Here is a 65,213-nt window from a genome sequence, read left to right as displayed (position 1 = left end):
TTGGTTTTCCTTCAAAAGCTTGATTATTGAACATAGGGGAGAGGTTGGAGCGCAATCCAATTGTAACCATACGAGAGATTTTCATTATTTCTCAACCCTAGATTCTAGTATGAGTAATTTCCTCTTTGATTGAATTTTCTACTATTTACATATTAGACTTGCTCATTCTCCATCTCAATTTCCTGGTGTGATGTAAAAGCCATAGCCAAATATGCTTTCTATTAAATTTCTATGCATTCAATATAGCTAGTTGGCTGGTAAGCGATGACATTTGAACTGTAATATTATCCACCACATTAAGACCAACAACCCTTTTCAAACTTCAACGTTCACCTGGTCATTGATAACTTTTGCTGACTATTTCATCCAGTAAGAAATAAGCATCATCTATGTAGTAATAGAAATCAAGGTTCCATATGAAGCAGCATCAACTTTCGTCCACGTTTGACCATTCAACCCGTTGTAAAATATCTCCGCTCCCGTTTGGTCCCCATTAATATACATTTCATTTTTCTCTCTCCTATTTTCAATAATACAATCTTCCAAATAATATTACACGTAAATCGAAAAAAATTCTTCATTTTCAACTACTCATTTTTCAAAAAAATACTATTCCACCCATTTTCATTACCACAAAATGGAGGCCAAACGAGGGCTAAGATTCCTTTAGCATTCATATCGATTTTGGATTAGTTGGGCTTTTTACAAACCTAATAACAACCCTAATGCTATGGTGCAGAGCCGCATTGGAAACCAGGTTGCGCCTGGGCATTAGAAGTGTGGCGCCTAGGGCAAATCTCTATCTCTTTTTTCGGCTGCTTTTATGCTGAGGCTAGGCACTACAAATATGGCTCCTGGGTGCCATAGATCTGTAATTTTTCTATTGGCTGGCCATACTGAAGATGCCTAGGTGACAGTGAGGTAGTACCTATTTACTTCATTTTCATGCTTATCTAGCCTATTTCTTTGCCTATTTTCGAGTCTTCTTGAGACTCAATTCATGTCATAATCACCCTTTGATTGCTTCAACTCCAAAACTCACTTTTTGTCACCACATACTTAACCTATAACACAACACAAAAACACACATCAAAACATTCTAAAACTATTAAAGATAAACAAAACATCAAGTTTAAATGGTATTAGAAACATGATTGAAACACACTAATCTTTTCAATTCAACTCCAATCACCTTTACTAATAAGCAATGTTACTCTCGCAATTCTTTTGTCTAAAAAGAATACATATCGAACAAAATTCCACTCTATCGAATCAATGTAAGATAGAAATAAGAAAACTAGTATATATACTAGCTGAGATTGTTTGAATGACATTTCTGCAAGTCACTTCATGAAAAAGAAAGCCATAGAAACAAGGTCTTTTTTCTTTCACCCGTATGTAGCTTCTCTTGGTACATTTTCACCGGTACATTTTGTTGATTTGCTATGCATTTCCCAAGCCAGTAACAACCCAAAAAATTGGTTGAAGAATGAAAGGCCTCTGTATCATCCTTCATCACGGATTGGTATGTCATGTCATGTTTTCTATGAATTCCTCTAGTCACTTCATTCTTAGCCATCTTAAATGTGTTTTGTAGGCTATTTCTATATACTTATTTCATTTTAGTAGCCTATTGGGGATCGAACCTTTAAAATCCTAAAACATATACCCTATTCTCCTCACATTTATTTGATCATCAAGGCCAGATGTGTAATGTATCAGCTATTGTAAATGAAAAGTTCAAGATTGACTTGGCACCGTACGAGAAGCAAGGACAAATATACCTGAGTATCTATTTGTTTCTCTCATATTATCTTAATTTTGCAACTGTCGTGGCTATTCTCACTCATGGTGGCATGTCTAATGGAAAGTAAGTCATCATCCCATAGGTACAGTGTTTAAATCAATAGAGAACATTTTCTTCTATGCCAAAAGCAAGAGAAACCCCATCCCTCTCTTTCCTTTTTCGCCCACATGTCGTAACAGAACACATGGCGACGTAAAAAAGGGGGATCCTATCAACTTGTTTCAACCTTGGATAATAAGCTCACGTGCTTGTTTAAAATTTTGAATCCGTTATTATATGTTTGCTCTCGTTTTTGTTGTTTTTTATGTTGAAATGGTATTTCTTTGTGTATCTCATGGGAGGATTTAAAAAACCTCGTGAATTGACTTGGTTACAGGTGTGGTTCTGTGGGCTCAGCAACCATTTGGTGTCCCCCTTTAATCTAACATATCTAACCAGTGATATTTCTGATTGATTTATCCCATTTTGGGGGTGAACCAAAGAGGTTCATTAACTCATCCATGACCAGGATGAAGCTTGAGTGAAACTAAGTGGAGGTCCGAACCGACTGATATTGGAGAATCAGCAGATGAGTTTTGGTTGAAAATAATTCTCGATGTGAAAACACAGAACCAAGGGCTGATCTTTAAATAGGAAAAGAGCCATCTATTCCTAATCTCCAATGGAGAAAAAAAAAAAAGGATCAATCCATTTATAATCCTCCACTAGTTCGATTAATGGATTGCCCGATTGGTTACCATATTTCGTATTCAATGGTTTTAATAAACTCCCTACAGTAGTTCGTCTTGGACCAGATCTAGAACAGTTCTCAACATCTCTTTCTTCCTCACTTTCCACCTTCCATTTTTGAGGTTTCTTTCTGTTTCTTAGTAAGAATGGGTGATGGTATTCTGCTTAAATTGTAGACACAAGAAATAACAGAATACTAAATATCCGAGCCGTGGATGAATATTTACTCTTTTAATCTCTATTTCATTTGTAGGGCTTGTTCATGACTTCTCCCAATAGATAAATTAATCTCCGGTTCATTTTACCATTTTGACTAGTTCATACTGAATGGCAGGATGGAGTGAAGGAACATTGCCTCGCTAAATCCCCTTTAGGGGTAGAAGTAATTATTTCTTATAAAGTACCCATTTTAGCACTCAGGGTAGGTTGATAACTGACAACGGAAGGCATTATACCCACTAAGGCCGATGCTTTGGATCCTTCTCGGATGACCAATTCATTGGGCCTTACGATACAATCAAACAGAAAGCCCTAAGGGTGCTATATTCTAGGAACCCAAACTATGAGGGGATTTCACTAAGTCGATTCTTAGGAAATGTTGGATCGAACCATTTGTCCTTATTTCAACAAAGGAAGCATGAATCCACTGATTCTGCTGCTTCTATTATGGCTGCTGGATTGGGCTTATTCGAAGAAGGCCTTGATTTTTGGAAGATCTATCTCGTGTCTGGTACTGCATGGTTCCACACTGTAAGAACTCTGAATCATTCTCTTGAAGCTCATCATTAATGGACTCCTGACGTATATGGAGTGTGGTTCATTCAAGAAATTCCTAGCTCTCTACCTATCTAAAGTTGTAAGCTGGCCTCTATGGTAGAATTAGTCAGGGAAGGAAAAAATAGAAGTTACTAACTTGAAATCCAATTCTAAAAGATCAAAATCAATAAAGTAATAATAAATCAAAGCCATAGTAAATAATAAGTAAGACAACGGATTTCTAAATAGAAAATAAGAGCTTTGGTTTAGCAAAAGAGAAATTTTGCAGGTACCAACCTTCGTTCGTGTGCCATACTCATGGCTCATTCACTGAGGAGTTCTCGGCTCACTCTTTGAGCTGGTTCGAATTACGGCTCCTGCTATGCTTTTGTGCCGAATGTCTTTGATGCCGAATAAATGACAAACATTACTGTAATTAGAATTTTCATGACCCCTCCAACTATGAACTTTGGTTTCGGCCTATTGGTATAGGGATAAGGAAAAGAAAAATTTTGCAAGCACTAACCTTCATTCATGCACCATACTCATGGCTCACTCACTAAGGAGTTCTTGGCTCACTTTTTGAGCTGGTTCGAATTACAACTCATCCTATACTTTTGTGCCGAATGTCTTTGATGTCGAATAAATGATCGACATGAATATAATTAGAATTTTCACGACCCCTTTGGCTATGAATGTTTTTAACTTTTCTATTTGTATTTTCTTTTGCTGAAGAAGTTTTGATAGCTATGGATCACAAAAAAATCTAAAATCATAACAGAAAAATGCATTGTGGAAAAATCGATGGTTTCTTTTTTAGTTCCGAAAATGAAACTAAAATTCAGATAGAAAGATGAAAAGAATGTAAATAGTCTTTCTTCTCTCCCTTCCACTTTTCCCATGCAATTTGCAATACTTGAACTGTCAATTCTTTTTTCTTTTTCTTTTCTTTCTTTCTTTTTTTTTGTGTCTTTTCTTTCCCTTTACGAATGAAAGTGGAGGAATGTTTGATTGTTCAAATTAACGAGAATAGATGGCTCCAACGTTCATCAAGTTTTTCTACGGATATTTTTTATTGTCGTTGTTAGGATATGAGCATTAATCTAGGGTTCTGTTATTGGTGTTAGGAGACATATTCCTAGCCTAGTTTCCTGGGGTATGCCCCTGTGATATTTACTTTATTTTTACACTGTGAATATAATACACTTACCTTATCCAAAAAAAATGTCAGGAACGACGAATTTCTTTATGATAAATAGATCCATTTTGCAAGTTCCTTATCTTTATTGTTGCTAAGGACAATCATAGCCATCTTTTCTTGTAGCGCAATATCCTATGGAGAAGCTCACTAGGTATGTACGCTTCTCTAGGTACTAACAACCGATCAAGGCTGTTTGAAGTTCTTATTCTATTAGCTATTTTTAGTTCCATATTAAGATTATGATAACCTCCTCCTACTGAAGGGATCTTGAGAGGAGCAAAGGCTTCCTACGTCTCTGATTCACCTCCGGTATACTTCATGGGACTTCCTTTTTTTTTTCTCTCTCTACATATAAAAGTTGACTAATTTGGCTAATATTGAACTTGGTAAAATGAAATGGTTGAAAACGGGATTCATTAACTCTTTATTTAGTATGAATTGGTGAAATGATAGAATCCATAAAAATTATCCAATAGGCTGCCCCTTACTCCATTCCTTAGGAATGGTGGGGCAGGTTTCTTGGCTCACTCTTTTTCCTGGTTTGCCCATGTTTGGTTTAGATAAAATACAAATTAATAGAATGAGTTATTGAAAAGTCTTGGGTCCCACAAAATATGTTGTTAAAATTAACTGTTGACTTCTAACTTAGATTTAGTCTTTTAGCTGAACTATTCATCCAATAAATTTGGGAAATTTATGAGAAATTTCAAGCTTCATACAACGAAAAGTCAGATATCCACATAAGACTTGTGAAGATGTACAAAGATATTCCCAATTGGTGGTTTCATGTGATTTTTCGGTTGTCATTAGATCTATATCTTGTGCTTTGTATTCATAAAAGATCAACTTCGATTGCAATGGTTGGGACTCCTCTTATTAGACTCATTCGCTTTGATCTTTATACTCCCAATAAGCATAATAAAAGCCCTAGCATATCAGGAAATATATTAGTTTTGAACTTCTAAGAAATATTTCTGCTTGATAATCTAATTCTTATTGCATGCTAGATGCCAAGACTAAATATGATTTGGGATTGCAGTTGGGAATTTACTTAATCATGCTCGGCGGAAAATAAAATAATTTCAAATCCCAACAAGGATCTACTTTTTATTCAGATAGAAACTGTAATAGGAATTATACCTTTGTTGAACCCTGTGAATGCTTTTGCTTATCTCGGACACTAACAATCATGATCTGTAATCCACAGCTGTCCGATCGTCCACCCTCCAATGGAAGGATACACAGGGAACAAAATTGAGAAAATTATGATCTGTTTTCTTATTTTAGCAAGAATATAATTATGTTGTGTTGTGATTTCACAAACCCTAACAATCTATTAATACAATTCTAAGTGGAGTTGGCTCATCTCTTAAACTTAATCCGATCCAATATTTAATTAATCTAATTTAATAAATTTGGTCCTTGAATTAGTTAATCTAATTAATTAATTCAGGCTTATTAATGAGCAACCCAACTAATTAATTGTCCAATACTTGGCAATTAATTAATTAGTAAATCTCATTCTTCTAGTTCCCCTTTTGTATGTGACCAATTAAGTTCTCGATCATAATTCCTGACAATGTAAATTATTATTTTTATTAGAATCAAAATCAATAAATTAAAATACCACTTTTTAATTTTATCACCAATCCACATCCGTCATCCCAGATTGACATCTACCAATGTATTAGGGCAATACATGTTATTGAAAATGTCACATGGTATGACAAAACTAATCTGTCCGTTTACCATGAAATCATAATCCGTTCATCGATAAGATCCAATCAATTACAAGATATAGAAGAGTGTCAATCTCGATTATCGATCATATTTTTTATCCCATAGGTAAGTGAATATAAGTTGAAAACCTTTTTTATCGACTTATGAGCACACATTAGCCAAGGATTTCATTGTTGACTTAATTGAATGAAATCATAATCTCTTACCATCTTAGTAATCGTGAATCCTTCTAGGAGTTCAAATGGTCCTACTTAATTTACACTGAGTCGGAGTGTCCTCGGAGTCTCTATTTCTTACCGAGAGTTTCTTCCTCAGTAGATGTGGGATTAGACTCCAGTTCATCTAATTGGTCAACAATATCTGTGGATTCATGAACTTCTTCAAGTTCTAATTTGCTCCCACTATCCTTTCCTAGAATGAACTCATTCTTTATGAATATGACATGTCTTGAGACGAACACGTTCTTTTTAATGGGATTATAGAATTGATATCCAATTATCTCTTTTGGATATACCACAAATATGTATTTATCGGACTTAGCCTCTAGTTTATCCGATTCATTGTGCTTCACATAAATGTCACGGCCTCAAACTTTAATATGAGATAAGTTTGGCCTTTTACCATTCATTACATAATTCGTATAGAGTTTTGTCAACCAATTTAGATGAGACACGATTTAGTGTATAGCATGCAACAACCCCAAAACGATTTTGGGGAGGTTACATAGCTCATCATGGATTGGACCATATCTAATAGTGTACGATTCCTTTGTTTTGATACACAATGATGTTGCAGCATATGTGGCGGAGTCTACTGCAAGAGAATTCTATTCTCTTTTAGATAATCTAAAAGTTCTCCTTTTACATATTCTTCACCTTGATCGAATCTTAGTGCAGGAGTACTTTTACCTATTTGTTTCTCTACTTTTGGCTTGAATTCCTTGAACTTTTCAAGTGAAGTATACATAACTTTATCTAGAATGGTTATCAATAAATGTAAAGAAAAGATACCACCTCTAGAGGTGATTGACATGGGGACATACGTCAATATATATTAGGCCAAATAATTATGCAGCTCTTTGTCCTTTTCCAGGAAAAGGAAATTTAGCCATCATGCCTAACAGGCATGATTGGTATTTGTCAAATGATTCAAAATCAATTGACCCCAAATATCCAAATCTATCTAATTTGCAAATGTGTTTCTCATTTATATAACCTAGTCTGCAATGCCAAAGAAAGTATTATTTATGTTAGCATTTTCATGCTTTTATTTTCTATGCTCATAATAGATGACTCAGTATCACAAATGCAAATGTCATTTTGTAATACACTACAACCATAAAAGATCTCATCTCAATAAAAGGAACAACGATTTTCCTTAACATTAATTGAAAAACCACTCATGTCCCAACATGAAATAGATATAATGTTTTTGGCAATGGCAGGAACAGAATAAGAATTCTCTTATTCTACTACTAAGCTCGAAGTTCATGGTATGAAGTATATTCTTACAGCTAATACAACAACTCTTGCTCCATTCTCCACGCGTAGACCAAGTTCTCTTTTTTGCAATGGTCTACTTTTCTTTAGTCCCTATATATTTATACAAATATGAGATCCACATCCAGTATCTAATACTCAAGAAGCTAAATGAAGTAGACATATTACCAATATACTTGAACTGGAAGCTTTAGAAGACTTCTTTTCCTCCAAACTGGTGAAGTAAGCCTTACAATTCCTCTTCCAATGACCTTTCATTCCACAATTATAGCACAGGCCATCAGACTGGGTATTGTCCTCGTTTGCTTTGACTATGTCATTAATGCTCTTAGCCTTCTTGGATATTTTCTTAAAACTTACTTTAGTCTTCCTCTTAGTGTCTTTGGAGGAATGAATGGCTAAGACATGCCCACTCTAGCTTTGGCATTGGGTTCAACAGTTTTAAGCATGTTCAACAACTCAGGGAGTGTTATTCATGTTGAAATTCAGTGTGCAGTGATAATGCAATGTGAGTCTCATTATTATTTATGGTGGTGATGGTGGCGATAGCGTCACGCTGCCATTCACGTTGTGCAAGCATCATGCTATTGCAGCAATGGTTCCAAGTGACGCTGTGAGACCCACTGCTAGATCTGGGAAAATGTGGCTTCAATGGTAATTTTGGAGTTTTACTATAGAGTCATGGTAGTTTATGGTGACTGATGGTTTTTTTATGATTTTTGCAGAGGTTTGGGTGGTTCATGCAGCAGGGATGAAGTGTTATTGGTGATAGCCGATCAATGATTTGGTTCTGCAGACAATCGTCTATGAACGAAACAAGCAGCAATGATGGTGTGTCACTAGTGTATTGTGTTGTGCACGCGAAGTGGTTTTTGTTGGTGGTGACTAGTGGGAGTGGTTGTTTTGTTGTTGAAAATGGTAGTTGCTGACGGTGGTGTTGGTGGTGGAGTAGTACGGTAGTGTTCATGGTCGTTGTCGTGGTTGTGGTCATGGTGAAGGAGTGGTTATGGTGGTGTCCGTGGGGCTGGTGGCAGAGTGTTTTTGGTTGTGCCCATGATAGTGGTGGTGATGCAATTGGTTGTGTGGTAGTGGTGGTAGAGCAGGACAACTCATGATGGGATGAAAAGTATTTGTGACCAATTATTTGGATGAATATGACCACTATATAATATGTAACCTAGAAATGCGAAATTGAAATTAAATTTATAATCATGACTTACAATTTGTTAAATTGTGACTAATTAATTAGATGATTTGTGATCGAAAAATAACTTGTACCACTTAAATTGATATTTTGTTATCAGGAAATAAATTATGACTTATAAAATTTGTAATTTATAACCGAGAAACATTATACATGACCTATTAATTTGATCATTTGTGACCTATAAAATATTTGATTTTTGAGCTACGAAATTTTTTTATTTGTCATTGAGAAATAATGACTTTTTAATTTAATAATTTTTGACCGAGAAATAAGTTGTGACCTATAAGTTTGTAACAGTGACTATAAATTGTATAATTTTGCATTAATATATTTAATTAATAGAATATTTTAAATTATTTATTTAATTAATAAAATTTAATTACAACCTGATTTTTGAACATTTAAAACTAGTTTCTTGAAAATGATAATGTATATAGTAGCCACTTTATTTATGTATCTCTAGCGATTATATGTTATAAATAGCCCATAATAATATAATTATTTGTTTTAGCCCACAAAAAAAATAATAATAAGAAGCCCATGTTTCTAACAATCTCCCACTTGGACTACACATGTTTTCCAAAAATAATTATATTACCTAACCTTGAGTGTTCACTGAAAAGCAATCATCCTTGAATCATCTCCTTATTAACATCCTGGTCCATTTTCATATATTAGTATTGGATCACAGCAGCCTTCATTATACTTGTTTCATAATTAGACCCATCAATGGTGACCCATACCAATAAATCGATGACATAAATCAAGTATGGATGTGCAGCAAGGAAATTATATACAATGTGATTTTAAACATGTCTATTTCCAGCTAATCATAGCTTATTGTTCAATAAGATCAACTTAGGCTTTCTATTCTAAATGTTAAACCACAAATAGAAAGAAAACACTCAAGAGTTACAAACAAACCATCTTCTTTATTCTACAGAAATTAAACATAAACACGTGTCTAAACAAAAAGAACATCCAAAACACAAACTCTCACTAAATCAGCACATCATCAAATAACATAGCTCCCATATGAGTCATGTTCTCATGAAACACCTTAGATGGTATACTCTTGTTGAGCAGATCTACAATCATAGAGATTCTTCTTATATGTTCTATTAAAACTTGACAATTTGAACTCTTTCTTTAACAACAAGAAACTTGATGTTTGTGTGCTGACATGAAGAAATTTTGTTGTTGTTGGAATATTACTCAATTGATTTATTGTCACAATATTTCTTTAGCAATCTTTCAATATCATCCATAACCGCAATCCAATAATAGTTTGGTAGCCATATTCCATGGTTGGATATCTCATGACATGCTATGAACTGAGCTACCATTGTTGAAGGTCCTATGAGTGTAGACTTAACATTCCTCCAAGAAATATTGCCTTTGGCCAGCATATAAATATAGCTTAATGTGGATCTCTTACTATCTTGGCATCCAGTAAAATCAAAATCAGAATTTTCAATGATCTCTAATCGATCTGATTTTCGATAAGTGAAGATGTAATCTTTTGTTATCTTTAAATATTCATAACTCGTTTGGCTACTTTCCATTGATCCATTCACTGTTACTTAAATATTTAACCAACATTCCAATTGTGAACGCTAAATTCAAACCCGCACATATTTGTATGCACATAAGACTTCCTATAGTCTACGCATAAGGAATCTTTTGCATTTCTTTCATTTCAATCTCAGTTTTAAGGGCACTAACTGAAATTAAATTTTTCTCTTTTAGAGATGGGAGTATCTCCTAGATGAAAATCCTTCATGCTGAATCTAGAGAGAACTTTTTAGATATAACACTTTTGTGACAACCCAATGAGTCCTCGAGAGCAATCTCAATGTATCTGTATTTCTAATACAAAGTAGGCGTCCCTAACAAGCCTATGTCGCTACTTGTAATTAGTATGTCATCGACATATAACACTAGGAAGATAAATTTACTCCAACTGAACTTATAGTACATACAATCATCCATTGCATTTACCTCAAAACCATACAAGATATAACTTGATGAAATTTGTAATACCATTGATGGAAAGCTTGTTGAAACCATAGGTAGATTTATTTAGCTCCCGTTTGGCCCCCCATTTTGTAGAAACGAAAATGGGTGGAGTAGTATTTTTTTTTTTTTAAAAATGAATGGTTAAAAAAGAAGGAATTTTTTTCAATTTATGTGTAATATTATTTTATAGAAGATTGTGTGGTTGAAAATAGGAGAAAGTAAAATGAAATGTAATGGAATGAAAATTAATTGAGGCCAAACGAGGGCTTAATTTGCAGATTATTTTCTTTGGATCACCTGACACAAAGTTTTTTAATTACTCCATACATATCGTTTCGTTAATGTATCTGTTGAGAAATGCTGTCTTTAAATTTATCTGATGTAACTCCAAATCAAAACGAGTCTTATATCTCTCAATATTAACTGTTGAATCCTTCTTGATTTAGATTATCCATTTGCCACCAAGTGTTTTCACACCTTCAGGAATTTTAACAAGATCCCATGAAACATTAGCTTTCATGGATTTCATTTCATCATTCATGGAATCAATCCACTTTTGAGAATTTAAACTTTGTTTGACTTGAAGAAAGTTAATTGGATCATCTTCCATAGCTCCTTTATCAAATTCATGTTCTTAGAGAAAGACAANTAAACTTTGTTTGACTTGAAGAAAGTTAATTGGATCATCTTCCATAGCTCCTTTATCAAATTCATGTTCTTAGAGAAAGACAATATAATAATTTGGAATCACTTTTCATTTGTCTATCGGATCTCCTTAATTACACCTCCTCTTGATGTTGTTGAGTTTTCTACCCAAGAGAAACTTTTTCACTTTGGATGGAGAGCTCTGGAATATTGTCGTGATAACCCTAATTTGTATCTTGAACAATGTCAAGAATTTGTGCTTGATCATTGTCAATAGCAACATATGGAAGAGTAACTTCAAAGACAATATACTCATAACCTTATCTCTTCTCCCAAAACTCAACATTTTCAAGAAATCTCGCATTTCTCATCTCAAAAAATATCCTTGTAAATGGTCAGCTGATTAATACACTGGCGCTTCTTGGAGCAATAGCTGCCATGCCTCCGGCTTCAACCTTGAACTTCTTATCGAGACAATATTCAATTTCTTTGTATTTCGATAAAGGAAAACATTGTGGTAGAGATACAATTAGATTCTATCAGCGGCATTGTATTCTAGATTGATTATAAGTGTATTTTAGATACTTATTTGGACCATTAAATGTGATTAGTTGTAATTAAATTTGATGAATTATGATTTAATTAGATATTAATTGTGTTTGTTTTAGGAGACCTAAGGGATTTTTTTCAAACAAATTTTTGGCTCCATTGTCCGAAAAATGTATTTAATTTGAGTTATTAGTTTATCAAGATTTGGATTTTATGTTTGTTTTGTTTTAGGCTATTAATTACACATCTAACCTCTCTCTTTTTTATTTTTGGCAATCTATACAAGATTCAGAAAAAATCGACCTCCTACAATTGGATTCCAAAATCGAAAGAACCTTCAGACAACATAAAAGAACAAAGAGAAGCAAGAGAAATGGTAGAAAATCAAAATCAAGTTCAATTACCCCCAAATCCACCAAGGAAAGCTCTTACGAATTATTTAAATCCCATACATGTTCATGTGCAATCGGCCATTGTTAGTCCATGTTTTGGGTAGGCCAACTTCCATATTCGACGAGATATCATCAACTTGTTTCAAAATCATCAAGACATCAGGTTCTCTGGAAAACCAACTGAAAACCCTCATGAATTTACTCAAGCCCTCTAGATGCTTTGCAAAGTGATCAGTCACGAAGACATGTCAGTTGACGCTTTTCAACTATCTATTCCCTCATACTTTAAAGGAAGGCGCATAAGAATGGCTAATCTCATTACACCATTGGAGCATTGTTTTATGGAATGACGTGGTGTAGAAATTCACATTGAAATTCTTCCCACATTCTCAAGTCCATCCAAGTAGAAATGAAGCTCATACATTCACGCAAAAGGACTTCAAGAGCTATTTAGAAGCATGGGAAAGATTCAAAGAAAACATCCCAATCTAGACATTCCTAAAAAAGCATATCTTCTATGCAAGCATGCATCCTAATTACCGTAACATAATTGATGTTTCAGCAGAAAGACAATTGCGAATTTTCCCTTAGACAACTTAGATTTATTTTTGAGAAAATAGCAGAAAATCAAACTATATGATTGAAACATGGAATTGCCAAGGAAAAAGGCGGGTATTCACAACATGGATACAGTTACATCATTGGCAGCCCAAATAGGAGTACTAATAAGGAAATTGGACAACCTCACGTAAAATGTGAGCACGATTTACCAACTAGCACCAGTCTGCGTATTAGACTGCAAGTTGTCGATTAGCATCCAGGCATGCATATTAGACTTAAGAAGACAGTTGCACACAGAACTCATAGAGTTAGCAAATAATTCTTACTCGGACACTTGTAATGCAGGTTGGAGCAAGCATCCTAACTTCTCATAAACTAATAATTAGTGTTAATGATATAAGATTATGGGGCAACCCACCAAGATTTCAATCATCGTTAGAAGAATTAGTGGCTTAATTCATTACCAAAAGTGAGACTCATTTTGGCTATTCTTCAAATCAGCTTGTGCAATTAAAATTTGAAACTCAGGTAGGATAAATAGTAGCTGCATAAGCTAACAGAACACAAGATACTCTGCCAAGCGATACAGAGAAGAACCCACGAGAACAAGTATTAGCAATTGAAGCTATGAATTATGTGATTATAGAGACACCATCAATAAAGCCTGCTACCCCTATTCGAACTTATGTAGAACTTGTTCCATTCCCTCAAAGGCTATGAAACTCACAAGAAGAAGAAGGAAGCAATCTTTGGGCAGGATAGCAATTAAAATCTTGTAATCTAGATATTCAAATTTGAATTAAAGAACAACTGCCAGTACAATTGATGCAAAGCCAAAACACTCTTTTCAATACACCATGAGTAGCCAAAACATCAAAATCAAGTTAATGATGATAAACAAGACCTTATTGAGATGCAACTCAATTTTCTTCCCTTTTATTTATATTGCTTTTAGAATATAGGATTAGTAATTTTTATTTCTTTTATTAGTAGAGGGTATCTTCATCCCATATATTTCTTTTATGATGTATTAGAGCTCATTCTAAATTGTTCCATGTTATGATTTTATTTATTTTGAAGAAATATGACACCTAAACACATTGAACAAGAGAAAATACATAGCAAATGATCCAACACCTTCATTCCTATCCATCCACCACTTTCAAATTAATACAAGGGAGTAGTTAGTTCTCTCATTTGCCCTTAATTTTTATATACTGCTTGCCATATTTTTAGAGATTGGGGGCAATGTACTTTATAAGTTTGGAGGTGGGAAATTATCGAGTTTTTATCTATTTTCACTGTTTTTATGCTTGTCCACATGAAAAGATAAATAGTTTTATTATTGTTTTTATGTGCTGATGTGGGTTAAGATAAATTTGCCTGCAATGATACATATATTTGGAACCATGTGTTACTATAAATTGTGAAAAAATTACATGTTAGGTTGATTTATGCTTATTCATGTAAAACTTGGCATTGTTTGTGCACAAGATTTTTGATTTGCATCATGAAGAATTAATTTGATTCAAAGTTTAAATACGTTGAAAATAGTGGATCTTAGGGGTTAAATCCAAATAAACACTAAATCATTAAACCAATTTTAAGATAGTTTGGGGATGATTGAGTTGTTGTAGGGAAACAAAAATAAATGTGGATTTCATGTGTGTTAAATTTTGTATGAAGTGTCTAAGGACAATAAGATGTAAATTATGTGAAAATCTTAAGTTAAAGATCAATATTTGAGAATGAGTGTTTAATAAGGGCATTGTACTAATCATTGCATAAAAAATAATAAAAATAATAAAAAAGGAAGAAACTATCTCATTGTGAAATGTCTCTTTGTAATTTTTATGAGTCGAGTGATTAAACCTAGAAGGATATTTAAAACCTGGTGTCCTCTAGTAATTTGACTTGGAGTTATCGGCCAAATTGCTCGCTATAGAGACATTAAAAAGCTTAATATAAGCCACAAACACACGTTTTAGAGCTTTGACCTTTGATAAGAGTTTATTGTCCCAGTTGATTTTTGAAGGTTAAAGCAGTCGAAAATAAGGAGAATTCTAATTTTTTTGATATGTTGAGCTACAATTAAGATCTAGCCAAATTAGAGAGTGGGGGAGTATATAAATCAACCTTAGATTACACATTCAAAAAAGAATTAAAAAGGATTAGTATATAAATCAACTTTATTAATTTATGATTTATGATGTCTTGCATGAATTTCACACTCATGTCGATTTTGCATTGGATAAATATAAATTAATTTTAGTAATATGATTTTGAAGTACTTTGGTCTTATTACATAAATTCTAATTGTGAAACCTAAGGCAGATTATCTAATCATGTTTATTTTAAAATTTTATTTAAGTCAAAGTCTATTTTATTTGAGGACGATTGTTCAAGTTTGGGGATATTTCGTAAATGTATTTTATACAGTTATTTGGGCCGCTAAATATGATTAATTATAATTAATTATAATGACTTATGACTTAGTTAGATATTAATTTTGTTTGTTAAGTAAAATTCAAGAAAATTTGGATGAAATGCAAGGAAACGCAATACGAGTGCAAACCAAAGAAATCCAAAATTCAAAGACCAATGTACACAACATCCAATAGTGGATTTGAATCATAAAAATATTATTTGTTAACAATCTCGTGTGCTTACTAAATTTTCCCGAATAATTGGCATTCATGGGAGTGGTTTTGTACGAATAGAGCCCGTAAGCATATCTTTGTTGGGTGTAGACGAAGAACATTGTGCTTTAGCTACATGTCCCATCGGATGGTAGCCTATTGCACTATCCATTTTATTCTTACCCTATCCATATCACTTTAAGGATTCTAAGTATTGTATTTTGTCGACTTTCCATCCAATCTGGACATTTTCTTGGTTTATGTAGGTTCAGGACAGTTTAAAGATCAAAAAATATTCGAGGCAAAAATCAACTATAAAACGTAGATCCGAACATGAACAGTAAATAACACAAGATTTTTCAACCGAAGCCCCAAGGTTCAGCAATCAATAAGATCGCCTAGTCCCCATTGAGGATCCATAAGGATTTAAGCTCGAATCCACTAAATCACCGGCCAAAAACATCAATTTCGAGTTACAAAACGAACACATAGTTCACCTACTCAAACAACCAACGACCAGCCACTTCTGAATAAGAAGAACTCACACAAGAGTTCATAGAAATACACTTTCTCTCAACCAACTAAACGATCTCATAGGTCAAAGAGAAAACCCAAAAATTACAGAGAGAAAAATCGAGAAGAAGCTGCTCGAAAAATGGCCAAGTCTAAACCGTAGACTTTTGAGCTCCTTTTAAATGAAAGAAGCCGATTCATTTGATCCAACGGCCTTCAACATGCCACACGTCTTGATCCGGCTGAAGTTGTTAAAACAAAACAGAAACGCTTTTTTATTTAGCCATTCCAAATTCTTCTACTTGTTGGACTATCAACCCAGGTCAGATGGATTGGGCAAACTTTAGATATATATATATATTGCTGTCTTTTGTGCCTGCTCTTTTGTGGATTCAAAACTCAAACACCTTATTTCATTTGCTCTTATTACCTGTAGAAATAGAAGAAATCAGTCTTCTTCAAATTAATTAATCTTAAAGAATCAACAAACTTACTAATAGAGATTACCTTAGTTCCGACATCTGCTGGATTTACCTTAGTAGGTATTTTGATCAATCTAATATCACCCTTATCAATGATGTCTCTAATAAAATGGAATTTTACATCTATATACTTGGATCTATCATGTAAAATAGGATTTTTACGTAGAAAAATAGCACTTTGGTTACAGCTCCACCTAATTTTCTATAAGTCCTAATTCACTAAGTAAACCCTTCAACCATAAACCCTCCTTAACTGTTTCAGTTGCAGCAATGTATTCAGTTTCAATTGAAGACAATGCAACCAATTTTTGAAACTGAAATTTCCAACTAATGCATGTATCATTTATAACATAAAAATATGCAGTTGTAGACTTCTTATTGTCCGGATTACTAGCAAAATCTGAATCTACATAACCTTTAAGTCTAAATCCATTTTTATTTGTTTTGAACATTAAACCTAAGTCACTGGTTCCTTTCAAGTATTTAATTAGATTTTTCATGCATTGTCAATGTATTTCACCTGGGTTACTCATAAATCTGCTTAAAACACTCACATCATAAGCAATATCAAGCCTAGAGCAAACCATAACATATATAACAGATCCAACAGCATTAGAATATGGAACATTCATCATTCTTTTATGTTCCTCTTCAGTTTAGGCGATTGATCAACATATAATTTCATTCCAGCAGATAAAGGCAAACTAGCAGCTTAGATTCATGAAGAGAAAACCTTTTTAAAACCTTATCAACATAAGATTTTTGTGTTAGAAACAACTTTCCATTTATTCTATCTCTTTTTCTTTCTAGCTAGTCCTAAATCTTTCATTTCAAATTCAGATTTCAGATGTTCTTTAATTGAGTTAAGTGCAACAAAATTATGACCAGCAAGAAGTATATCATCAACATACAAAAGCAGATAAAGAAAATCAGATTCACCTTCTTTCTTATAATAGAAACAGGAATCATATTCAGATTTCTTGAAGTTCAAACCTTGTATAAAAGAGTCAAATCTTTTATATCACTGCCTAGGGGCCTGTTTTAGGCTATTAAAGGATTTCTTTAAGAGACACACTAAGTTTCCCTTTCCTACCATTTCAAACCCTCTTGGTTGAGTCATATATATGGTTTCATCTAAAGAACCATACAAGAAGGCAGTTTTCACATCGAGTTGTTCTAATTCCAAGTCAAATTGTGTCACTATAGCAAGTAGGACTCTAATGGATGTATATTTAACAACTAGTGAAAATATTTTGTTGCAATCTATCCCTTCCCTTTGGTTAAAGCCTTTAGCTACAAGTCTTGCATTAAACCTTTTATCAATAGCTTTAGTCTCACCCTCTTTAATTTTATAAACCCATTTACAATCAAACAATTTAAAATCTTTGGGTTTTTCAACTAAAGTCCAGGTCTCATTTTTAAAGAGTCAGTTCATTTCATCTTCCATCGCAACAATCCACTTGGGGGATTCTTTGGAAGAAATAGAGGCAGGTTCTATGTCAAGCAGATCAGATCAATCTGATCAGATGCAAAATCAGCATACTGATACCTGAAAGGAGGTCTTATTTGCCTCCTATCTCTGTCTCTAGCAAGCTAGTAGCCCTGCAGGTCATGTGCAGGCTCCTGATGTTGTTCATCTTCCAATATTTCAACATCAGAGACATTTTGTGGTTCTACCTGATGTAGCTCTACCTCAAACTGAGCCTGGTCATCAGTATTTTGGCTATCAAAATTAATTTCTGTGATACTAAAGTCATCTTTTCCTAGCTTTTCACCAGATTTGTCACTAAGACAAGGAAAATCATCTTTATTAAAGATAACAGATCTGCTTATTATCACCTTATAACCTCTCACATCTCTTAACCACAGTCTATAGCCTTTAACACCTTCTCAATATCCTAAGAACACACCCTTCAATGATCTAGGGTCCAATTTTGACTCAGTATGATGTGCATAAGTTGCACATCCAAAGGTTCTTAGGTAAGAATAATCTGGCATTGAACTAGACCAGATTTGTTTGGGAATTCTGTTATTTAGAGAGCTGGAAGGACATCTATTGATAAGATAACAGGCTGTTTTTACAGCCTTGCCCCAGAAGATTTTTGGAAGGCCAGAACTGATTAACATACATCTGGTCCTTTCAGAAATTGTTCTACTTAACCTCTCGGCAACCCCATTTTGTTGTGGGATATAGCTCACAGTTTTATGTCTCATTATCCCTTGTTTACTGCAATATTGATCAAATTCGGTATTGCAAAATTCAAGCCCATTGTCAGTTCTTAAAATTGTTATCTTCTTACCAGTCTGATTTTCAATTAGTAAATTCCATTCTTTGAAAATTGCAAAGGTATCAGATTTAGATCTTAGTAAGAAAATCCATGTTTTTCTTGAATAGTCATCAGTTGTAAAAAGATAATATCTGTAACCAGATACAGTAGGAATAGGTGCAGATCCCCATAAATCGGAATGTTATTCAAGGACATCTTGGAATTTTTGCAGCCCTGCCTTAAAAGGCGGTCTAACTTGTTTTCCCATGATACAGTGTTCACAAAAAGTCAATTTTTGAACATTATCCTTCCCAAATGCCCCTTGATATGATAGTGTTTTTAAACCTTTTTCACTTAAGTGGGCAAGTCTTTTATGCCACAATTCTGATTTATCAGGATGTGTGACAAAATTCACAGAATTTTTAGGTGAAATTATTTCAGCACCTATTACATAAATTTCATTAAACTTAGGTAAACCGACGATAAGTTCTTGATTTCTTGTTATATTTGTAAAGCCATTTTTAATACCTATTTGGTAATTTTCACCATCAAGAACTCCTAGGGATATGAGATTTCTTCTGAGTGCTGGTACATATCTTGTATGTTTTAACATGTGATCGCCATTATTAAATTTCAACAGCACAATTCCAATTCCCTTCACTTGGCATGACTCATCATTCCCAAGTTTTACAAATCTTCCATCCAAACTATAAAAGTCTGAAATGCAGCCTATATTGGGTGTCATATGAAAAGAACAACCTGAATCCATTACCTAGTCCTAATCAGTATTTTCAGATAGAGATACATAGGCAACTCCAATATTTGCTACTGCTTCTTTATAATTAGCAGCAACTGCTAAAGAAGCAAGTGTTAGACCCATTCTTTTGGTCATTTGCCTTTTTAAAATAATCTTTAATAAAGTGACCTTGTTTCCACAGTAAAAACATTTTTTGTTACTGCTGCTGTTTGCTTTTCCTTTAATTGGTTTCTTACATTTTCCTTTGGTGTTATTCCATTGTCTTTTGTTAAAATTTTTATTCTTGTTAAAATTGGAATAACTGAAGTTACTAACTCCTTTCATATGTGGTTTTTGATTTGATGACACACCCTCAACATGAAACACTTCTTTGTGTTCAGATTTTAATTCAAGTTCTTTATTCAAAAAAGAACTGTGAATTATTTCAACAGTGAGATCACTCCTACCATACTCTAGAGCATTTTTTATGTCTTTTTATTTATCTCCTAGAGCATTAAGTAGGCCAACTACCTTCTATTCATCAGAAATTTCTCATCACAGTTTGCTAAGTCTTGTGTGATCCTATTAAATCTATCCATATTATTTCTCGTGTCAAGATTAGGATCAAACTTAAAACTAAAGAACTGTCTCCAAAGAAAACATTTATTTGGAACAGTCTTAGTGAGGTAGTGCTTCTCTAAGGTAGTCTACAATTCGTTTTAGTTTCTCCTACTTTCCTAATCACAGTATCAGATAAGTGTAGAAACAAAGTGCTCCAGGCCAGTTCATCTTGTTCAATTTTCCTAGCTTCAGATAAGGTTTCTGACCAAGATTCATCAATAGTCTTAGCACATTTTAATTGTAACATGAGTGCTTTTATTTTCTAACGCCAGAGACTAAAGTCTCATTTGCCATCCCAAATTTGGACATCTACCTTAGAGTTCATGGTGTGCAGCAGTGTGAAATTATTTACAAGTATGATAAAATTGATATATCACAGTAGTTATTCAGTCAACAGTATGTCACAAAGATCACTGTCTTATTATTCCAATTTCAAATTATGTATAGATAGTGCTTTGGTGTAATGTGTACAGGAGTATATCAACCAAATTAGACACATTCAATGCAGATCCTTAAGCATGCAATAGAATTTAATCACATAACTTACACACAGTAAGCTATCAAAAACTGTAAATACAATGTATGTACCTTTGAAGCAATTATTCTTGGGCAATTCAACACCTGAGAAGATCAATTTGAGTATTAGTACAAATCACACAGAATGTACAAAAATTTATCAATGGAAATATGATTTTGGTTTGTTTCAGTATCCACACACAGTGGAAGAGTTTCAAAATCAGTTTTTAGAAAAATGCAGGTTTCTCAAACCGAAGCCCTAATCCCCAAAGTTTCTGGGATTCTCTTAGGGAACCCTAGACATAGGTAGAATTAGAGGAGGTTCAATGAGCCCTTAAGTTTGAAACACGTTTTGTTACCAAGAATGATCTCACAAGAATTGCAGATACCAAAGATACTCAAAACTATCTGATTCTTTTACAAGAACATTGTTACCTGACTACTACAGGTACCACAACACACAAACAAAAAATGTCAACGCTGCAATAATCAAAAGATATTCAAAGGCTTCCGTTTATTTTGTAAAAAATCGTCACCAACAGAACAAGAGTTCACAAAATATAAAAACTGTTTATTTTTATTTTTTTTTTTAAATGACACCCACACACTGCAGGGTGCAAGAAGTTCACCAAAGGATTTCTGTCAAGTTTTAGAACCAGCAACAACATGAATTAAAAGACCTCCAAAAAAGGTAACCAAGAAACTTCGGTTTCTTTCAAAAAGTTCGACACCAACAACTTTCTGCCAAAATTTTAAAACAGCAACAATCGATTTCTTTTCAAGAAAATTTAACACTAAACACGTGAAGATGAAGAAGCACACTAACAGTGCCAAGAAAGCTTCAGTTGTATGTGAAATTTTTTTTTTTTTTCAAAAAGGAATGTTAGCAGATCGTAGAGATCTGCTGTTTCTCTTTCCGGCCGATGACACGACTTTCAGATCCGTAACTAAGGAGACTGAAAAACACTATTTCCAAGCTCTGATACCACTGTAAGTTCTGGACAGTTTAAAGACCGAAAAATATTCGAGGCAAAAATCAAGTATAAAACGTAAATTTGAACATGAACAGTAAAGAACACAAGATTTTTCAGCTGAAGCCCCGAGGTTCAACAATTCATAAGATCGCCAAGTCCCCATTGAGCATCCATAAGGATTTAAGCTCGAATCCACTAAATCACCAACCAAAAACAGCAACTTTGAGTTACAAAACGAACACACAGTTCACCTACTCAAACACCCAACGACCAGCCACTTCTCAACAAGAAGAACTCACACAAGAGTTCATACAAATACACTTTCTCTCAACCAACTAAACGATCTCACAGATCAAAGAGAAAATCCAAAAATTACAGAGAGAAAAATCGAGAAGCTGCTGTTCGAAAAATGACCAAGTCTAAACCCTAGACTTTTGAGCTCCTTCTAAATGAAAGAAGCCGATTCATTTGATCCAACAGCCTTCAACATGCCACGCGTCTTGATCTGGCTGAAGTTGTTAAAACAAAACAGAAATGCATTTTTATTTAGCCATTCCAGATTCTTCTACTTGTTGGACTATTAACCCGTGTCAAATGGATTGTGTGTGTATAAATACACACACACACACACACACACATATATATATATGGGCTGGACTTCTACAGAGACAGCAATCCAATCTTACAATTTAATTCAACTCCAGTCCACAAAAATTACAAGCATTCACATTACACGTAATTCATCGTTTGCTAAATTTTCTCCAATCGAGAAAGATGACCCTTTTTTTTTTTTTTGTGGTGGCAAAGTCCAACACCTAAAAATTGATTACACGAATTTCAGTCAAAATTCCACGATAACACCACACTATCCATTAATGCCAAGTTTAGTGACCCAGTAGTTAAGTTGATCTAAAACGCATTCTGAACCAGTGGAGCCATATGAAGTGAACTTTTTTACTGAATTTTCGACTCCAAGAAACTCGTAGACATCCTCATCAAACACTGGGCTTATACTTCTCAGCTTATCAAGACTCAGTTCCTGAAGTTGGCAGTTATTGGAAACACACATGGCAACGGACCTGCCAACTATATCATGAGAAGTTCTGAATGCCATTCCCTGCACTCAATACATCATTTTGTCATTAGCATTTAACTTCAAAAAAAGGACTCAAACGACCAATAATTTCAATCTATAGTGGGGCCAAACTACAGTGGAAAACATCGTTTGTATTTTTAAAAAGGAAAAACAAACAAGGAATCAAGGAACATAGTATACCTTCTTGACAAGGTAGTCAGCAAGCGTTGTGGCATCAAGATGACCAGCAGGTAGAGCACTCTTTATTCTTTCCCAATTAAAAGTGATGTTCTTTGCAAATTCTGCTGACACTTCAAGCATTCCTAATATTGTCTTAACGCTGTCAAATACAGGCTCCTTGTCTTCCTGTTTAAGGAGGAAAGTTCAAGCTTTTTGATTAAATAGAGGATCATTAAGTCTACTAGGAACAAATTTAAATGGCAATGGGTGTAATCGCTTACCTGTAAATCTCGGTTGTACGCCTGAGGAAGTCCCTTGCATAATACCAGAAGTGAAACCAAGTCTCCAACAACTCTGGCAGACTTCCCTCGAACAAGTTCCACTGGGTCTGGGTTCTTCTTCTGTGGCATTATACTGCTTCCAGTTGAAACAGAGTCACTAGGTGTGAGAAACCCAAATTCTTCTGAAGCCCACAATACCCATTCTTCACCAAGCCGAGAGAGATGGATTGCTGTGATGGAATTTGCAGAAAGTAACTCCAAAACAAAATCTCGATCTGAAACTGCATCAATGCTATTCCGCATATAATGGTGTCACAAATAATTTGAGGAAGCCAAATGTTCAATACGAAACAGAAAACATAAATAATGAAATTCAAATAAGACCCCTCCATCCTAAACTGCATCAATGATATTTCAAATACTGATCTAACCAATTATGTGATAGAGCCATGTACTCATTGTGGACAAGAAATAAACATGGAAAATGATGCAATACAAAATAACATGGACCATAAGTGCCAGTACTCTTGAATCTTGATAAGCTAGTGCAATATAAAAGAAATTTGCAAACACTAAACAAATTGTGAAATTCTCAGACATTCACTAATTCTGAAATTCAACTCATATTTACGTGGGCTAATGGAACTAGTAACAGAGAATATAGGAACATGCAAATCAAAATTCTTAGTCTCCTATGTCATGTTATACTTTCATGTAGGGATATCAACTATCCAAGTCGGTTCGCGAGCCGAAATTCGAGGCTCGGGCTCAGCTCACGTAAAATGGTGCGAGCTATTTTCTAGGCTCGGCCAAAAAATCTAGGCTCAACCCGAGCTTTCGGGCATGCTCTTTTTTATTTTTTTATTTTTTAAATAACTGATGTTTTCTACATTTTTTAAGGCAGCACTCGGCTGCCTTAAAAGATAGCATTTTACTGCCTAAAAAGGGCAACATGCTACATTTTAAAAGGCAACGTGTTGTTGCCTTTAAATTCATTTTTTTCCTTTTTTTTTTAAAAGGCCCGTGAGCCCGAGCCGGAGAGCCAGAAGGGCTAGCTCGGGCTTGGGCCAACATCAAAATGGAACTCGGCTTGAGCCTCAACTCGGGATTTTTTCGGGCCAAGCCATAGACGGCCCAAACCAACGAGTTAAATTGACATCCCTACTTTCATATGATAGAATAAATTAACCAAAATTAGTCTTAAGGTCCTGAAGTGATGGGTGGATAATTACAATCATTTAACCGATCCCAATTAGCAGAAATGTAAACCTTGTCAGTGGAATATATTTAATAGGTTACCATTAATAAGTATTATAATTGATAATTACCATAATTAATTGTGATTTTGGTACTATCTAATGAAAGAATTTCTTACATTGAAAGGTGTCGAGTCTTATTGAGTATCATTGAATATATTTGACACGGTATCAGAACTAGAGCCAGTTCCTTAGATTTTCTCTCGTTATCTTGGTTGGACTTTCTCACAAGCTCCTCTTGTCCAGTCTATTATTCTGATAATTCTCCCTCTAATTGTCTCTATCTCTGCACTATTTGGGCAAATAAGTATTGGTTTGTCTGTTACCTTCTTGATGGACAAAATTAGGTCTCGAATAAATCTAGAGGGGTATAGTTAATTCCTACAACAATAATTTTCTTGGACGATTCAGCAACGGCAACACATTCAAAAAAAAATCGCGCTAAACCACGTTAACACCATCATTAGAGTTGGAAGGATGGCCACGTAGGAATATTAATGTCTTCTTCCTCAAGAACCTAAGCAAAAGCCTGAGCTTCCAACTTGTTTGGTACTATTTCAAAAGCTATAAGATCAAGACCAGAGTCCGCAAAAGCCTTAACCCTTCTTCAATGAAAGTCTTTAAGAAACTTTATCTCCACAGCATCTCCACAGCAACCACTGTATTTAGAAACATCAGCTAGATAAGCCCTGTAACTCCCCACGGATGCCGAAACCATGATGGACCTATGCTTGAGAATTCTACTGTCACCAGTATGGTCAGATTAATATATCTACACCAGCTTCAAGATAATCAAGATGTATGGTATGGATGAGACAAGGATAAGTGAATAGGCATTTGGCACTCCATAGAAGGTCGTTGAGGTCATGACATGGTGTTCCAACTCCGTCACAAGGCCACCGTCAATGCATAGAACTCCGAAGCATAAAAGGCCTTCACAGAAGATTTTTGGGGATTTGATTTTCTCAATAAAAGGGGTTGGAAAGGGGGAGAGAGGGCCTTAAAGGAAGAGGAAACAGAAGAGCTAGGGTTTGGCGTAGAGAGAGAAAAGGAGGAGGAATTAAATCTGAGAGAAGAAGAGATACATGAATGTACCATTGTGCTCTGAGCTGAGCAAGGGCTTATCCAATTGACAGTAGCAAGTGTGAGAGTAGGTTGGGAAAAATGGACTAGGAAAGATGAAAAATAGGCAAGTGTGGGTTTGGATTATTGGGATACTATAGGCTTGGCCTTTAGTATTCAGCTGGTGTATTAAATGAGCTGTTATGGAGTGGATTGGTTATTTTGGGTTAATAGGCTGTTTTCCGTGGAATGTGGGCTGAATGCTATGCTTTGGGTGATAGGTTATATCTGTTAGGCTACTATATTTAAAATTTTAGGAGATTTTTGAGTTTTTGTTGTAGATTGTTCAGTGGGATTTCTTCCCACTACAGCATCTTGGCTAGATACATTGTTGAATTTTTGGCACGTGCATTGGCTGTTGGAGCTTTTGTTAGAACATAAATTATGTGTACGATTCAGTTCTCCCAACTAATAGAACTCACTGTGTGTGATCGGTACACTTCGTGAATTTTTTTTTGGAAATTTATTTTAGGAAGTGAGCTATCTGGAGTGGCTTTGAAGTGTTCTTGGAGTGGTTCTTGGCTGTTTTCTGTACTATTTGTTCTTAGGTCTCTCGCTGTCACTATTTTTCGTAGATAGTTGCTATGATTTGGATCTCTTCTTCGTGGGTACAAGCAATGTCACCAATGCTAGTTAATGAAGCATAAATTTGAGGAGGATGTCAATGGAATATAAGGAAAGAAAAATTAAAGGAAAGCTACCTCATTTAATAGGCTACCATTAATAAATATTATAATTGACAGTTACCATATTTAGTTGTGATTTTGGTTCTACATGATGGGAGAACCTATCACACTGAGAGGTATCAAGTCTTACTGAGTATCATTAAGTATATTTGACAATCCTTGCCCTCACTTCAAAACTTTCTTCACTAATACTTCTCTCCCACCACCAGATAAGATAAAATTGTCAGTCGCAATCAACAATCAATATCCAGATGTAAGTTAAAAATCTAATTTTCATTTTCACAATTTCGCTTTAACAGCATTTCATTTAAAAGAAAGAATTGAAGTCAATAATTACCATACTCGGCACTTGAAATCTATTATGTCCATGAGATGACATTACAAACATGTTGAAGAAGTTCCATTATCATTGGCAATTCACTGTACTTATGTTTGGTGCAAGAATCCAATGCTCTGTTCTCGAAAACAAGCATTTATTGACATAAACAACTGATCTAAATAATTGGCCAATAGGTCATAAAAAGAACTCCTAACAATGTTATTATCACCAATAATATGAGAAAGCCAAATTGATGCAGCACCAACGGGACAGTTAATTGCAAAATTAGAATAGATCTATGGGGAGGGGAAATTAGAGAGAAAAAGGGAAGGGGATTCAACAGAAGGGATGAAAGAAACAGGAAGAGAGAAAAACGCCATAAGCCACCAAATAATATTCATTCATCATCAACTAAAAATTATAATGTAAAATAGGTTTAAATAGTTAAACAACCCTAACGAGCTTGGGCCCGAGCCCATACAAGTCCAAATCTTAAATAATAGTCCAAAAGATAAATAAAACTTAAATAAAATAAGTCACGTCCGATGTCCTTATCAACTCTACCGGGGTGGGAGAAAAACTCGACCCTGTCGACTGGATATATCACTCTAGGCTGTCATCAATCTCCCAACCATAAGCTAAGTGGTTGGGCAAGTTTCTTCCGACGTCTGTAAAAATGTGTCAATGGAGGTCTGAACCTAGTGTCCTCACCAACCCCTATTGAGTGAACGGGAGGCGATTTAGGCCAAGGAAAATCCTGCTAACTTCGATAAAACTCCAATAAATCTGGATTCAATTGTTGTAGTGTCTCTCTGGAGATCCATATACAATCAGAATTTGGTCAACCAACCCAACGAACGAGGAAGCGCTGAACCTCTCCATCATTAGTAAACACAGTTTCTTTATCTAGAATGGCATCAATTTTATCTGTGTGCTGTGAGAGGTGGTAGTGGGTTCGAAGTGGCCAAATACTCGGGATCAAGGTCCACAAAATGAGGTAACAAAGGGTCATCTGAGGGAATGAAATAACCTTTATAAGCTACTAGGTCCTCAATATTGAAAGTAGAATGGTAACCAAGATGTGGTGGGATATCAACAACATAGGCATTTGGACCAATTTGCTTTAAAATTTTAAAAGGAGCAGCACTACGAGCTTGCAATTTGGAGGCAGGTCCATGTAGACGCCGCTCTGGCCTAATGCGGACCATAACGTAATCCCCAACGTGAAACTCAATATGTCGTTTATGCAAATCGGCTTGAAGTTTATATTGTGCATTACTAGCTTCAAATTGTTTATTGATCTCAATATGCAAATCACGAAGATGTTGTGCAAATGCGTCGGCTAACACTAACACTCTAGCCTGTGGGGACATAGGGATGAGATCTAACGGTTTTCTAGGTTTGTACCCATGAACGGCTTCAAATGGACTCATACCTAATGAACGATTTATGGAGCTATTATACGTAATTTGAGCTACAGGAAGGATCAAATTCCAATTTCGAAGATTTTCCCGAACCAAACAACGCAATAGGTTACCAAGACTTCTATTAACTATTTCAGTTTGACCGTCAGTATGAGGGTGGTAGGCCGTGGAAAATTTCAATTTGGTACCCATCTTTTGCCACAAAGTCCTCCAAAAATGGCTAGTGAAACGAACATCCCTATCGGACACAATGGTCTTAGGAAGCCCATACAATTTAACAATCTCATTAAAGAACAACATAGCTACTTTAGACGCATCTGAGGTTTTGCTACAGGGGATAAAATGAGTCATTTTCGAAAAACGGTCGACAACCACAAAAATAGAATCATGTTTCTTTGGGGTGCGTGGAATGCCTAATACAAAATCCATACTAACGTCTTGCCAAAGACAATTGGGGATGGGAAGAGGGGTATATAGACCTGTGTTCTGCTTCTTCTGTTTACTTAATTGACAAGTGTTACAAGTACTAACAATTTTAGCCACGTCTTTCTTCGAGCTAGGCCAATAGAATTGACGTTCAACTTCTTCTATGGTCTTATCACGTCCAAAGTAACCGGCTAACCCTCCCGCGTGAATATCCCACACGATGAAATCTCGCACTGAAATTCGAAGGATGCACAATTTATTGGCTCGAAAGAGATGACCCTCCTCAAGTCGAAAGCCATCTGTGGTGTGTGTCATTGTCCCTTTTGCAAATCGAGAAAGATATCCTTAAAATCGGGACATGCCTCGTGGTCCTCCTTAATCCTTTCAAAACCGATGACCTAGACACTCCTGATCGACAAAAGGGAGACACGACGACTTAAAGCATCAGCTGCTTGGTTCTCCACGTCCTTCTTGTGTTTTAAAACAAATGAATAGGCCTGTAAATATTCAATCCAACGACCATACCTAGAGCTTAATCTTTTCTAGGAGTTGAGGTAACGAAGGGCCTCGTGGTCCGAATAAAGGACAAATTCCTAGGGTAACAAATAGTGGCGCCAATAGCGCAAAGCCTGGACCACCGCATACAGTTTCTTATCATAAGTCGAGTACCGTTGCTTGGCTTCATTTAACTTCTCGCTGAAGTAGGCAACAGGGTGACGCTCCTAACTCAAGACTCCGCTTATACCTACACCGGAGGCATCGCATTCAACTTCAAAGACTTTGAAAAAGTCGGGAAGGCGCATGACAGGAGCCTCCGTCATTCGCTTATTGACCAACTTAAAGGCTTTAGCCGCTTGTTGTGTCCAATGAAACCCCCCCTTTCTTCATGCACTCCGTAATAAAGCGACGGTAAAATATAGCGAAGCCGTGAAAGCTCCTGACGTCATGAATAGCTTTAGGCTCAGGCCAGTCAATAATCGCCTGAACCTTAGCAGGGTCAGCAGAAAGAAAATAAAAAATTTGGAATCCCTGGTGTGAACAGTACCCGTGAACAGTAACACGAATTTTTTTTTCTCAACAAGGGTAGGAACAAAATGAAAAAAAAAAAAAAAAATTGCTGCTTCTTATGCTAAACCTCTTTCAATTGTGCTGTTCCAACGAAATTTGGGAGAAAATAAGAGATTTTGGATTGTAAAAGAAAGTACCCAAGAAGAGATTTTGGATTGTAAAAGAAAATACCCAAGATTCGGCTCTAATACCAAATTCACCAACGGGACAGTTAATTGCAAAATTAGAATAGATCTATGGGGGGGGGAATTAGAGAGAAGAAGGGAAGGGGATTTAACAGAAGGGAAGAAAGAAACAGGAAGAGAGAGAGAAGAAGGGAAGGGGATTCAACAGAAGGGAAGAAAGAAACAGGAAGAGAGAGAAACGCCATAAACCACCAAATAATATTCATTCATCATCAACTAAAAATTATAATGTAAAATAGGTTTAAATAGTTAAGCAACCCTAACGAGCTTGGGTCCGAGCCCATACAAGTCCAAATCTTAAATAATAGTCCAAAAGATAAATAAAGCATAAATAAAGTTTAAAAAAAATAAGTAACGTCCGATGTCCTCATCACAAATGCTCAATTGAGAAAAGAAAGCAACAAAAATGAACCCCAAAAGAAAATATCGATATGAATACCTAACAGGCATATGATTTAAAAAGAACCTAAGACTCTCTACCCGTACAAATTCAGGCAATTTAAATCAATTATTTTGGTGTGGTGACATTATAAAAATGCAAAAGAAGCCCAAATATCGTGCTTCGAGTTTTAAACATCAAAAGCAAATTTGCTCAGCCCTTTTGACACAATCCTATGCTCCCACAAATACAAAATATCATCTGACATCTCCAGTTAAGATAATATTCACCACTAAGATATAACCAAATATATACAGTACACCTGGAGGACTCCAACCCAAAAAAAGAAATGAGACCAGCCTGGAGGGTCTTCATTCATACGGTTTCATAACGAAGCCTCTAAATGCACAAGAGCAAAGACTAATAGAGGATGGAATTTTTTCAAAGGTCAGGTTCGAAACAAGAACCTAATCTAATTTCAAAAATGATGCACAAGAACTCTCGAAGATTAACTAAACTCCAGAGTAACGGCATAAAACTAGCTAGTGCCTGACCAGAATTTTAAGCTGAGGTGTCAATCTAATGTCATTCCTAACCCTTCAGTCATTGTCATTTTTATGAACCTGATATAAATGGGCATTTTGTAGACATCTTTAAAGAATGCAAAATACGCATTATGCAGTGATTTCTATCATGCAGTAGATTTTCTCTTTCGAAGGGAAAAACTGACAAAAAATAAACCAACTAAATAGCGTAAAAATATTCAAATGGAAGCAAGAAATAAACTGTTACATGATCTTCTAAACCTGATTGCCAAAATAACTAAATTACTATCTAGTGATCATATTTTTCATAATATTACCTCCTTTTCTTGTTTGATAGTTTTCCCAAATACCTAGAAGCTACATTATTTAACCAATTCAACTTTTTATTTAAAATAGGGAATTAAAAAGTATTTTAGTGAATTTTATATTTATGAGCATGTCTGGTTAAACTTCAAAAAGTTTCAAGTATATATAATTATTGAAATAAATATTTTGTTCTTGATAAATGTTGAAAACAAGTAAATATTTCACTTAGAAGGAAGAAAAAGTAACTTCCCAACACGCTTACATAGTTTCTTAAAAGTAACTTTTACTTATTTTTAAGCTTAGCCAAACATGCTCATATAAATTATTGAATTGGGTATTAAATATAACCAAAATTAATTGAGCTGCCAAAAATATCAAGACATTCTTTGTGTATTGCAAAGAATATAAAAGAAAAATAAAAAGTAGAAGGAAAAATTTCACTTGAAGTAGTTAAAAATAAGAGCATAAAAATCACCACTACACCATCCAATTTAGAAGTAGATTCATATGAGGTTCCAAAACAAGATACTCTTTCTTGCCAAAACAATGAAACTCTTCATGATCTCTAAGGCAGCAAAGGGCAGGTAAGATATCTCACTATAAGACAGGACAAGAAAGGGATTTTTTAGTATATCTTGGGGGGATAAAAGGAAAGGACGCAAATATGTTTGGCTACAATAGCAAGAACATGATCTCTGTTTTAAGCAGCAGGTTAGTGCCAACATGACGACACATGAAATAAGCTTGTTGAAACAGAAGAAAGGACTGCTGAGAGAGTCCAAACAATAGCTAGTGTCTTGTCCTGGAGAACCAGGGGACTACAGTTTATGAGAGTTTGCATATAGTACTTCTCACAGCCAAGCAAATGGAAAGAAAGTGAAAATTTCACACAAAGAGAAGCTAAACCATATAATGAAAAATTTCACACAAAGAGAAGCTAAACCATATAATGAAAAATTTCACACAAAGAGAAGCTAAACCATATAATGAAAAATTTCACACAAAGAGAAGCTAAACCATATAATGAAAAATTTCACACAAAGAGAAGCTAAACCATATAATGAAAAATTTCACACAAAGAGAAGCTAAACCATATAATGAAAAATTTCACACAAAGAGAAGCTAAACCATATAATGAATGGTGCATCAAACAGAAAAATTTACACTAAACAATAATTCAAACTCTAAAAGTTGTATTTGTCATAGACGATTTAGAAAATACCTGTTTCTCATGGGAGCAGTGAATCCCAATGCCTCAGAAGTCATAAACCTATCAATTGGCAGACCAGTTCCAGCCAACGCACAGGCGCCCAGGGGACAGAAATTAATTCTTACCCGGCAGTCTAGCAAACGGTCAGCATCACGGTCAAGCTACAATAAAAAATTGAAATGGTGGTAAGCAGATGTAAGCTGCATGGCTGAACCTAAAATGAAAACATCTCTCACAACTGAACTTGCATAATCCTCTCAGCCCACCAAAGAATTATGAGAACAAAATATAAAGAAGTGTAAATCAAGGCAATATGGATGGAGAACAGCAAAATTTAGTGGATTAACTACGGAAGAGAATACAAGAGAACATGGAAATCCATGTGATCATTCAAACATATGCAAAGACTAGGATATTCCCTACAAAGGATACTCTTTAGTCCTCATAATAATTGTTTATCTGGCTAGACATGCTTAACATTTGTATAAGGGCAAATATAGAGCACAAAAAATTCAGCTTAAAGATTTTTTCTTTTTTCTTTTTTTGCTCATCTCATGTCAAGGATGCTATCTATATTCTAGACTTTCCATTCATTAGATCATTTCCTTCTCAAAATCTCATGCATTCGTGGTTAATAAGGATTGTTATGTTTGTGAATAATTTTAACTGAATCATTAGAAAGTATCATAAATTTAAATCTATCTCTTTTAAGTTAACTACACAAACTGGGTTCTTCTTCTGTGGCATTATACTGCTTCCAGTTGAAACAGAGTCACTAGGTGTGAGAAACCCAAATTCTTCTGAAGCCCACAATACCCATTCTTCACCAAGCCGAGAGAGATGGATTGCTGTGATGGAATTTGCAGAAAGTAACTCCAAAACAAAATCTCGATCTGAAACTGCATCAATGCTATTCCGCATATAATGGTGTCACAAATAATTTGAGGAAGCCAAATGTTCAATACGAAACAGAAAACATAAATAATGAAATTCAAATAAGACCCCTCCATCCTAAACTGCATCAATGATATTTCAAATACTGATCTAACCAATTATGTGATAGAGCCATGTACTCATTGTGGACAAGAAATAAACATGGAAAATGATGCAATACAAAATAACATGGACCATAAGTGCCAGTACTCTTGAATCTTGATAAGCTAGTGCAATATAAAAGAAATTTGCAAACACTAAACAAATTGTGAAATTCTCAGACATTCACTAATTCTGAAATTCAACTCATATTTACGTGGGCTAATGGAACTAGTAACAGAGAATATAGGAACATGCAAATCAAAATTCTTAGTCTCCTATGTCATGTTATACTTTCATGCAGGGATATCAACTATCCAAGTCGGTTCGCGAGCCGAAATTCGAGGCTCGGGCTCAGCTCACGTAAAATGGTGCGAGCTATTTTCTAGGCTCGGAGCCAAGTCGAGCTTTTGCTCGGCCAAAAAATCTAGGCTCAATCCGAGCTTTCGGGCATGCTCTTTTTTATTTTTTTATTTTTTAAATAACTGATGTTTTCTACATTTTTTAAGGCAGCACTCGGCTGCCTTAAAAGATAGCATTTTACTGCCTAAAAAAGGCAACATGCTACATTTTAAAAGGCAACGTGTTGTTGCCTTTAAATTCATTTTTTTCCTTTTTTTTTTAAAAGGCCCGTGAGCCCGAGCCAGAGAGCCAGAAGGGCTAGCTCGGGCTTGGGCCAACATCAAAATGGAACTCGGCTTGAGCCTCAACTCGGGATTTTTTCGGGCCAAGCCATAGACGGCCCGAACCAACGAGTTAAATTGACATCCCTACTTTCATATGATAGAATAAATTAACCAAAATTAGTCTTAAGGTCCTGAAGTGATGGGTGGATAATTACAATCATTTAACCGATCCCAATTAGCAGAAATGTAAACCTTGTCAGTGGAATATATTTAATAGGTTACCATTAATAAGTATTATAATTGATAATTACCATAATTAATTGTGATTTTGGTACTATCTAATGAAAGAATTTCTTACATTGAAAGGTGTCGAGTCTTATTGAGTATCATTGAATATATTTGACACGGTATCAGAACTAGAGCCAGTTCCTTAGATTTTCTCTCGTTATCTTGGTTGGACTTTCTCACAAGCTCCTCTCGTCCAGTCTATTATTCTGATAATTCTCCCTCTAATTGTCTCTATCTCTGCACTATTTGGGTAAATAAGTATTGGTTTGTCTGTTACCTTCTTGATGGACAAATTAGGTCTCGAATAAATCTAGAGGGGTATAGTTAATTCCTACAACAATAATTTTCTTGGACGATTCAGCAACGGCAACACATTCAAAAAAAAAAAATCGCGCTAAACCACGTTAACACCATCATTAGAGTTGGAAGGACGGCCACGTAGGAATATTAATGTCTTCTTCCTCAAGAACCTAAGCAAAAGCCTGAGCTTCCAACTTGTTTGGTACTATTTCAAAAGCTATAAGATCAAGACCAGAGTCCGCAAGAGCCTTAACCCTTCTTCAATGAAAGTCTTTAAGAAACTTTATCTCCACAGCATCTCCACAGCAACCACTGTATTTAGAAACATCAGCTAGATAAGCCCTGTAACTCCCCACGGATGCCGAAACCATGATGGACCTATGCTTGAGAATTCTACTGTCACCAGTATGGTCAGATTAATATATCTACACCAGCTTCAAGATAATCAAGATGTATGGTATGGATGAGACAAGGATAAGTGAATAGGCATTTGGCACTCCATAGAAGGTCGTTGAGGTCATGACATGGTGTTCCAACTCCGTCACAAGGCCACCGTCAATGCATAGAACTCCGAAGCATAAAAGGCCTTCACAGAAGATTTTTGGGGATTTGATTTTCTCAATAAAAGGGGTTGGAAAGGGGGAGAGAGGGCCTTAAAGGAAGAGGAAACAGAAGAGCTAGGGTTTGGCGTAGAGAGAGAAAAGGAGGAGGAATTAAATCTGAGAGAAGAAGAGATACATGAATGTACCATTGTGCTCTGAGCTGAGCAAGGGCTTATCCAATTGACAGTAGCAAGTGTGAGAGTAGGTTGGGAAAAATGGACTAGGAAAGATGAAAAATAGGCAAGTGTGGGTTTGGATTATTGGGATACTATAGGCTTGGCCTTTAGTATTCAGCTGGTGTATTAAATGAGCTGTTATGGAGTGGATTGGTTATTTTGGGTTAATAGGCTGTTTTCCGTGGAATGTGGGCTGAATGTTATGCTTTGGGTGATAGGTTATATCTGTTAGGCTACTATATTTAAAACTTTAGGAGATTTTTGAGTTTTTGTTGTAGATTGTTCGGTGGGATTTCTTCCCACTACAGCATCTTGGCTAGATACATTGTTGAATTTTTGGCACGTGCATTGGCTGTTGGAGCTTTTGTTAGAACATAAATTATGTGTACGATTCAGTTCTCCCAACTGATAGAACTCACTGTGTGTGATCGGTACACTTTGTGAATTTTTTTTTGGAAATTCATTTTAGGAAGTGAGCTATCTGGAGTGGCTTTGAAGTGTTCTTGGAGTGGTTCTTGGCTGTTTTCTGTACTATTTGTTCTTAGATCTCTCGCTGTCACTATTTTTCGTAGATAGTTGCCATGATTTGGATCTCTTCTTCGTGGGTACAAGCAATGTCACCAATGCTAGTTAATGAAGCATAAATTTGAGGAGGATGTCAATGGAATATAAGGAAAGAAAAATTAAAGGAAAGCTACCTCATTTAATAGGCTACCATTAATAAATATTATAATTGACAGTTACCATATTTAGTTGTGATTTTGGTTCTACATGATGGGAGAACCTATCACACTGAGAGGTATCAAGTCTTACTGAGTATCATTAAGTATATTTGACAATCCTTGCCCTCACTTCAAAACTTTCTTCACTAATACTTCTCTCCCACCACCATATAAGATAAAATTGTCTGCCGCAATCAACAATCAATATCCAGATGTAAGTTAAAAATCTAATTTTCATTTTCAAAATTTCGCTTTAACAACATTTCATTTAAAAGAAAGAATTGAAGTCAATAATTACCATACTCGGCACTTGAAATCTATTATGTCCATGAGATGACATTACAAACATGTTGAAGAAGTTCCATTATCATTGGCAATTCACTGTACTTATGTTTGGTGCAAGAATCCAATGCTCTGTTCTCGAAAACAAGCATTTATTGACATAAACAACTGATCTAAATAATTGGCCAATAGGTCATAAAAAGAACTCCTAACAATGTTATTATCACCAATAATATGAGAAAGCCAAATTGATGCAGCACCAACGGGACAGTTAATTGCAAAATTAGAATAGATCTATGGGGAGGGGAAATTAGAGAGAAAAAGGGAAGGGGATTCAACAGAAGGGATGAAAGAAACAGGAAGAGAGAAAAACGCCATAAGCCACCAAATAATATTCATTCATCATCAACTGAAAATTATAATGTAAAATAGGTTTAAATAGTTAAACAACCCTAACGAGCTTGGACCCGAGCCCATACAAGTCCAAATCTTAAATAATAGTCCAAAAGATAAATAAAGCTTAAATAAAATAAGTCACGTCCGATGTCCTTATCAACTCTCCCGGGGTGGGAGAAAAACTCGACCCTGTCGACTGGATATATCACTCTAGGCTGTCATCAATCTCCCAACCATAAGCTGAGTGGTTGGGCAAGTTTCTTCCGACGTCTGTAAAAATGTGTCAATGGAGGTCTGAACCTAGTGTCCTCACCAACCCCTATTGAGTGAACGGGAGGCGATCTAGGCCAAGGAAAATCCTGCTAACTTCGATAAAACTCCAATAAATCTGGATTCAATTGCTGTAGTGTCTCTCTGGAGATCCATGTACAATCAGAATTTGGTCAACCAACCCAACGAACGAGGAAGCGCTGAACCTCTCCATCATTAGTAAACACAGTTTCTTTATCTAGAATAGCATCAATTTTATCTGTGTACTGTGAGAGGTGGTAGTGGGTTCGAAGTGGCCAAATACTCGGGATCAAGGTCCACAAAATGAGGTAACAAAGGGTCATCTGAGGGAATGAAATAACCTTTATAAGCTACTAGGTCCTCAATATTGAAAGTAGAATGGTAACCAAGATGTGGTGGGATATCAACAACATAGGCATTTGGACCAATTTGCTTTAAAATTTTAAAAGAACCAGCACTACGAGCTTGCAATTTGGAGGCAGGTCCATGTAGACGCCGCTCTGGCCTAATGCCGACCATAACTTAATCCCCAACGTGAAACTCAATATGTCATTTATGCAAATCAGCTTGAAGTTTATATTGTGCATTACTAGCTTCAAGTTGTTTATTGATCTCAATATGCAAATCACGAAGATGTTGTGCAAATGCGTCGGCTAACACTAACACTCTAGCCTGTGGGGACATAGGGATGAGATCTAACGGTTTTCTAGGTTTGTACCCATGAACGGCTTCAAATGGACTCATACCTAATGAACGATTTATGGAGCTATTATACGCAATTTGAGCTACAGGAAGGATCAAATTCCAATTTCGAAGATTTTCCCGAACCAAACAACGCAATAGGTTACCAAGACTTCTATTAACTATTTCAGTTTGACCGTCAGTATGAGGGTGGTAAGCCGTGGAAAATTTCAATTTGGTACCCATCTTTTGCCACAAAGTTCTCCAAAAATGGCTAGTGAAACGAACATCCCTATCGGACACAATGGTCTTAGGAAGCCCATACAATTTAACAATCTCATTAAAGAACAACATAGCTACTTTAGACGCATCTGAGGTTTTGCTACAGGGGATAAAATGAGCCATTTTCGAAAAACGGTCGACAACCACAAAAATAGAATCATGTTTCTTTGGGGTGCGTGGAAGGCCTAATACAAAATCCATACTAACGTCTTGACAAAGACAATTGGGGATGGGAAGAGGGGTGTATAGACCTGTGTTCTGCTTCTTCTGTTTACTTAATTGACAAGTGTTACAAGTACTAACAATTTTAGCCACGTCTTTCTTCAAGCTAGGCCAATAGAATTGACGTTCAACTTCTTCTATGGTCTTATCACGTCCAAAGTAACCGACTAACCCTCCCGCGTGAATATCCCACACGATGAAATCTCGCACTGAAATTCGAAGGATGCACAATTTATTGGCTCGAAAGAGATGCCCTCCTCAAGTCGAAAGCCATCTGTGGTGTGTGATTGTCCCTTTTGCAAATCGAGAAAGATATCCTTAAAATCGGGACATGCCTCGTGGTCCTCCTTAATCCTTTCAAAACCGATGACCTAGACACTCATGATCGACAAAAGGGAGACACGACGACTTAAAGCATCAGCTGCTTAGTTCTCCACGCCCTTCTTGTGTTTTAAAACAAATGAATAGGCCTGTAAATATTCAATCCAACGACCATACCTAGAGCTTAATCTTTTCTAGGAGTTGAGGTAACGGAGGGCCTCGTGGTCCGAATAAAGGACAAATTCCTAAGGTAACAAATAGTGGCGCCAATAGCGCAAAGCCTGGACCACCGCATACAGTTTCTTATCATAAGTCGAGTACCGTTGTTTGGCTTCATTTAACTTCTCGCTGAAGTAGGCAACAGGGTGACGCTCCTGACTCAAGACTCCGCTTATACCTACACCGGAGGCATCGCATTCAACTTCAAAGACTTTGAAAAAGTCGGGAAGGCGCATGACAGGAGCCTCCGTCATTCGCTTATTGACCAACTTAAAGGCTTTAGCCGCTTGTCGTGTCCAATGAAACTCCCCTTTCTTCATGCACTCCGTAATAAAGCGACGGTAAAATATAGCGAAGCCGTGAAAGCTCCTGACGTCATGAATAGTTTTAGGCTCAGGCCAGTCAATAATCGCCTGAACCTTAGCAGGGTCAGCAAAAAGAAAATAAAAAATTTGGAATCCCAGGTGTAAACAGTACCCGTGAACAGTAACACGAATTTTTTTTTCTCAACAAGGGTAGGAACAAAATGAAAAAAAAAAAAAATTGCTGCTTCTTATGCTAGACCTCTTTCAATTGTGCTGTTCCAACGAAATTTGGGAGAAAAGAAGAGATTTTGGATTGTAAAAGAAAGTACCCAAGAAGAGATTTTGGATTGTAAAAGAAAATACCCAAGATTCGGCTCTAATACCAAATTTGATGCAGCACCAACGGGACAGTTAATTGCAAAATTAGAATAGATCTATGGGGGGGGGAATTAGAGAGAAGAAGGGAAGGGGATTTAACAGAAGGGAAGAAAGAAACAGGAAGAGAGAAAAACGCCATAAACCAATAAATAATATTCATTCATCATCAACTAAAAATTATAATGTAAAATAGGTTTAAATAGTTAAGCAACCCTAACGAGCTTGAGTCCGAGCCCATACAAGTCCAAATCTTAAATAATAGTCCAAAAGATAAATAAAGCATAAATAAAGTTTAAAAAAAATAAGTAACGTCCGATGTCACGTCCGATGTCCTCATCACAAATGCTCAATTGAGAAAAGAAAGCAACAAAAATGAACCCCAAAAGAAAATATCGATATGAATACCTAACAGGCATATGATTTAAAAAGAACCTAAGACTCTCTACCCGTACAAATTCAGGCAATTTAAATCAATTATTTTGGTGTGGTGACATTATAAAAATGCAAAAGAAGCCCAAATATCGTGCTTCGAGTTTTAAACATCAAAAGCAAATTTGCTCAGCCCTTTTGACACAATCCTATGCTCCCACAAATACAAAATATCATCTGACATCTCCAGTTAAGATAATATTCACCACTAAGATATAACCAAATATATACAGTACACCTGGAGGACTCCAACCCAAAAAAAGAAATGAGACCAGCCTGGAGGGTCTTCATTCATACGGTTTCATAACGAAGCCTCTAAATGCACAAGAGCAAAGACTAATAGAGGATGGAATTTTTTCAAAGGTCAGGTTCGAAACAAGAACCTAATCTAATTTCAAAAATGATGCACAAAAACTCTCGAAGATTAACTAAACTCCAGAGTAACGGCATAAAACTAGCTAGTGCCTGACCAGAATTTTAAGCTGAGGTGTCAATCTAATGTCATTCCTAACCCTTCAGTCATTGTCATTTTTATGAACCTGATATAAATGGGCATTTTGTAGACATCTTTAAAGAATGCAAAATACGCATTATGCAGTGATTTCTATCATGCAGTAGATTTTCTCTTTCGAAGGGAAAAACTGACAAAAAATAAACCAACTAAATAGCGTAAAAATATTCAAATGGAAGCAAGAAATAAACTGTTACATGATCTTCTAAACCTGATTGCCAAAATAACTAAATTACTATCTAGTGATCATATTTTTCATAATATTACCTCCTTTTCTTGTTTGATAGTTTTCCCAAATACCTAGAAGCTACATTATTTAACCAATTCAACTTTTTATTTAAAATAGGGAATTAAAAAGTATTTTAGTGAATTTTATATTTATGAGCATGTCTGGTTAAACTTCAAAAAGTTTCAAGTATATATAATTATTGAAATAAATATTTTGTTCTTGATAAATGTTGAAAACAAGTAAATATTTCACTTAGAAGGAAGAAAAAGTAACTTCCCAACACGCTTACATAGTTTCTTAAAAGTAACTTTTACTTATTTTTAAGCTTAGCCAAACATGCTCATATAAATTATTGAATTGGGTATTAAATATAACCAAAATTAATTGAGCTGCCAAAAATATCAAGACATTCTTTGTGTATTGCAAAGAATATAAAAGAAAAATAAAAAGTAGAAGGAAAAATTTCACTTGAAGTAGTTAAAAATAAGAGCATAAAAATCACCACTACACCATCCAATTTAGAAGTAGATTCATATGAGGTTCCAAAACAAGATACTCTTTCTTGCCAAAACAATGAAACTCTTCATGATCTCTAAGGCAGCAAAGGGCAGGTAAGATATCTCACTATAAGACAGGACAAGAAAGGGATTTTTTAGTATATCTTGGGGGGATAAAAGGAAAGGACGCAAATATGTTTGGCTACAATAGCAAGAACATGATCTCTGTTTTAAGCAGCAGGTTAGTGCCAACATGACGACACATGAAATAAGCTTGTTGAAACAGAAGAAAGGACTGCTGAGAGAGTCCAAACAATAGCTAGTGTCTTGTCCTGGAGAACCAGGGGACTACAGTTTATGAGAGTTTGCATATAGTACTTCTCACAGCCAAGCAAATGGAAAGAAAGTGAAAATTTCACACAAAGAGAAGCTAAACCATATAATGAAAAATTTCACACAAAGAGAAGCTAAACCATATAATGAATGGTGCATCAAACAGAAAAATTTACACTAAACAATAATTCAAACTCTAAAAGTTGTATTTGTCATAGACGATTTAGAAAATACCTGTTTCTCATGGGAGCAGTGAATCCCAATGCCTCAGAAGTCATAAACCTATCAATTGGCAGACCAGTTCCAGCCAACGCACAGGCGCCCAGGGGACAGAAATTAATTCTTACCCGGCAGTCTAGCAAACGGTCAGCATCACGGTCAAGCTACAATAAAAAATTGAAATGGTGGTAAGCAGATGTAAGCTGCATGGCTGAACCTAAAATGAAAACATCTCTCACAACTGAACTTGCATAATCCTCTCAGCCCACCAAAGAATTATGAGAACAAAATATAAAGAAGTGTAAATCAAGGCAATATGGATGGAGAACAGCAAAATTTAGTGGATTAACTACGGAAGAGAATACAAGAGAACATGGAAATCCATGTGATCATTCAAACATATGCAAAGACTAGGATATTCCCTACAAAGGATACTCTTTAGTCCTCATAATAATTGTTTATCTGGCTAGACATGCTTAACATTTGTATAAGGGCAAATATAGAGCACACAAAATTCAGCTTAAAGATATTTTCTTTTTTCTTTTTTTGCTCATCTCATGTCAAGGATGCTATCTATATTCTAGACTTTCCATTCATTAGATCATTTCCTTCTCAAAATCTCATGCATTCGTGGTTAATAAGGATTGTTATGTTTGTGAATAATTTTAACTGAATCATTAGAAAGTATCATAAATTTAAATCTATCTCTTTTAAGTTAACTACACAAACTCTCTCTCTGTGACATCTTTTATATTTTTTGCCAGAAGTCCTTACCATGCCACTCCTTATATTTGGTTCATCTAATGAGAATCAACATATAAATTTAATTTTATTTCTGAAAATATAAAAAGAATATTTGATATTGAGTATTTGCAGATGCTAACAAGTAAGGAACTTCTTAGTAAGTGCTACTCTGTAGTCAAACTTAATTAACAGAACCTTCGGCCTCTCTCTCTCTCTCTCTCTCTCTCTCTCTCTCTCTCTCGAGCAACCTGCAGAATCAGAAAAGTTTAAGAATTGGAAGAATGCCATTTGAACTATTACAAATTGGTTTTCAACATTAACAAGAAACTGAAGCTTAGCAGCTGGCCATTCCTATCACAATAGTGCTGATAATGTATACTGACGAATATTGTTTTCTTAAATGCAGCGTACCAAATTAAATGAATATTCTATTCAAATTGATTAAATTTTGTTTATGTGATCGGTTCTGCTCTACACATTCTGTTTCAAATAACATCTTCAATATCAGCAGTAAAAATATTTGGGACTTGGAACTGTAAAAAATTGATGCAATTGAAAAGTTGCATAAGAACATTATACAACCTGGAGATGCCTAATTCGGGAAAGGATGGAGTCAACTGCATCACGACACCAGAGACGAAGGTCAGTGCAAACTTGGTCGTTCCGACTGCGGGCTGTATGTAACTTCTTAGCAGCTTCGCCAACTAAGTCAGTAAGAGCAGCCTCAATGTTCATGTGAACATCCTCTCTATCAGTTCTCCACGCAAACTTTCCATCATCAATCTGCCTCTCAATCTCATCAAGGCCTTTCAGAATGCTATCCGCATCACTCTCGCTTATTAATCCCTGTGAAAATACCAACAAGAATGCCAAATTAAGGGGGGGGAAAAAGAAAAAAGAAAAAAAAAAAAAAGCCCATCCGTTGACATTAGGAATAGTATAATTTCAATTTCAAGATATATGAGACGAGCATTAATACAAGTACCTGGCGAGCGAGCATGGAGGCGTGGGCCCGACTGCCCATTATGTCATGCTTGTAAAGGGCTTTGTCGAAGGAGATTGACTCGGTAAACTTTTCGACGGTTTCGGTGACGCTCTCCTCGAATCTTCCACCCCAAAGCTTGGCCTCCTTGGTGGCGGAGGCAGCGGTGGTCATCTGCATCACCGCGGCGCGTTCGTGGGTTGTTTTTAAAATGAGAAAAAGGGAGCGTTTGGTTGGAGGATGAGACAAGAATAATTGTAATGGATTTGCAGAAGAGGACGGAACAAGGAGAAGCGATTCCATAACGACAGACGGCAGATGCTTATTTGGGAAAGACCACTCGCACAAGTGGGCTACTTTCTCTAAAGAAAAGAAAAAAAGCCTGGTCATGTTAAAAAAAGGTACTCTTACCAATATTATACAATTACGAAATATTATTTTCATTACGTTTGAGCCATATTTTTTTTAAAATATATATATTTTTAAACTGTGATTTGATAATTTTTCAATCATATATTTTTCAATAAAATAATATTACACACAAATTCAAAATTTTTCTTTATTTTTTAACTACACATTTTCCATCAATAAACTATTCAAAAATGCATTTTTAAGAACATAATGTGACTCAAACAAGGGCTTTATATAAAAAAAATATTATAATCCTTTTAATTAATAAATAAATAATCAAACACTTTTCACTTAAAACTTTTAAAAAAAATACCCTGAAATATGTTATACAATTACAAAATATTATTTTATATAAATGACATTACTAGCCTTTTAATTAAGAAATGAAAATCAAATACTTCCCACTTAAAATTTCAAAAAAGATAAAAATACGGCAATATGTTATACAATTAAAAGTATTATTTTATGTAAAAGACGTTACTACCCTTTTAATTAACAAATGAAAATCAAATACTTCTCACTTAAAACTTCAAAATCAGCTAACTTTTCTTATCTGTTTATTCCAATAAGATATCTTTCATTTGTTTCAACATCAAAATCTTATAAATTTATCGAACGCTAAATACTAAAATATTTTTTATATCAATCATTTCGAATTAGCAAGTATTTTAGGGGGTGTTTGATAGACATTTTTATGTAAAAATGCATTTTAAAATAGTAAATTAATGTGAAATGTGTGGTTGAAAAATAAAAAAAATTGATTTATGTGTAAGATTATTTTAATAAAGAATGTGTGGTCGAAAAGGAGAGAAAAAATATATTTTGAAGAAAATAGCTACTAAACGGGCTCTTAATGTATTTTTAATTTCATTTTTGTTAAATTAGTATACGTTTTAATCGATAAATCTTATTTCAATATATACATGTAGATAAATTTTTTCACAGATTTATTATTTTTAAGCATGAAGAAGAAAAAATTCATCTGCTTGTATATTATTTCAGATAAAATCCATGGTAACATTTCTTAATAGATTTAACAGCCGATCGATTATTACAACCGGCTATTTGCCGACTAGTCAACTTTTTTTGAATAGATTTTTGTTGCCGAATGATTTTTCGACTATTTTTTTTATAATTAAATATTTTGTTTCATCATGTAGATATGATTGCAATTCCGTTTGTTATTTTAGTTATTTCGAATTGGATGAAAAATATCGATATATATGGAAATGGATGAGTGATATACATTGTGGAATTCCAATTTTCACAACATCAAGAACATCATATGCGAAATTGTACAATGATTTACAAAACAAACTGAATGTCGATACCTCTCATAGCGATATGGAACTGAGATTTCAATTCAACGAGCATTCATCCATTCTATTCTATCCATAAAGGTGATGTTGAAATGAATTATCTATTTGAATTGAACAAAATACACACAACTCCTCTTTGCGTGACTTCGGTGAGGGAAAATGTCATCGAAAATGAACACGAAAATTCGGATGGAGGGATCACAATGTCAATAATTTTTGGGACATAGTGAAAATAGCTCGTGATGATGATGTAGTTATTTAGGGACATTTGTTCTTCATCATGATCTTACTGTAATGCATAGAATTCTCTCGGTAGTTCACGACAATAAGAATGAAAATAAATTTACAAATAAAGATTTAATTGTTTTATCCTATCAAAGACATGAGATAGGTGAAAGTTCCGGGGATAAATCGAACAGATCGTCCTCTAACTATTTGCATATGGTTTTCAACGATGATGAGTTCCATGTCAAACAACTGTTTGAAATAAAGAAAGATTTACAACAAGATGTGCAATGAATTGTACAGAAATATACTTTGAGTTCAAAGTAAAAAATAAAAAATAAAAATCAAACAAGTCATTGATGACGATCATCTCCATCGACGACATTTGTCATTGACGTTTGCAAGTGACAAAGATGGATACGAATAAGGTATTTGTTGTTCGCAAGTATAAACAGGAACATACATTGAAATGATCACGACAAGCCCAAAAAAGTTTATTGGTCGACAGATGATGCAAAAGTATCAGGACCCATGAACGATTTATAGACCTTCAAACATCATTAACGACGTCCATCGAGAATACAGAGTGGTTATGAGCTATTAGAAGAACTGGAAGGCCAAGGAATGCACATTGGATGATTTAATAGGCTCAGTCGAAGAGTTTATGCTAAATTGGCCAGATTTTATCATAACATGAGGAGACAGAGGACGAGAATTACTTTAAGTTTTTCTTCATGACTCTTGGTCAATGCGTTCGAGAGATTTCGAAATACAATGCGATCCCTAATTCTAGTTGATGGTACAACTATGAAAGCTAGATATGAAGGCAAGTTCATTATTGCTACCTGTCAAGATGCCAACATCCAAATTTACCTTTTTTGCATTCGGCATAGTCAATAACGAGAATGATCTGTCGATGCGTTGGTTTTTCATAAAGTTGAGAGAAGTAATCGAATAAGTCGAAAACCTAGCATTTGTAACTGCCTGAGGACCATCTATGATAAATAGTATCGCTAAAACTTTTCTCGAGGTACATCATGGGTATCGCATGTATCATATACAAGGCAACCTGAAAACTAGATATCGGGACAAATGCATCGATTTATTGTTTAAGAGAACGGCCAAAGCTTACATTGTTCAAGAGTGTAATAAATTCATAGTTGGAACAGGAAGTAAATCATTCCAGGCAAGCGAGTATCTAACAAAAATGGGAATTGAACATTGGATGCACTCACATTTTCTAGGACGTCGATACAATATCGCCAAACAATAAGAAGTCTTTCAATGCATTATTTAAGAAGGATCAAAATTACCAATCCTCGTAATGATCGAGAATATTCGTAACGAGTGCAGCAGTAATTTCATGACTAACGTGTAAAATCATAGAATTGCATGAGTGTACTAGCCCTAGCTCAAGATGATAGAATTTTCGATGCTGCAAAGGTTGCAAGGAAGTTGAATGAGAACCATTGGATGAGTTGCGTTTTTCCGTGGAATGTCCATATAATATGGTATACACGATGGACTTGATTGATAATACATGTACTTGTAGTCAATTTCAGTTGGAGAGTTTTTTGTGTGAGCATACAGTCACTGTGGCTATGTATAAAAGTTTTACAGCGAGAATATTGTACTCTCCTTATTACATGGCTGAAGCACCATCCACAGTTCTTGAAAATACGTGTCGTACAGCCTATTACCTCTTTGAGTACTTTCGTGGTCTTCTTCATTGCCTATAATTTTCAATCCAATCAACACAATCTCAAGCATAGAGAAACTACAAATCTTGCCCTCAAGGTCAAAGTGAAGAACATTTCCATTGACTGGCCTGAGTAGGCGACATATTAGTGCATCAATGATCTACCCATAGTACTGCATCTCTCTCAATTGATACAGGGGCTACAAGAATGACTACCATAGCATATCTGTGTGCTGATCATCAAGCAACTCCAATATCGTAGTAAAACTATCAAAGCTACTGTTTCAATTTGCTTTTCATACCATTCATCTCAACTCAGCATCCAGATGGTACTTCATCCTTCAGAAATACAAATGTTAAAACATTTAATAAGAAATAATGGAACAAAGTATAATCTCAGAAAATTAAGCGAATTGAATTGTTATTAATTTATAATTAAAATAGATTCATTTTACACTGATGTTAATAAAAAAAATAAATGACTTAATAAATTAATAAAGAAGCACAAAAAAAATTACATACAAAACAAAAATATAAAGAAAATAATAAAAAATCAAATAAAGAATATAAATATTTTCTTTAAAAATACTTAAATAAAAAGAATTTTATATATATATAACAATTTAAACTTCTTTATTTAATTTAAAAAAAGAATTAAAATTTCTTAATTTATAAATTTAAAATATATAAAAATAAAAAAATTATTAAACAAAAGGAAATTATAAAAATTAAATAAAGAATATAACTATTATTTAATTAAAATTGAAAAAATTAAGATTTATTATAAAAAGAATATTTAATTTAAAAGATTTCTAAATTGAAAAAGTATAAAAGAAAAAAATGACTTAGGTAATTTAGTTAAATAGTATATTTAATTTGGTAATTTTTAATTTAAGCTTCTTTATTTAATTTAAAAAAGGAATTAAATTTTCTCAATTTATAAATTTAAAAATAAATAAAAAATTGGCAAAAGAAATAAAAAATAAAGAATAAAATATTATTTAATTAAAATTAAAAAAGTAAAGATTTGTTTAAAAAGAATTTTAAATTGAAAAACAAAATGAAAGGAGAAAAGAAAAAGAATTTGGTAATTTGGTTAAAAGGAATATTTAAGAAAAGAAGGAGAGTGAGGAAGAAAGATGAAAATAGGAATGTATTCACTCGTAATTTTCAATTTCAACTTCTTTATTTAATTTTAAAAAAGAATTAAAATTTCTTAATTTATAAATTTCAAAATATATAAGACAAAACAAAAAATTAAACAAAGGTAAATAAAAAATATTATCGAACTGGGCTGAAAAATAGTCAGCAGCCGACTGCTCTTGCTAGAATTCGCCATTTCCGACGAGAAGAAGCTTGAATGTAGCTAAAAATATATATAAATCACGTCGGCACTCAATAATCTGCCTAAATAATAAATGATAAACGTCATAACTCTAAAAAATTTGAAAAAGATAGTAAATGAAAAATCAATCTCCTAATTCCAAAAACACTAAGGGTCCATTTAATTGCAAAGATGGAATTGAATTGAATTAAATTGAAAACGAATTTCAGGAAATTGAATTGCCTAGAAATTATTTTCCAGGGAATTGTAAATTATTGTATTGGATTGTTATAATTTTTCACGTGGAAAATGTTGAAATAAAAGTGTTTTTTAATGTTCATTTGACTTTGTTTTACATAAAAATTGTCAATTCAAGAGATAAAATTAACTGGCATTGGATATGAAATTTGTTTCCATTGCCAACAAAAAAAAATCAAAAAAATCATATATCTTTTGATATTCGTTTGACTTTATTTTTACACAGAAATTGTCAGTAAAAGGGAAATATTTTTTTACAACAATTCTTAGAATTTATTTTCATTGCCAAAAAAAGAAAAAAATTAAAAAATCTCTACAGTAACCGGGAATTTCAATTCTCACCATTTTGGTGAGAATTCCAATTCCATGATTTCATGAAAAATGCTGACGTGGCAAGAAAGTGAGAATTTAAATTTCATGAAAAAATTTGGACAATCAAACAACCAAAAGTTGGAAAATGAATTTTCCATGGAAAAAGTGGAGCAATCAAACACTACCTAAGGGTAATTGGCATAAAACGTCCATACATTTCAGGATAATTGTGCAAAATATCCATACTTTTCATTTTTTAGTATTTTTGTACCATTTCCACATTTCATTGTGCAAAAGGTCGTTTTTACCCCTTTTCCAATAAAATGATGATTTTACCCCAATTCAAATAAAACAAAAAATAAATAACTAATTGTAATCACAATCTTAAAGTTTTCAAAACATCAAAGCTTAGTCGTAAACTATCCTCCACCACCACTTTCACAATCCTACCACCTTCCGGCCACCACGCTCACCAGACTCCACTACCACTAGCCTCACCTCACTATTCCCTACCTTGAATCTACCTGAATTCACAGGAAAATCAAGCCAAAACATATCAGTGAACGCAGCAATTGTGCAAGTCCGATTCTGACAAAATCAAGCAAAAATCTCCAATTTTGATTACTCACATGCCCTGTCCAACATTCTATGAATTATATACACATCAAGGCATCCCTTTCCATGGTCACCAATCATCCATAAAAACATGGAATCAAAACCAACAGGCTTGTCTTCGAACACAGCAACTGTGCAACTTTCAGACGAATTTTTCGACGACGGTGGTGGGTCCCATGATCACAAACCGCCACTACAAGCACCTACTCTTCATGGCGCATCCAATGAACATATGGGTCGTCCTCAATTTGGCCTAAAAATGGCAATTTACTTAGGAGAAAAGAACTCGGGCTTTAACCAGTCCGAAGCCCTTTTGATTGATGTTCTTTCACATCTGCAATCAATCAATTGCTCCAACCAACATACAATTCAAGGTGAAACGACTTTGGATACTGAATCAATTGCTGCAATTCACCAATCAGAGAAGCAACTTTGGATTCGGCCTCAAGAACAACTTGCTCGCATGAAGGAGGTTTTCGTCCATCAGGTCATGGCTCAAATGTGATTCAATACACAAATCAACATGGGGAAAATGAAATTCAGGGTAAAAAAGCATTGGGTAATCACTCAATTGCAGAAATTACAACACTTGTTTTGTCGAATTTTGGAGTCAAATGATGTTCTTCACAAACCTATAACTGCTGGTCCAATTCCTTTAACTTCTGAGCATAATTCCTACAAATTGATACCACCATTATCGCCTTGGTGATGGTGTAGTCCGCCGATGTGGCGGTGGCGGCTTGATAGGGTTGTGAAAGTGGTGGTGAAAGAGAATTTAGGACTAAGCTGTAATGTTTTAAAAATTTAGGACTATTATTGCAATTAGTTATTTATTTTTTGTTTTATTTTATTTGAATCGAGGGTAAAATCATCATTTTATTGGAAAAATGAGTGAAAATGACTTTTTGCGCAATGAAAGGTGAAAATAGAGGCAAAAATGCCAAAAAAACAAAAGGTAAAGACATTTTGCACAATTACCTTGAAAGGTAGAAACGTTTGGTGCTAATTACCCCAAAAACTAATTTGAGTTTTGGTATTTAACTTATCATTTTTTAGCTTTTAACTTTTTTCAAAGGCCATTATGGAAATATGGTCAGGTCAATAGGCCATTTCCTTGTATTTCCTCCAGTTTAAGGACCTTCTAAGACAAGGAGAACCATAAACAACTGCATCAAAAATTATTCAAGACAAAGATTGTCCAAAAAAATAAATAAATAAAATCAATGTTGCTAGAGGAAGATTACCATAAAAAAACAATATTTCTGAAAAAAAATAATAGAATTATAAGGAGTTGAGTTGAAATTAAAAGCCCGTTTTACACAGACAAAAATTCAGAAGGGATATTAGAATATGATTTGCATTGAAAATGATTGTTGAAATTATATAGAACGAGTGAGACGACTAAGACTTTGTAAAAAGTGAAGTTGCATAAATAAAATCGTACTTCAAAATTTAAACACAATGCTCAGGATTTTACTTTAGTATGGATTTGGATGACGAGTCATGGGTGATAATGTATTTTGGACAAATAATCAGTGTAGGTAGGCGCATAAGGAGTTTGGCGATGTGGTTATCTTTAATACCACTTATCTCACTAATAAGTATGACATGCCTTTTGGGGAATAATTTGCAAGAATGCGATCGCAGTGCCTTATGAAATTATGTCACATATATTTTAGAAAGGTATATACAGTGTTGATTGAGCACATACAGCTTCAAATAAAGTGAAGATATATTGAATGTTTGCTCCAGATTTGCAATTGCTTTGAAATACAAATAGAAATTAACTTTGATGCACATTCAGTTCGACATTGAGACCAAGAGCTAGCCATAGTAACATGATTGATGGCGGAATCATCGTCAGCCACCTCAATGACAACAATATTTCATGTTGACACCAACGTCATATTTGCACATTTCCATGCCGACACTATTCTCCGTTTCACAATATTCTATCTCCACACCATTCTCCTTACCATAACATTTACAATTTGCAAATTTGATCCCCCGTCTTCGAAAAATGTTATGAACAACTCGCAAGGTATAAACATGTGTTGATATATGAATTTAAACTTCATTTTGTCATGAATGGACCATTAATTGTTCATATGGTATTGTATCGTAGGTCGAGCAATGCCATACTACTATCCAAATTTACCGGATCAAGGTGGTAGAGGTTGTGACGTTGGATGTGCAGGTACTTACCCGAAAATTTCATATTTCAGCTAATCAAAATGCTGGACCTGTTCATTTGTTTATATATTCAATGAATTCTGTTCATGTGTTTATATATTCTAAGAATTTTGTTCAATTGTTTTGTAGTTATGTAGAACATTGTCAACTTAAGTATGATGGACCGAAGTTTAGCACTATTGTTTATTTTTTTCAGTTTGATTCTGCATTGTAGTTCATTTTCTGTCAGTTTAGAACCACAATTTAGCATTGCATTTGCTTGTATTAAATATTATATATATGATGGTGCACCCAATTTCTTTTTGAGGTCACAAGGATGATAGTGTTGCGATAGCATTGTATTTTGAACTACTTGTTTCTAGCCATTTCCTTTTCTCAAATATTTAGCCCCCATTAAATTTCATTACATTAAATTCCATTTTTCTCTCTCCTATGTTCAACCATAAAATCTTCTATAAAATAATATTACAAGTAAATCGATAACTTATCCCTCTTTTTCAAGCACTTACTTTTCTAAAAAACAATATTCCACCCATTTTCATTTTTCGAAAATAGGGGCCAAACGGGGGCTTAGTCTGGTCTTAAATTATTTAGTACTGTTTAGGTGTTCAGAGAAAGGTTGAGTAGTGAACTAGCAAGCTCAAGGACATTACTACGGTTTGCAACACCAATGCTGTGCTGATTAGTCATACAAATACAAATGTTTTTCAAATAACCTGTTCCATCACTATTTACTAATCAACCTGGTCGTTTCCCTTTTGTATTCACTTCCATGCTTACTTTTTCCATTCGAATCTTCACGTTCATCAAAATTTGGTAATAAACCACCAACGACAAAGGTGAACTCAATTATTTGCCAATTCAATATAATACACTAATGAGAACTAATGCGAATACCCAACATGCTAATTAGAACTAATTTTTGAAAATCGGGAATAAATAAAATCACAACAAAAATGAAGGCACAGTAATCTATCGATGACCAGATATCAATGTACAAAATCTCCTTGAAGCCGGAACTGATGAAATAGGGAAAAAAATTACCTGAGCACATTAAATAAATGAAAATTGATTGATTTATACATGTTGTGCCGATTTTGTTGGAAGTGGGAACTGAGGACACTCCGACGGGTTCGCTAGGGGCAAGTTCTTGAGAATGGTTGCGAGGTTCGATGGTTTGACAGCAACCAGAGATGGTGGGTCGTGCAATGACGAAACCTTTGACGAAAGTGTTGCGCAACGACAACCTTGTTGGAAGTGCGATGGTGAAGTGGGGCAAAGGGTTTGGATTTTTGGGTTTCAATTATGGGAGAGAGAATGTAAGAATATTAGTGCGCCTCTTCTTTTTCATTTGTCTTTTCTTTTTTTTTTGGGGGATTTTTAGCCCTTTTTTAAAAACAAAATCCACGTCAATATGCTTTTGACCCAGTTTAAAGCATCGAGACAAGTAGCGCGATTGAAATAATTATGATCCCTATCCAATATAGTTATAAAATACTGTGCATGAAATCGAGGTATCAATTGGTACAATTTTGGGTAGCTTCGTGATCGATCAAAAAGGAAACCTAGAAATTGGAATAAACTGAAAAGAAACATTTAAAACGGTTCGAAAAAATTCCAAACTAAACCAAAATATTATTATCATTCAACTTGATTTAAAACCATTGTTTGGGCAACGGACAATTAATTTTTTTTTTCAAAAACAGTGAAAGTGAATAAATTAGTCTAAATCTCAATCAATATACAATACTTAGCCCTTGTTTGATCCCATTATTTTGGATTAATATATTCTGGAATAGTGATTTTGGGAAATGTGTGGTTAAAGAGTAGTTTTTTTTTTTTATTTACATTTAAAATTATTTTATTGGAAGAATGTATGATTGAAAATGAGTTTTTAAAAAAAATGCATTTTGGGAAATGAGGCTCAAACAAGGGCTTAAATTGAAATATTTCAGATATAAACACGATGGACTGATATATTAATCTTGGTGCAAATTTAAACTAATAAAATAATATAAAATTCAGCCATAAAATTTAAATTTCAAATTCATTTCTTTCTTAAATACAACTTGGAGTGTTTTCTCGGGTATCAAAGCTAAACTACATCATTGTTTCTAGCACCACATTTTGCGACTCTCAACTTTTATAATTAAGATACACGCTTTGACCCTTATGAAACACGTTGACTAAAATGTTAGTTCGTTCCCAAATAAAACCGTTGGACAACCGATAAGGCTTCATATCGTCCTTTATGTGCTCCCTGAAAATTCTAATATACTCATAAGCGTAAATGAGCAATTTGGTTCGATTAATATTCAAACGAACAATTAATTTTAGGATTGATGTCATCAAATAAATCACCATATTATGGAGGCATGTTAAGGGTAAAATCCCAATATTAAATAAAAAATGAAAACATTTATTAATATATAAGGGTTTGTGTCATTCCAACCGTTGGACAACCGATAAGGCTTCATATCGTCCTTTATGTGCTCCCTGAAAATTCTAATATACTCATAAGCGTAAATGAGCAATTTGGTTCGATTAATATTCAAACGAACAATTAATTTTAGGATTGATGTCATCAAATAAATCACCATATTATGGAGGCATGTTAAGGGTAAAATCCCAATATTAAATAAAAAATGAAAACATTTATTAATATATAAGGGTTTGTGTCATTCCTGTTAATAATATTAACTTTTTAAGATAGAACATTAAGTCCTTAATTGATTTTGGCAAGAAATCGAAATTTTAGCATAATCTGCTACTATGAAAATCGAAAGCATTAAATTAAAAATGGTGAAAAATAAAATCACTGCACTAGCTAGCACCTCTATGCATACTTTTTCTTGAAGTACCAAAAGTATCCGTCAATAAGCTTGCCTAAAGACAATTAACCTTTGCCATTAAATAAACAAAACCTATCGGACGTCATTGATATTATGAATTAAATTGAAAATTCAAATATGGGCAAAATTATTTTTGTTAAAAACAAAAACATGAATTTGATGGATTTCCTTTATTTCGTGTCAAAATTTATCTTGGCAAAAACATTATAAACATGAATTGATTCTTGGCAAAAATTCAAACCATGCAGTGGCTAAGTAATATGGTATCATGATACATTAAACTCAAACGAGCAATTCAATCCAACAAAAATCTTGTTTGGAAAGTGTTTTGAGCGATTTTGTTTATAAATAGATATAAATAAGTGGTAACTAAGTAGTATTTTTGGATCTCAAAAGATACGTGAATAAAAATTAATTTGCTCATTTTGAAAATTTGTAACGAATTATGTAGAAGTCCGAAAAAAAAAAAGAAAAAAAAGGAAAAATTTCATATGTAAGAGATTATGTATCACATATTTCAAAATTAAGAAAACAAGTTTCAAACTCAAAAATCAGATTCTTATAAAAATTTATATATGATTTAATTAATCAATTTATTTATTAATTAAATATATTTAGATTACATATCTATACAATTTGGTCACAAATTAACAATTTAATTGGTTACTTATTATTTTTTGGTCACGAATAAAAAATTTCATGTCACAAATTAATTTATTAAAATATATTTTACTAATTAAATATATTAAGGTCACAATTCCATATAATTTGGTCACAGTTATCTAATTAATTAGTAACATATTAATTCTTAGACACAACCTATCAAATTATTGGTCACAACTTATTTCTCGATCACAAATAAAAAAAAATTCAGGTCACAAATTACTCATTTGTCAAAAAAATCAAACTTTTATTGGCCACAACTCATTCATTCATTGTAAATTATCAAATTAATTGATCACGGTTAATTTTATCAATCACAAATAAAAAAATTTATAGATCACAATTTATTTATATGTCACAGATTTTCAAATTTATTGGTCACGGTTAATTTCATCGGTCACAAATTATTGAATATTTAGGTCATAATTAATTAGTTGGTCACGAATAACCAAACGGTTGGTCACAGATTAACCAAATGGTTGGTCACAGACTGCTACAACCAACACTACCGCCACCACCACAACTACTTGCGACCACTACCACCAACACAAATAATAACGCCATCACTACAAACACAGTCCCACCGCCAACAACATGAAATAGACACAGTCACAGCAATTCATCACTACCGGCCATGGCCACTACAAAAAAAATTAGATCCAAATTTATCAATCACCACCCCAACCACCACCAACATTACACCATCCCCGCCTCTTCTTTGTTCTCCTCCACCAAAAACATAGCCCAAAGCTAGATCTGAAACTAGAACGCAGCCAACATCCTGACCACCGACTACAAAACAATGTCAACAAAATCAAAGTAGAACCTGATCCAAAATGGTATCATCGCGTTCGTTCGACACAAACTCATTGTCACCGCCATCGTAGCTAGCAGGAGTGACCGGACCTTGCAATGCGCCTCCAAAACTAGCAGCGATTGTCAGAGCTTGAGCCGCCTTTCTTCTACGTGTTGTTGCCAGAGTAGCAGGAGAGAGAGAGAGAGAGAGAGAGAGAGAGAGAGAGAGAGAGAGAGAGAGAGAGAGAGAGAGAGAGAGAGAGGCCGTGAAGAAAGAAATGGAGCTGGAGAGAGAAGAAATTGATTAGGCTTTTAGAATGAATTTTGTATAATTGATATTTAATATTTAAATATGAAAGATTTGGGTTTGAAATTATTATTTATTAGATTAAATTTTAAATATATTAATTAATTAAAAAAATTTCTAATTTGTAAAATATTAAACATGGCATCTTATTTATGAAATGTGAATTTTTAATCTATTAGAATTTGTAATTTCCACAAAAAGAAATTAGACTCATATTTTGTGTGATGATCTAGATTCACGAGCCTAGCCTATAGACGAACTTTATGCTCGACCCACAAAAGAAATGAAACCCAATAGTAGTCTAATATGTCATAAATAAATTTATTTACACTCTTATGGTGATTCAACATGCAACCCAGATCCCACCACCATACATGTTTTTTTTTTTTTTTTTTTAATGATTGCTCTACCTAGTTTTTATTCATGCCATTGTTCACATAAATACTAGAATTTGCATGAACTTTGTTCAAATTCTTTTTTTTTTTAAATTGTTTCTTTGGTATCATTCATTATTTTTGCTATTGTCCGAAAGTGACTTTACTTCTAAGAAATTATTAGACGATCCAATAATTCATAGTGAAATTGTTTAGAATAAAAAAAAATCTTGAAAAAAATTCTTAAATTAAATCCTTATTATTCTTTTAGATAAAAGTATAGTTAATTATTAAGTTTGTGGTTAAAGTACGATTAATCTAGCAATGTTTCGATCCATATGGGTCGGGGTGTTACAACATGATATTAGAACACGAGTTTAGTCGATTTTATAGACTTAGTATATTTTGATTGTAAAAACAAAGAAAAAAAATAATTAACTACAAAGTAGGAAATTTAAAAATGGAATGATGACATATTTACGACTCTCCGTAATGTCTCGTACCATCAATCGATTTCATCCTATGACTCAAGTATGTTCAACTAAGCAAAGTTAAAATTCTTATTATGAAAAGATTATGATTCTATTATTATGTTTTCCCTGTTTATATGCAAAGATAAATGGAAGTTGAAGAAAACAAATGTGTGGTTTAAAAAAAAAGTATGTATTGGGTTAGAAATTAAAGTTGTGAATGACATATGGCTCCAGGAAGACAAAATGCTAGGAGAAAAAATCAGGTTAGTCAACATAAGAGAAATATTCGAGCTTACCTTGATTTTTCGGTAGACGAATCTTTAGACCTTGACAAACATACGCTGTATACCAACATTTGCTAAGAGCAAAGAATGCGGTTCCATTATTAATGACCGAAAAACAATAGGCCATCTACTAGAAATTCTTGCACCTCATAAAAACAAATCGGTAATAAACAAGAAAATATGCTATCCCGAATTTTGGAAAGTGAACTTAAGGAACTTGACTTCGAGAATTTTTGCAATGCCTATATCCATAATTGGAAAACTATGATTGGTGACATTATCTCTCACTCGGGGTCCAAATCGACAGTGACTTCAGATGATGAAGTTACACAACCAATTGTAACACATACTAATGAAGAGGAAGATCTATAAGAGGACCCAGAAGAAGACCAAGAGTGAAATGTGCAGAAACTATGGAGAGTATTAATTTATTCAAAAAAAAAAAATTGAGTTGTTTTTCTTGTTTCAAGTGTAGTCATCGAGAAAAAAATAATGTGATCAAAGTTATGAAATATTTCACTTTGACCTTTCGTTCCAAGCATTTTGATATTGGTAAAACAAATTTAATAAAATGTACTATTTCTTATTTCAAGGTAAATGTCTCGAGTAAGTCAGAACAACTTGATAAGGGACTTTCTGCAAGCGATTCAAGATTATGGTAGGTTGAATCAGAGCCAAGCTCCACCTACACCACCAGCTCATATTACTCTCTCGACCCATGCCTCGATAGTTGAGTTATTTCGAAGGCATAAGCTCCCTACCTTCGATGGACATTTAGTCCACTAGTAGTTGAAGAATAGCTTCGTAGGTTAGAACGAATTTTTTGACTCATAGTGTATGGTGATGCAAGTCATTGGTGGGATTCGATGTCTCGGACTAGGAAAGCATCAATTGGCATTAAATTGGGATCAATTCAAGTAGAAAGTGATGGACAATCTCAGTTTCTAAGAGATTTCAAGTAGAGCAAATTTTTCAGCTCAAACAGTACCATATGTCCTTAGTTGATTAAAAGGGAAATTTCAATCAACTCTCAAAGTATGCTCCACACTTGGTTGACATGAAAATTAAGAAGACTTGAAGATTTGAGCAAGGATTAAACCTAGACCTTAGCATGATTCTTGTGTCACATTGTTTCACATCATATCGCGAGATGCTGGAACGAGTGCACTCTATTTGGTATAAGAAGGTTAATGCAGAGTGATGCAATCAATTATACAACCAGCAAGATAAATGACAAATTAGAAAGAGAAAGTCGAATGGTCAAGATAAAGGAAAAGGCAAATGGCAAAATAAGAATGCTAAAATCGAACCTAGTGTTAGTAAGGGCATAATAGCTACAGTAGCGCTATGCCCTAAGTGTGGCAAGCTCCATCGTGGTGAATGCATGTATGAGAAGAATACTTGTTTTCATTATGGTAAGCTATGATATATTGTTACAGATTGTCCTATATTTACTCAGAAGAAGGGCGAAAATAGTTATCAGAACAAAAAGGGAAAATCACGAGTCTTTACACTGACTCAAAAGGATATAGAGGAGAACTCAAACATAATAGCATATATTTTAGTGATATCCAATACTGTTTGATTCAGGAGTTATTCACTTTTTTGTATCAACCTCTTTCATTGCTAAATTTAGTATTACTTGTGATAAGTGAGAGAGTACACTAAAAATACTTAGTTGGATCGAAAATGTGGTTTATCGATTAGCTTTGTTGCTCGAACTATCGGCAGTTCAAAAGGTACCTCACATATCGATGATCAAGAAGTATATGCATGATCCTGATCACGTGGTCAATTATCAATCTTTGAAAGTGTAGAAAGATTTATCTTATGAGGAATTTTCGATTTCAATATCGGATCGAAAGGTGCATAAATTACTGAACAAAGAGTTTCAACTGGTCAAAATGAGATGGAATAATCATAGAGCAAAAGAAGCTACTTAGGAAAGACAAGAGGAAATTAAAAGACAAATATCCAACATCTTTGCGGAACCATAAGGTAAATTTCGACGATGAAATTTTGTTTAAAGTGTAAGGGGTGAACAAGTCCAAAAAAAAAAATGAAATGAAATTAGGCTCATATTTTATGTGATGATCTAGATCCACGAGCCTAACTCATTAACGAACCTTATGTTTGACACACATAAGAAATAAAAGCCCAATACTAGTCTAATATGCCTTAAACAAATTTATTTACAATCATATGGTGGTTCAATATGCAATCGAGATCCGACCACCATGCAAGCTTTAAAAAAAAAAAAAGGATTACTCTACCTTGTTTTTGTGCATGGTTCACGTAAATACTAATATTTGTATGGACTTTGGTCAAATTCTTTTTTTTTTTAATTGTTTCTTTGGTATCATTTCACTATTTCTACTATTATCCAAAAGTGACTTCTAAGATTATACGACGATCCAGTAATATGAAGTGATGCTGTTTAGAATAAAAAAATTCTTGAAAAAAATTCTTAAATTAAATCCTTATTATGCTTTTCACTAAAAGTGTAGTTAATTATTAAATTTGCGGCTAATGTACAGTTAAGTTAGCGACGTTTTGATCTACGTGGATCGAGGCAATACTTGCTAAATATATGCTAAGACTCTAACTTGTACACGGGTTTCAATATTAATGTTTTCAAGCAAGATTGACTGGTGGAGGCATGTTAAAAGATAAATTCTATAATCGACCTTTTAAGACATTATATACCATAAAACAAAGGGAAAAAATTATGATAAATCCTTTACTACACATTGGCTAAAGGAGCAAAACTGATGGACGGGGACCTTAGAATTTAGAGTCACATGTAGTGACATATGGATAAAGATATTAAAAAGGAATTGGATGAGTCAAAATAATTTAACCAAAACTCAGGAAAAGGTACAGTCTCTCATAAATAGAAGTTACAAATCATTTCACCAAAAAAAAAAGAGAAAAAAAAAGGAGAGTAACTCTACTAATGTCTTGATTTGAAGATTTTTTTTTTTAACAAAAGAAAATATAGCTTTTTGGAGATGATGAAATTAAATTTTGATCTTTGAAAGTTAGTTAGGTGTAAGGGTAGGCAAAAAATTCGAAAAATCGATCAAATTGATCTAAGTTGGATCGGTTTGGGTTGGTTTGTACCAAAAAATTGATTTGATTTGATTAATTTTAACCATTGAAAAGTTGGGCCGGATCAATTTCGATTTAAACAACTAACCCATCGATTAATTAACCTAAACAGCTATATGTGTGTGTGTACAAGTTGTTTATAAAAATCCAACTCGAACACAAGCTCTAACTCAAACTCTAACACAAGCACAAGCCTAGTCCTCATTGAGTTTCTTGTCTAGAGCTCTTTGAGCATCAAATGAGGACCCCTCTAAGGGTACCATGTGGTGAATCAGAGAGGTAGGCAACCCTCTCCCCTCAGAAGCTACCTTCGGTAGAGAGACACCCCATAATTTGAATGTAAGGGATCATATATCATATATGACCATAGAAACTTATAATGACTCCCTATCAATGGAAGATAGGGGGTTAGAACCCAGATAAGAGCATGCATTTAAGCGAGCTCTTCTCTTGGTATTGCACTATAAGATAAGACAACAATGGTTTCTCTAAGAAGAGACCGAAGACTCGTTGAGGGCATATACTACTATGCTCAGGATAGACAGACCTATCTATTTCCCAGGGTTTTCTTAGAGCGGGAAGAAGGGAGTGGTGACCCCTCCTTCCCGTGTTATACTTGACGATTGCTCTATACTGGTACAATACCCGTAGGGCCCTTTTACCACTGTGAGCTAATTTAGTAGAGAAAGGTCAAGCAGCTTGTACATTCTAGAATGATGAGCAAGAGGGTGTCTTAAGGTAAGAATTACATCTCAGAGTGAGGATAGCTCCTTGGCTCGTGCCCCCAACCTAGGAGTCACGAGCTTCCTACATATGTATGTATGTATGTATATGTATGTATGTATGTATGTATGTGTGTGTGTGTGTGTGTCTATATATATATATATGTAAACCATTTATCATTACGTACAATCTACACACACACACACACATGTTTAGTAAAGCAAATTTCTTAAACCAAAATATAGGTAAGCAATTTATTTTATTTATTTATAGTTTGTAACAATGTTCAAATCGATTAACCAAACCAAACCAACCCACAGGGCTAGCCTTGAGATTTTTGAGGCTCTAGGCAAATAATTATAACAAGGCCTTCAAAAAAAATCTTTGTACTAGTGTAAATAAAAATTTAAAGACCAAATTGCTATATAGGCAATAAATTACAAACCAAGAGAGCAATTTTTTATTATTTATCTTTTACCCTAATAACTTTCTCTCTCTTTTTTCATTTGGTGGTATTTCCTTTACCTTTCTCCACATGCTCTTTTGTTCTATTAAGTTTCACTCTTTATTTACTTCTCTACTAGGTAAAATTCCATTTTCCTTTTCATTTCCACTCTTTTTATTTAATTGATTATCTCAGTCCAATTATTGTTGCTGCTATAATGAGGGAAAACGATTAAGTGATATTCCATTTGGAATTGAAAAATGAAGCTTAGTAAAAATTAGTTGTGAGGTACTAATTTTCCATTTTTGGAGTAGAACCATTGAGTTCGTCAACATAGATGAACCTTATTGGCTGAAACTTTCAAGATTTGTATGAAATTAAGAATTTATGCTCTGAATATAGTGAAGAAAAAGCCTTTCCTTTTCTTTTTCATCTCCCTTTATTACTTTACTTTTGTTGTAATTCTTTACTACTTTACTTTTGTTGTAATTCTTTTGACGTTTACACATTTATGATTCATTATGCTTTGGACCATTGATTGCGCCATCAACCACTATGATTTTTTTAGGCCCCTTAAGATTGGAAGCCTTAGACCATTGCACTAGTGGCTTTGGTCCAAGGCCAGACCTGCCAACCCAAACCAATTTGGTTTGGTTCTATTTCAACAGTTGGATTGGATTGATTTTGGTTGGAATATATCCAAACTGATCAAAGTCGATTTAGTTTTCGATTTATAGGTTGGACTCAAAACAAACACAATCCAAACCATGCATAGGCCTTGATGTTAGATTCACACATATTTTTTCTAATGTCTGTTCAGTAGTGATTAAGATAATTGATTTTTTGACTGTTAGAAATAAAAGTGGATTCCACCTGTGAGTGAAGAAGTAAAAAATGATGGCTGAAATAATGAAATAACTATAAAAAAAAATTATTTTTTGGGTGGAAAATTGCTACCAAATGGGGATTAATACATTATTGAATAATATTCAGTATGTGTGCAAAAATATAAGTTGGAAGAGTTACATGCAAAGAATTAAAAGTTGAAGAATACATTGATAAAAAAGAATTTTGTGTTTGTTATCGAAAGTTAGACATCTGAGCTCACAAATGCCATTTTTGATGCGGATGATATCCACTATGTCTGCAAAACTATAAGGTTGAGGAACTACATGCAAAGAATTTAAAGTTGAAGACGTTTTATATATTGAATTTTGTGTTTGTTACCGAAAGTTAGACATATGAGCTCACAAATGCCATTTTGAATGCGAATAATATATCCCCTACATCTGCAAAACTATATGTTGAGGATTTATATGCAAGGAATTAAAAAGTTGAACTGCAATTGTCATGCCTTTTGCCGAGAAAAGGGTAAATTTTATATGTTGTCACTAACTATAAACAAAATCTCAATTGGATAACTAAATTTAAGTATATCTCAATTGGATTATTAAAGTTCAATTTCTTTTCCAAATTCACTTGGCCATATTCTGCAACCTATCTCCCGAACTAACAATCACTATGTAGCACTCTAGCAATGATAATTGTAAACATAGAGCCATGTAAATATCTTAGACTAAAAAGTTAAAAGAAGTTTTTTTTTTCCTATTTTAATATTTTATGACGTGATATCCTTGACCTTGCTTACTACTTGACTGGTTGTTTTCGAGTCAAATAGTTGGACTTCCATAAAATAGCATTGATTTATTCCCATCGTACTTGCTTACCGTATTGAAACTCCTGGATCTGCAAACAGAGCTAATCACTATGATGAATCTAGAAGAATATGCTCAAGAGTAATTAATTGATAAGGTATGCAACGATTAAGTGGATGATTTGTTCGATTAAGCAATTTTTATTAATTTGAAAAACCATGTATAAGAGAATGGTGAAATTTAAACCAATTGAAGTTTAACGATTCAATTAATATTAAATTAAAGTTGAGTGAGCGAATCAAGATTTCGTTCACCGCTGACCTTTAGAACGAACCTATAGGACAAAAGGAACTTAACTAAGGGCATCTGACAAAGAGCAAATAGCTTATCTCAACTACTTGACTTGAGTCCCAGTATCGAAAGACGTAACTTCAGGAGTTTCCTTGAAAGAATAGTAAGGCTAGATGGAATGAAGGGAAAAAGTTTACAAATAAATCAATCAAAGGAACCAAAACATAAAGAGAAGCCTAAGCTCTAGGTCGATGTGGTATAGACGAGCCCTAGGAGCAAAGCGTTCTTGCTTCTTCCTTGGTTGGTCCATTTTTTGGGTGGGTCTAGAGCGAATGAAAGAGATGTGTGGCAGAGGGTAGTTGAGACATCGAACGACCATGTTTGAGTATGGATCGTAACTGAGAGAAACATATGCTCATCGAAACCTAGCCCAACCTACTTAAAGCGAAGTTCTTGACCTGGAAGGATTGAAGAGAATGCCAGTAGATTGAGCTATAGGTGCATGGACTTGGCTAGTGAAGCACAAACCACTCATTTTTCTATAGAGAGTGCTACCCTAGAGTAAGATGAGCGACCCCAGTGGCAACGTTAGTCCCAATGTAGCTTGCTTACTTTACTAGTCAACGAAGTGCATCAACAGATGTGGGCACATTCTTGCTTGATCATTTGCTCTCACTAGACCGCCCTAGAATGCGATACTTGTTTGACATAGGTCCTAAGGGTCGTCTCTTGTGTTTGATGGTGGGGCATGAATGGAGCTTGCTCGGTAGAAAGTAGAGTAACCTTTCGGGAAGTAGAGACCGAGCGTAGAAATACAAGTGGATAAATTCTTTTTACAGAGAGTGAAACAAGATTTCGTTCAAAGTCACCCATAACATAATGAAATGAAATAGTTGTAATGAGAAAAAAGCGGTAGCGTAAGATATAGTTAGTTAACAGGTCCCTATATTCAAGGATCCAAAACATTAAGAAGCATATCATTTTCAAACCAATAATAAAATAAATGTTCATAAACAGTCTCCACAATCTGTAAATGATGACCAAATTTCAGAGATCTGGAAAGATGTTGCTTAAAGCAGCAAAAAATGCATATTCATGGTAGTGGGCTAGTCACATAAGGACTAAACAGTCTAAATGGCTCGACCAAAATCTGCAAGGTGAATCATTTTAATCGCAGACATCTATTCTTTATTGAATTGCGTGTCTTTTTTTAATTATTAACTTTCAGGAAAAATCATTAGGACGATTTAGAGGCTTATTGCCAAACCCTACTCGAAATCCATAATAAACTTTTAAGGGAGAGAAACATCATACCAAATTTAAGGTTGGTCGAGACGAGAACAGTTTAATTCGATCTAGAAGATCTATGGAGATTTGATATGACTTTTATGCCCGCTGAAAATGTACAATACGTGCCTACATTTCTATTATTGATTGGAAAAACTTTGGTTACAGATATGGAGGAGAAAATTGAGTACATACTCAAAATAATTCAAGAGGAT

General features: G+C 34.4%; 2 protein-coding genes and 2 pseudogenes across 2 annotated transcripts; all 4 read right to left on the bottom strand.

Annotated features, from left to right (window-relative positions):
• Positions 1 to 22,520: 22,520 nt before the first annotated feature.
• Positions 22,521 to 32,496, bottom strand: LOC111371726 (argininosuccinate lyase, chloroplastic-like). Its single transcript, XM_022993858.1, has 4 exons — positions 32,328 to 32,496; positions 23,390 to 23,681; positions 23,130 to 23,294; positions 22,521 to 22,970 (listed from the first exon to the last, which is right to left on the bottom strand). Exons 1-4 carry the CDS (start codon positions 32,369 to 32,371, stop codon positions 22,719 to 22,721), a joined length of 753 nt encoding a protein of 250 aa, XP_022849626.1. The 5' UTR covers positions 32,372 to 32,496; the 3' UTR covers positions 22,521 to 22,718.
• Positions 24,552 to 25,743, bottom strand: LOC111371250 (annotated as a pseudogene).
• Positions 32,497 to 33,232: 736 nt separating the features above from the next.
• LOC111371168 lies at positions 33,233 to 37,549 on the bottom strand (annotated as a pseudogene).
• A 5,317-nt stretch (positions 37,550 to 42,866) lies between these two features.
• LOC111371727 (argininosuccinate lyase, chloroplastic-like) lies at positions 42,867 to 43,760 on the bottom strand. The gene is made up of 2 exons (XM_022993861.1): positions 43,386 to 43,760; positions 42,867 to 43,246 (listed from the first exon to the last, which is right to left on the bottom strand). Exons 1-2 carry the CDS (start codon positions 43,683 to 43,685, stop codon positions 42,974 to 42,976), a joined length of 573 nt encoding a protein of 190 aa, XP_022849629.1. The 5' UTR covers positions 43,686 to 43,760; the 3' UTR covers positions 42,867 to 42,973.
• Positions 43,761 to 65,213: the final 21,453 nt, after the last annotated feature.

This window comes from Olea europaea, chromosome 22 (genome assembly GCF_002742605.1).
Source record: "Olea europaea var. sylvestris chromosome 22, O_europaea_v1, whole genome shotgun sequence".
Classification (NCBI taxonomy): domain Eukaryota; kingdom Viridiplantae; phylum Streptophyta; class Magnoliopsida; order Lamiales; family Oleaceae; genus Olea; species Olea europaea.
Note: the sequence above shows the minus strand (reverse complement) of the source record. Positions and strands in the feature narration are given on the sequence as shown.

Coding starts and splice junctions, on each gene's coding strand:
- LOC111371726 (XM_022993858.1), bottom strand. CDS start 32,371: ATGACTTCTGAGGCATTGGGATTCACTGCTCCCATGAGAAACAG. Junction 23,295..23,389: donor CGTACAACCGAGATTTACAG/GTAAGCGATTAC, acceptor CTCCTTAAACAG/GAAGACAAGGAGCCTGTATT. Junction 22,971..23,129: donor CTGACTACCTTGTCAAGAAG/GTATACTATGTT, acceptor TATTGAGTGCAG/GGAATGGCATTCAGAACTTC.
- LOC111371727 (XM_022993861.1), bottom strand. CDS start 43,685: ATGGAATCGCTTCTCCTTGTTCCGTCCTCTTCTGCAAATCCATTACAA. Junction 43,247..43,385: donor CCTCCATGCTCGCTCGCCAG/GTACTTGTATTA, acceptor GTATTTTCACAG/GGATTAATAAGCGAGAGTGA.